Source organism: Calonectris borealis, chromosome 3, assembly GCF_964195595.1.
Source record: "Calonectris borealis chromosome 3, bCalBor7.hap1.2, whole genome shotgun sequence".
NCBI classification, from domain to species: Eukaryota; Metazoa; Chordata; class Aves; order Procellariiformes; family Procellariidae; genus Calonectris; species Calonectris borealis.
Window position 1 is genome coordinate 107,389,737 of NC_134314.1, and position 72,089 is coordinate 107,461,825.

The 72,089-nt window shown below is 46.6% G+C and overlaps 1 protein-coding gene across 1 annotated transcript; it reads right to left on the bottom strand.

The window, feature by feature from the left end:
• Nucleotides 1-28,807: 28,807 nt before the first annotated feature.
• On the bottom strand, nucleotides 28,808-55,915 carry DUSP10 (dual specificity phosphatase 10). The gene is made up of 4 exons (XM_075147136.1): nucleotides 55,823-55,915; nucleotides 53,358-54,203; nucleotides 34,506-34,883; nucleotides 28,808-31,085 (listed from the first exon to the last, which is right to left on the bottom strand). The coding sequence occupies exons 2-4, from the start codon at nucleotides 54,157-54,159 to the stop codon at nucleotides 30,820-30,822; spliced, it is 1,446 nt and encodes a 481-aa protein (XP_075003237.1). The 5' UTR covers nucleotides 54,160-54,203; nucleotides 55,823-55,915; the 3' UTR covers nucleotides 28,808-30,819.
• Between the last annotated feature and the right edge of the window lie 16,174 nt (nucleotides 55,916-72,089).

Consider the following 72,089-nt stretch of genomic DNA (forward strand, 5'->3'; position numbering starts at 1 on the left):
TCCAGTCAAGGAAACTTGGTGGAACATGTACAAACAGAATTGAAGGCATACAGGTGGGGGAAAATGACTTTATGTAAAACTGCTCACTTCCAGGGAGTGTTACGTTCACAGCACAGCCTGTATGCAATGCCAAAGCTTATATTATTTATCCACATAAAGCCATGCAATGAGATAGTCTCAAGAGCAACGTGAACAGAAAATGAAGGAGTTTGATCTATTTACTCAATCCAATTATCATCTCATCTGCCTGCTCACATGGTTCTGACTCCTCTTCATGAGTGACTTAATTAAAAAAGAAAAAAAGAAAAGTGATTTCTCCATGGAGTTTTAACCACGTTTATACCATTGTTTATAGCAGAAATACCCACGACCCATGTTCAGGGCACACATTGCCCAAATTGCTGCTCTGAGCCACAGCTCAGTACCCCACTTCAAGCCCTCCCAGGAGAAGCGCGTTTGTCACCCTCTGCATGGTGGCTGGGCTGGGAGAGCAAACCCGTCCCCTGCACCCGGCCGGGCACATTGGCTGGGAAGCCACCGACTCTAATCGACTGGTTTGTTTTCACAGGAAGAGTCATTAGAGACTGGGCAACAATTGCATCCACTGGATTCTTTTATTTGCCAGAATAACAAAAAGTAAGTTGTTGTTTTAAATATCAGTATTGTCACATTTCAGAGTTTATAATCCGCTACAATAGGGATTATTTTATGGCTGATGAGCTGCTCCCGGCAGCCTGTGGACTCCAACGCACACAGTGCGGCATGCTAACTGATTGGCAGTAACTTTCCTTGGGCACACTCTCACCTCAAACAGCACACGGTGGCTGAACTAGTTTAACCCTCCCTTAAAAAACAAAACAAAAACCTCCCAAAACCCACTAAACTAACTTAAACCAGCTTGTATTTGCTGTGAGACAACAGAAAGCCAGCAGATGGCTATGACAGATTAGCTGAGGAGAGGCAATCTGCTCTTTTCCAAACCTTATGTAATACAACTTCATATTTTGGCTGAGGTTTTAACACCTTCAGACTCCAAGAGTTTGCAATAGCATTTTCCTTTCACGGGACGCATCCCTCGAAGCCGATTCTTCAGCCGGGGGAAGTAGACATTTATACTGACATAGTACTGGACAGTATCAGATGGGATTTGGTCACATTATGCTGTGTCCATACATCTTTATCTTCCTGGCTATAGTCCATATCTTTATATTCCTGCCCTGAAATATTGATTGCCTAAATAGCATGCCAAATATACTCTGGTTTCTAAGAAAGTCTTTCTTAGGCATTTAATTTTCACATATATTACATAGGGAGTATATGATAGCTGAATCATGCACAGAGATTTCCCATATGCCATGGATACAGGCACTGCAAAAGGCAGGTAAGGGTACTTAAGTCTCTTTAAGATTATGGGCCTTACTGACCTGGTAATCCAAGAAAAGGCATCATGCCCCCTATATATTTGTATTTTATGCGATCATGGATATTACATCATACACATGCAGCCTGATGCCTTTTCTTGGATTACCCCAACTTCTTGGCTGTGAGTCTCTCCTTTAGCAGGAATTGCCCTACAATGGACAATGTCTTAAAAACACATATAACAAATTCTTGGTTTCCCAAGTAGTCAAATACTAAAGAGGCTACAAACCAACTCACGTCTCGCATCTCTGGTCTAGCAGAGAAATTGTGCTTCTTTTCTTTTTCATAGCCTTTTCCCTTTTTCTTGCTTTTAGTCCTCTTTTAATGTAAAATCCCTTCCTCTCTATACACTCCTTGTCTACAGTTAATCCTTTTACCATTCTCTGGATCCTCCCAGCACCACCGCACCCTATTTCTACTTCAAATTCAGGCTCCAATACCTGATCCTCTCTCTTTCTCTCTGCTTTGCATTTTCCTCCTGGCTCCCCCAGAAATGTTTTTCCTCTTGATGGACCCACCGCTTTCAGCTTCCAGATCACCTCCCAAAGCCCCCACCACACACCTCCTGCCCTCTCCAACCCGCCTGCCCTTGGCTGAGTACAAGATGCCTAGTTAAGGTCAGGACATTTTTATTGAGTATTTTGAGTCGCCTACTAACTTTGGCCGTGTCCAGCAGGTTGTGTTAGAGGAGACGGAGCAGAGCTTGGCATTGCAGGCAGCGAGGGTGCCTGGAGGAGCTGTGCTGTGGGCATGCTTGGCCAGCTGTCCCAGGAGCTGGGCACACCAAGCCAAGTACCTCACCGGGCTTGTGGTGCCAACGCACAACCAGTTTTCAGAAAAGCTTAAATGCCCGCTGGAAAGCTGACAGGCTAAAGCTTGCAGTGTTAATGGCAGGCCTAAAAATACCCTCCCCCGGGAATTCAGAGTGCATGGCGTAATCGTTAGGACTTCTGATTTCCAATAAAGTCGGAAGGTGTTTTATCTATAAAAACCACCTTATGTCATAAAAGTTTTCAAAGAAATCTTCTGGCAGTTCCAGCTGTTACTGAAGTGCTTTAGATTAGGTTTCATACGGAAGGTAAGAATAGAAATACACAAACAAACCCCAACCCTTTCCACGGAAATAACACCTGCAGTGTCCCACAGTAAATGTCCTTCAGCAGCCTCAGCTCCCCATTCAATTCCTGCGCATACAACAAAACCGCTGGTGATTGGGGACTGGGAGTTGCAGAAATATCACACAAAAAAATTTTTGGAAAGGTTAGGATGGGGCAGATAGAGTTTTGCATCCCGACTTTCTCCGCAGCCGGCAGCATCGCCTGGCAGCAGCCAAGCGCACCCTGCAGTGGCTGGTCCTTTCCCTCCCTGTACTTGGCCGGAGAGCAGCTCTCAGCAGCGCAACGAGGAGCTGAAGATACTGAAACTGTTGGGCATACATCAGGTTAGAAAAATACCTTTTAGCCTGCTAAATCAATGTAAAGCATCAAGCAGCATTTTAGATGCTGGGATTAGGAAACTTGGCCCTATTTCCAGTTCTGCCACTCATCAGCTGTCTAAAGTTGGTGACTCGGCTTCCCTGCTGGTGATACTTCACTTCTCTCTTAAAAGCCCTGAAGTGCTGAGAAAAGAATGCAATGAGAGCTACTGAGCTGTTAAATGGAACTAATAGCAGAAAGAAAGAAAGTAGTAAATATTTCTTTCATTACTGTTTGCCCTGTTGCTTTTAAGGCAACCTCATGTCACACATCTTAAAAAAGATGCAAAAAGGCTGAAGCGAAATTATTGTCTTAATCTGCAGCTAAAATATTTAGTGGGAAAAACCTGCTCTTTCAGGAGTGATTGCTGCTGACATCTCAGTGAAATCTTAAGCATATCGGCCCCAGTGAATAGTCCACCTCAAAAATACAAATTTATAATCATTTGGGCCTCAGGCAATGCCGGCTAGAAATTTGGTAGCAAGAGCTGACAGAAAATGTCATGCTGCTCTGTGTAGGGAGGACAACCAAAAATAAAGTAATATCAAAGCTGAGAAGACTGCGTCATGCTCTTTGGACATTATTTTGATCTTTCAGTGCACTGGAAGCAAGGCTTATAAATTATAGATGTTATTGGGAGCGGCATGTAAATATCACAAGACAGAAACAGGTTATTAGAGAGAAAGTAAGGAATAAAGAAAGATGGAAAAAAAACTTGAGACAGCCTGGGGAAAACAGTAAAATCTGTTCTTGGCTACAACTGTGTATACAGAGAGGTTTTAATTGGAAGAAGTAGCTTTTTCTGTCAAATACGGCACTATGTTGTCATCGACATCCCAGCAACAAATACAAATATATGAGTTAATGCTCTGAAAAAATACAGGACAGATTAATGAGTCATTATCTCCTACAGACCTCCAAATCATGCGAGCAAACAAGGCGACGAGCTCCTGAAGCATCCCTCTCTAATACAGCTTTCTCATTCAGCTTAATGACCTGGATTTCAGTGCAAGGATCTTGTTTTGGAGGTGTGAAACTGCCAGAACTAAAATACACCCATATTTTTTAAATTATTGACAACAATTTCAGCCATTTCCTGACTCAGAAAGGCTGTATCTTGACTTGATCTGGCAGATAACAAGGAAACACAAAACCAAAACAGAAACAAGTGGTTACACTTTGGTACATGTGAGTGTTTTGGCTATTCATTTTGAACATCACAAATGCACAGCCCAAACCACTGATCTAACTCTACTTCCTGCCATTTCAGACAGCTAAAAATATGTGACAGTGAGGTGGAAAAAAGACATAAAAACATGAGTTATTATTCAAGAGCATTTTACTAAATAACCTAGAAATGAAGATTTCACATAAAAAAAAAAGCCTTCAATAATTTTAAAAGCCCTTGGCTTAAAGAGGAGAAGTGAGCAACTGTACACTTGAAACAACATCAAAACCCGAAGCTATAACACATAGCCAAGTGTGGAAGTTGTTAACCGATAATACAAATTTAAATCAAAAATAATAAACGACTGAAAAAAGAAACTGATAAATAAAGAGGATTGGAACTTTCTGAGGATGCTAAGAAAAGCAAACGATACAGAAACAGTGGGCTTATCAGTAGTAATGAAGAAAATAACAGCAGTAGTCGATAGATATTTCTGTACTACAGAAATAGGTAAAAGAGCATCAGCTTGAATCATACGGTGATGAAATACCCTGTGTTATAAAAATAACAGGAGAAGGTTTAACAAAAGTTAATGCAGATTCAAGTTTTAAAAAGAATTGTCCAAAGGGTTGTTTAGATCACTGAAGCTGTATCTTTAAACCTTTGAATGTTGGGGAAGCTCCAGGAGAGTGCAAGAACATATATATTGTACCAGAGGGGCCCGATTTTGACCAAGACAAGAGGATGGCTGGTGTGGGACTTCATAACAGAGGTAATATAGTTTTTACCCTTCTGCAATAGCTTGCCTTCCGGACCAAAGAACGACAACAACACAAATCCATGTGGCACACGCCAAGCGGCTCTCACCCTGGACAGCGGTCAGATCTTCAGCTGCAGTAGTAAATAAGGGATCATTTCCAAACAGGGGTGGGTTTTTGTGGGTTTCTGTAGGAACCAGTCCTCACCCGGTGTTATTTACTACTCTTTGTCAGTGACCTCGCAGCACAAGCAAAATCGCTCTTGATCCAGGGTTACAAATGACAGAGAGATCTAAAGACTAGTAAGTAAGGAGGACAGCCATTGATGCTTGGTGGCCTGAGCCGAGAACAAGAAAACAGCTCCCGCTCCAGGAGAGCCGACCGAGCTGCTCCGTACCCCTGAGGGAGGAACCCAGGCGGCGCTCACCGGGGGAACCAGCAACTTTTAGAAAAGGCTTATGTTTGCAGCAATTATCAATCCACTGTGACTTTACTCTGATCAGTATATTTAAAGTATGCAAACAGGGGAATATCAAGAAGCCAAACAACCTCTCATTTGGCTCTGTTGCAACTACTGCTGTGCTCCATTCTGGTATCCACATGCCTAGAAAGCAGCTGAAAAACTGTGAAGGGATCAGTGAATAATGAAAACAGTTAAAGAATGAGGGATGTACACAATTCAGTCTATTTAATTTATGGAAAAGAACATTACAAATGTTTTCATCACAGTTTAATCACCAACTTCCACAATTGCCATAACTAATGGCTCTTACATTCAGCAACCAAAAATATAGCAGGAATCAACTGATGGAAGATGGAGCTAGGCAAATTCATCCTAGAAATAAAACACAAAGCAAGAGTGGAATAACTGATCATTGGGATTATGTATACCATACCTTGTGATGGATTTTCCTTGAATCAAGGAATCTTGAATCAAGGAAAAAAAAAAACATCGTCTGAAAGCTATGCTCCAGATCAACTCTGAAGTGGACTTTGTGTTATAGTTAATTCCAGGGAATTGTTATGACCTTTGCAACACAAGAGCTAATCTCTTATATCCCTATGTATTCTCTAAACAATTCTGCTTGTAACCCTGAAATTTAAAAATGGAAATCAATATAATTTCTCAAAATATATACTTCTAATGCATTTTGAGGCTTCTGTGCTATCCCATGACTTCAGAGTAGCTCTATATGGGTATATCTTTGTACGGTTGTTATGCTGATTGCTGAAAGAGTAGTGTCTTGGAAGAATCAGACATCAGCATTAGAATGCAACACTTGGCTCCACTCCACCTCAGCAACAATATCTGAAAAGGCCAGAGCAAAAGAAAAAGGAAAAGGTGAACTGACACACATCATAAAAATGGCCTTTCTACTAGTCTTCCGCATGTTTTGAGAGCAAGTGGGGCATATTTCTGAAAGCACGATGGGCTGCTCTCTCTGAAGACAAGAGGCAGCTGTGTGTCCAAGACCCCTCACGAGCGAGACTTTGGTCCACAGCCAGCAGCTGGACTGTGCCATGAACTTCAGCAGAGTTAGTCCCGGCACCCTCTGAGCTGCCCTGTCCTGCTTCCCCACACCACCGTGCCATGAAGCTGGGTGCTTGTGGCAGCACTGCTATCCATTACCCCCACTCTTGCAGGTTTTATCTGCCAAAACGGCCACTGCCCACACCCCCATTGCTCCCTCTAAGGGTGTAATAGAGCATCTAACGCTGGTAGACCCATTTGGAGCTCTGAAACCTTCCCGCTTTGCTCTGTGCTGATGGACGAAGCATAAAGGGGGAGTCATCCCACTTTGATTGTGGATTTTCCCAAGAAAGTGATTTTTAAGGACAAAGATCTTTTGGTGACTGGGGAGCACAGGAACAAGCAGCTCTGCACCTGAAAGCTAGGCTATATATTAATGTGTTTCTTGTAGCCTGGTCACACTTAACTTACAATCCAGCAGAAATGGTAACATCGGGGAAACGTTGGCAATAAAACTTCCTTCCTTCTGTCCCCTAGCTGGGCTGCGGTTTGTGCTGGGACATCTCCTTTCCTCCAGAGGGAATCCAGCGTGCCAAAGCCCAAACTGGCTTTATTGCGCCAGTCTGCCAAACTCAGGTTCTGCTCCCTCAATAAATCTCTAAGATTTGATAATTTCTTTTCTTGGGTACCTGAAGGAGACCTCTAAATCTCACCTGAGACCTAAAACACACTTGGGGCATTTCTGAGAGCTAAAGGCAAGCCCAGGATTGCTGGGATTGATGCTCTGCCACCTCCTCAGCTCTGATGAGCAGAACACTTGGCTCTCCAGACAGCTGAACTCATCCTGTTGCACAATGTTTGGTTCCCCCCCGCCCCCCGAGGTGAACAGCAGAGGAAGAACTGCTGCCTCTTGGCGGGAATTAGGGCACCCTGAACCCAAGCTAGGATGAAGGAGCTGCAGGAGAACTCCAGAAGCCTCCTGCCAGCTGTATCACTCACTCCTAGCATTTCCCCAAAAAAGCCATTAACATTTTCTGTCTCGCTTTACTCATCTCTGAAACACAACTAGAAGGTGCTGTAAGGCATAATGAAAAGCGTGTATCAAAATGCTTAAAGCTGTCTGATGCACAAGTTATCCAAGTACAAAACACCCCTAGTTTGCCCCTAAATGTTTACACAATGCTATGTACAGCTCAAGGACTCTCACAGAGAAGTTATTGCAAAACTCTTTTATCACTGACTGCTTCAATGACTGTAGAGTCAGTAAGTCATTCAAAGTTAAGCATGAAATATTCGAATGGAAATATCTTGGAAACAGCAGTCTCTTTAAAACATCAACAGCAAAGCAGGTCATGATAAAGACCACAGGAAGATAAATTTTCATAGAAAGGGTTGTCCTATTTAAGCACTGGACTAGCAAAAAATCAGAGGTAAGAGGGCTGGCAGAGAGATGGAAAGAAAGATCATGCCATTTTCTGAAAGATAAGCATGAGATACAGAAAAAAAGCTCTAAGACAGCCCATGAGACTACAGTCTGACTTCTGAAGGGGTTTAGGCTGGCGAATGCATTTATTATTGTCTCTAATCTATTATGTTCCTCAGTGTGATAAGTAATGAAAAGAGTAATTTGATTTTGGAGCCTGAGAAAATGCTGTAGATGTTTATCAAACCTTATCCATAATTGCTACTGTCCATAACTGTGGTTATTCTAAGGAAGGGTGAATAAACTACCTTGCAGGAGGAAAAGGGCTCATCACCAGTCCTTTGCAGGTGGACCAACTTTGAGAAAGGGACACTGAAATGAGGATACACTTAGCAATTCCAGCCAGGCAATGCCTGGGATCAGGTTAGAGTTGAGAGCCAGAAAACATACAGAAAGAAAAGAGTAGGTGACCATCTATCCTTCAAAAGTGCCACAAGGGCATTGCCAAGACAATGTTGCCGTTCCACTGTTATGGATTTGTCCATGGCAAATTTGTTCATATCTCTTTTGTCCATGGCAGCCCCATGTCCCAGCCACAGTTTGCACCTCTTTGGGTCTGATTCTCTGCTGAAATAACTCCGTTGAGCATACATCTTTGAGTTGCTGCAGAAAATAAGAGACTAAAGCTACAGTATAATTGTAATCAGTTAAAAAAAATTGTCAGGATTATTACTTGCCTCTGAAGGGATAATTGGGGATCTTAAAAAAAAAAATCAAAGCTTGACTGGCAGGAAAAATAATCTAGAAAACAAGACTCTAATTGCTTTATTTCCATGTGTTGAAGGGAGAGCAGTGTCTTTAACAGCAGCCTTTTTAAGAGAGGCTGGTTCACTGACACGTATATAACTTACTGCTACTGTAGGTCATGTATGGACGGTCTGAACGTCAAAGGTAGAAGTTTCATGTACACACCTAGCCTACTTATAAAAGACTCCTTGGACAGGGCAAACAAAAGGGAAGGGACAGAGTGTATAAGTGATTGCTGATCTCTTTTTGCTCTACTAATTCAAGATCACACATCATGTTGTTTTTTTCTTTAAAAAAGTGCATATACTTATGTATTTTGTGTGCCCAAGTATGCTGTTTCTTCTTAGCATGTTGAATGCCTGCCATTCAATCACTGTGAGTGATTTGCCATGAAAGACCCAGCAGACATCTCTGTAGTCTGAAGCGGGAGAATCTTGTGAGAAGCTTGGGATTCCAGTCCCCATTTTATAATGGTGCTTCTGCTGTGTTTTGGAGATGAGGAAGTGCTATGTTATTTTCCAATAGACCTTGAGGCCCAATATTACAAAAGATGACCACAAGCAGAATTCTTCTCCAATTTTTTGTGGAGTCTCTCTCCCTGTTCTTGCTGCAAAACCAGAACAGCCACTGCCATATTTTATATCCTTTGCACATCCTCTGATAGTTCAAGTGAATTAAGTGCCATTTTGGGCAAATGGCAAATACGGCAGTCAGCAAAAAAAAATGAAGCATGCATCTTTATATAAAGCTCCATTTAATGTCCTTTGAAATCAACGTAAAGCCTTGCATTGACGTCAGTGATCTTTCAGTCAGACTCATACCACTGTAAATGTAAATTCGGTCTTGCCAGTAGTAGAACTCATGTAATAAAATACATTTTTGATGTATTGAACAGCGCAATCAGACTTTCCTTTGATCATCCACAGCAATCTTCTTCTGTGGGTTTTAAAGCGTGTTACAAAGGGAGGCAAGCATCATCAGCCTCAATTTACAAGCGAGAAAGAAGAGGCAGGAGGAGACAAAATGATTAGCAAGGCTGCCGAATACGTCAGTACAGAGATGAGAATATAGCACACGCTTCCCGACACCAGACTGGGGTCTTATTTTACCTAATAATTCACACTGATAGAGGATCTAGTTTGTAACTAAGATATCAAAACAATCCTTCCTCTTTATCTTCCTACGCAGAGCTCTAAGAAGGAATGTGTCTGAAGCTTTTAGAGCTCAAATTCGAATCAATAATGGAGGTTAAAAAAACCCCAACAAACCAAGCAAAAAAGACACCCCCCAAAAGTCATAAGCAAAACTGAAACGGTGCAAAGTCCTTGTAAAAGCCTCCGTGACCTCTGCATGATTCAAAATCAGGCTCAGGTCTGCAGTGAAGTTTCACATATGAGCCTTACCTTTAACCAGGCAAATGTTCATGGGAGCCCTAATTTGGGTATCTCCTGGCTCCTTTCTCCTCCTGCGGGTGGGCTCCCTGACCGGACGACACCTTTCATGATGTACCACTGTGTCCCTTCTTGCTGAACAGGTCATCTCCATGCCTCATCACACATTCTCCTAAGAGGAGGTGGCCCCCCATTCCAGCCAGCTGGCATTGTAGGGCAGCTACAGAGGTTAACTAGAAGGCAGAGAGGGCAATTGCTCTGTGCACAGCCTTAGCCCTGCCCAGCTGTGGGGTCACCTGTCCCCACGTTCAGCTCCTGCAACAGTTGGTGGCTCCTCTATGGGATTACTTGCATGATGCTCTACTCTTTGGACACCAAAAACCTGCCATTGGGCTAGTCAGCTACAGCACTGTACCTTGGGGACTGCCCACGGGCTGCATGTCCTCAAAGTGGTAAAAATATATAAATGACTTAATAAAAATAAAAAAAGAAAAGCCAGTTTCACAGTTCAAATTTTTTATATTGCTGTAGTCAGGTATAACACCATGTGCTGACCTTACTGGTGCACAGGTCAAAAAAGGAGGAAAGTCTGATCAATTTGCATTAGGTCAAGCAACCACATAATTAATCAGTTTAAAAAAAATAATCAGATTAGTTCAAATAAAGCACCTATCCAATATTTTACACATCATTTCTCCTGCTCAATACCTGCAGCACTGTCTTGCACCACTGTTAGTCATTTGCGAGTAGTTTGCTTTCCCTAAATTTCAATGGACAGCATGAAGATAGCAATATCAGATTGCTTGCCAGAAATCCTCATCATTTATGCGTAGAAAAGCCTGATTAATTAATCAGTCTTTATTGAAGCACAGAATTTAAGCACAGAAGAGGACGGGAAAGCGGAGATACAGAGCCACTCCAAAAGAGACTCTGTAAGGAAATGCTATTTTTAATATAAAAGATTGTCTCGCAGTGCAGTGTTCAAAGTCAGAAGGACTTAAAAACTGTTTTCTATTTCTGTTAGCAGAGCAGGAACAATTAGGAAAGCTGGAGCCCACTGCTGCCTGTGCATCAGCAACAAGCCTATTTATGTAAGCTGCCGAGTATTAATATATACAAAATTGCAGTGCGCAGTTTGTAAACAGGCAGACAATGCCGGAGAGCCAGGGACACAGCCACGCACACACACTTCATCTCCTCTCCAAGAGGAGAGGGAAACACCGCGCACAGAACTACCTCAACTTCGCATTCAGAGGCGCCTCCACAAGTCAAATCTGAAGCTGCCAGATCAATGTTCCCTCCAATGCACCCGTGCACATCGGTGTGACGTCCTGTGGCACGTTCAGTTAGTCTCAAGTGCTTGCTCCCACCTATGCTTTCCCCACGCAGCACTACAACTTTTGTCCTTCCGCACCCTCCCAGCCCCGGGAGCACGGTGGATGCAGGTGGCTGCTTTATCACCACCTGCCGTGCTCAAGGTTGGAACGAGCGAGAGGGCTTTGTTTTAATCAGCTCCTGGGTTAAGTAATATATTTCTGTCTTTTCTCGCTTGGTGGTCAGCTTGATCACCTCCCTTGCTGTGGGATGGAGGCAGCACCCCGAGCCCTCCTGTTGTTTTCTCCTGCTTCCCTGCGAGAGCACAGATTCTATCGGGGGACGTGGGGCACTGCCACGCCGTTTGCTGCACATCACGTCGCCTTTTAATATTTCACACACAGATCCAGAAACAGCAGTGCATTTTTCTGTGTCACAGGACATATACCACACAGCCAAGCTACTGTTTCAGCCCCCGTCTCCAGCAATCTCTGTTTCTCTAGGGTGCTCTTATGTTTAATCTTAAAATCCAGTCCCTCTCCTTAGGTATTTCCCATCCATCTAGAGGACCACAAGCAATAGCTTTCCTCTGTTTCAGAGGAAAATCTTTGGGCTAAGTTTTTGAGATGTGCCTTGCCCCAGGAGAAGTCTCAGATGGCTTGGAGAGCTGGCTGGCAGCTTCACTGGCATGAAATACATGAAGATCCTTTATGCAGATGGCATCTAGGATAACCCAGTCAGGTTGCCTGGGTCTTTCCCAAGAAGGTCAAAATCTTAAACTGTTTTAGAGTCCGTTGAGACGCAGCTAGCGAACTAACAAAGCCTGGGGAGCGGGGCTGTGTCCCTTTCTCGCCGCATGGTAGTGATGGTGGCGATAGGGCCTGTTCACACCTCATGGATGAACAGTTTTTCCATTAAAAAAAATATAAAAGGCATCTGTATTTATTTGCAGTAGCACTTTCATAAGAGCCGCTTGAAGCAATATTAGGACTATGTCTCCATGGAATTTAATAATCATACATAAAATACATACGTTCTTCTCCTGAGACTCGTTAACAGGGCTGGGGGCAGATGGGGCTGAGACCGCACTTCTTGATGGCTAGGCGGGAAAGGGAGCTTTGCCTACTGGAAAGGCTCGAGAAGCGCTGCCGCAACGGGCTGTCATTTAATGCTAGGAAAAACTGTATCCCCTCAGTAAATGTACTTGGACTAGATTGTATATAAGTAAACACAGAAAAGCCTTACTCATTCTTATGTCACTAATCCACACACCTCATAATTTGCACGGGGTGGGGGGAGGAGAGGAAAATCAGCACACTGCTGCTTGCCAGCCAAAACATAACACCGATTTCTCACTACCCAGATTTCATCAATTTTCTACAAGAGAACAGCAGAGTATTTACTAATATACACAAAACCACACACAGACCCCTGGAGGTATTTATTGCCTTTGCTCTTCTACTATGTATAACTAGATGTCTATGCACAGGCAGATGTAGAGGCACAGCCTTTTTTGCTGTGCTACTTTTTAATGGTCACAATGAAATGAAATTATGCCAGTGCCTGTTATTTGGCGGCATCATCCCTCTTTTCCTGTACGGTTGAAGCCCAGATATTTTACAGATCAGCGTGTAGTGTCTTAATGTCAAGTCAGTCTTTCTGTGCATCCTTGTGCATTTTCAGCTCTTGGAAAGACAGCACAGTCATTATCTCCTCCGCTTTTCCATCCTTCCCTCTACCCACAAACACTTCAGAGGCATCAAGTAATTCAGTCACTGCTTTCTCATAGCTGCCTCCTTACTCACTGTGAGAGTCTACTTTTAAATAAGAGCAAATAATGAAAGAGAGCCTTTGAGGAGGTAAGGGAGCCTGAATGTACAAAGCGTAGGGTCCCTTGATCAGTAGGAATACACACGTGCTGAGCCCCCATACCCCAACACACGTCAGATCAACTGAGTCATACACAGGGACTTGGTAAGCTTCCACTTCATGAAGCAGTGGATGTGCTTTAATCACCCACTGGCAGTACCCAAAAGAGTGTCTGCATAAGCAGAAAAAGAAAATTAATTAGTTGCTAAACCTTTCCCAGGAACCACATTACCCTCAGACTTAATGATCTCATCTGCTGGTTGCTGGCATTGGGGTTCTTCTTAACAGCTCCTGATTCCCTCGGTCCTCTTTCCCTGGAAACATTGCTTTTTTCATACACAGGCACATAATCGTCAAGGCCAAATGGTAACATCCACTCTGTTCAAAGTTATTGCTCCACAAGTACACCATCATGTTATGAAAAAGTCCCAGCACCCACATATCTGTCTCGTTCCTCCTTAATTGAGCCCTACAAGACTTTAGGACTACAGAGAGCAAGAAGGAACTGAACGAGCATATCCACTAAACAAGCCAAAACAAATATTTACCAAAAAGTTTCTAAATGTTCTTGCCCTTGGAAATTTTGCTACCAAGTCCCTTGCGGAAAGAAAAAAAATAGTGTCCTGACTTTACTGCCCCATCACCTTGTGTTTGGTAGGAGACTCTCCCTGCCTCTTCAGCAAACAGCAGCCAACCACCCAAATTTTGCTCTAGCCATCTCCTGCACATGGAGCTCCCTCCCACCAGCATCTGTTTCGCCCTTCCCAGTGGTGGGAAGTGGCCCGTCCGTCAGTCCTGACGGGTCCTGTTCAGAGCAGCAATACAGACATCGGTGTACTCCTGCTGCGGAGCCAGAGGCAACCACGGCATTTCAGTTGGCAACAGCACTGCTCTGCTCCCACGAACAACAAGATCTCCTCCCTCCAAGGAAAGGGGAAGAGGAAGACGAGGACTCCTCACTCTGTGGTCACACTGTTGTAACCCTCCAGGAAAACACAGTATAAGCTCAGGGGAGCTTCAGTCTGCATGTTTACCTGTTTGCTCTCCACAAAGCTGGGGAAAATGTGGATTCGGGATCATGAGAACTTGCAGGAACATGACCAATGCTCACAGCTCTGCCTAGCCACAGCCAAAAACTCAGGTTTTGGAAAAGAACCAGTCATTTTGGAGACCTTCCTGAGGAAGCCAGCTCATTGCTTTCTGAAAACAGGGCACTGGTGTATAATCAAAACCCCAAACCCAGACACTTCTGAGTAGCCCACACCTTTCTGTCACGTAGCTCTAAGAAAGCTGTGTTTCACCACAGCTGCTGCTTTAGCCACTTCTAGCAACGCGCGTGTGGAAACGACACCAAGTTTCATGAGTTTTAGCCATGCTATAATTCACACTCTCCTGCAATTATTGTCATTTTATGATTTTTTTATTGCGATATTCTGATCCTATTACATCTAATTAGATAAGACATGATTTTATGATGAGACTGTACTTCACACCAGTCACTGGCTATTTAGTTTTATGTGATATCCAGCATTTTATGAATTTTAATTCCCTTTTAATTTCAGCTTTACTCCAAGTTCATGCCTTGGAGCTCCCAGCCTGTAGGCTTGGGGAACGCAGCCCCCTGAGATCAGAGGCAGCAGGGGAGCCACATCTCACCATCCTTGTGTGAACCACCAAGGTTCAAGTCAGGAGTCTCTGCAAGCTTGCCACAGGGATAGGAGGCAAAGCAGGCTTTAGTAACTCAGCATTGGCACTTCATATGTGCATGAAACGGTGGAGGGAAAGCATCGGGAACATCAGGATCTCTTGGGAAAGCTCACCATTACCTTAGGATGAACTAGAACAGTTATCACAGTTTTTGACACAGACGTTTTTGGGCAAGATGCAGATGTCCCGGACTCAAGATCATTTCCAAGTCCCTTTTTAAGCACTGCGTAACGATTGCATCAAACCATCATTTCTTCTGATGGAAATTCTCATTCCCAACTGCCTATTTCCACCCTTTCCAGTCAGTTAGAAAATGCTATTTCTTGTGCAAGCCCCGTCCTAACCTATGTCCTCTTAACCAAGTCCCCTCCTTTGTGATCAAGCAGGGACAGATGTGGAGAAAGGACTGTGGTTCTGCTTATTATCCAGAAAGCTACTTCTTTTTTAAACGTCTTAAATTTGCTTCATTCAAGATATTTAGTTCAACCCTTCCTCACCCCAAATTTTATGCCCCTCAGAAAGACTATTGAGCCCTGCCTAGAGGCAATTACTGTGGCCCAAGTTTGTTTCAGGATTTATGAAAAGGCTTCTATAGATTCTGGCAGCAGATTTGTTTGTTATTTTTAACTAACATTCATAGACTAGTGATCACTGAGGGCGAGAGTGTTATTGCCAAAGAACTTCATCCAGGCTGGCGGTAGCACTATATTACTTTGAAATAAATAAAAGGAAAGGTAGCTCGGTTTCCCTGCCCATGCACATAAACCAAGAACAACAATGCCTTTAAATGAAAACTATGCAGACTGATCCGCCACTGATTAAATTGCTTACATAGTAAAAAAAGCAGGTTTTAATGGAGCACTGCAGGTTCCAACCTACAATTGGGTTTTACTGATGCTGAAATCACAACTAACTGATGCATTTCATGTACACCACAGATCTCTCTCAGCTTTTGGAAACTACCTGGCTGGACTGGATTTGATAAGTGACCTGACAATGCAGATGGACTTACCCCATCACCCTTCTGCCGAGCCACCTGATCACCAGAAGCTACAGAATTAGCACTCAAAGCCAAATCAGTTTCTCAGGTAGAAACTTAAAAGACCATGCTGTCCATTAGAAAGGGAGAAGATCACAGGAACACGGTGCTTCAGAAATGGAGTTTGCTAGGTCAGAGTAGCTTAGAAGCAAGGAATGAGGTTTACTTCTTTCCGACTTACAAGTTAATTTAAGTTATTCATTGAAATTTCAAAACCCAGTGTTGCTATCAAGATTGTAATGCACTAAGGATATAAAAACCTCAACACAATTAAGGTAAAAAATGATGTAAAGTACATTAATAAAATAATTACATTAAATAATTATCCCCTTATTTGCATTCAAAAAGAAATCCTTTAAAGGATTACTGAATAAGCTTGAAATAAAATTAGTCAGTCAACCAGCTAGTATGTGGTTAGGATGACAGAAAGTAGGCTAGCTAATTGTTTGTGGAAGGTTATTTCTGTGGCATTCAACCTCAGGGTCAGCTAAGGAGAAGATGATGAAGGAGCAAAGCTAAGCAAGAGCAAAATAAACAGTGTGAACTACCGGTAGCGGGGAAAAATACGCTGTCAGTGGAATGAGGTAAGTCAAATTGCAAGCATGACCAATGATAACCACAATCCAAAAAGCTGGTGCTAAACATGACAAAGCTTGAAAATTTGGATTTATAAGTAACCACTTTCAAATAGGTACACAGATTTTGGCTTGAACTGCCAAAATTAGTGGGTAATTTTAAAAGCATGGGTACAGAGAGGCAGACTTATTTTGTAATCACTCCAACATTATGGTTTTGATAACTAGACTGGAATTTGAACTTTCACAGATTTATTTGCTGGGTTAGAGTGGGCCTGATAAGGAAGAAAAAAGGACCATCTTTTCTGAGAAATATTGCATTCTGTCTGGAACAGGGTAATTGAGTGTTCAAAACATAATAAGAAGGGGGAGGATCTAGAAAAAAAAAAAGAAATATATTTTTCTTTACAAATTATCTCTAAGTTTCCATTTACAGAACACAACCAGAACCTGGGGAGAGGAGCAACAGGAACCAGGTGTGTGGAAGGAGCATCAAAGCCTCTGACTCCCTGAGAGCTTCAGCTTCAGGCAGTGTCTGCAAGGCTTTCGAGATCAGCGGTTTGAGAGGGTTTCACTTTGCAGGAGCCTAGAAACTTTGGGGACTTCAGCCCCAAGGCAGTAAAAAGGAAAATAAGATGCTTAAAAGGAGGTCTGCCAACTCATCAGTCACCTGGACTTTGGTAGAGGACACAGAGCTGTAAACGTAGAAGCACCAGACTGTCTCTCTAGCTACATCACTTCCCACCACCAAGTCCCACTGGGGTGAGAAATCATCTCTCTTGGAGAGCTGAGCCCGTGCTCCCTTCGCTGGGTCACCCGCCCGACAGGTGGGACACCTCAGCCGTATCCTCCGGTGTCCTCGTTTCTGAACTTGTGCTTGCTCAGCTATGCCACGCTGAATATTTGGACAAGTTCTAACTGGGGTCTTCCAAGAAACCACAGACATCGTTCCTGAAGCCACTGTTCAAAAACATGCAGAAAATGCCACGGCACAAAGACTACGTGCCTCTCACTTTCTTAAAAATGTACTCAAACTGCTAATTGCGAGGACACTTCTGAAGAAATTAGATTGCTAATGCTGTCATCACAGGTCTGTAAAAATTTTGCTAGCAACTTTCAAAAAAATGCTATAAACTTCTATAAAATAATTCAGAGGAGGCAATCCTAGTTTCATGCATGGAAAGCCAAAACTGTGCAAACAAGACATGAAATTTTGAAATTTACATTTTAATAGAGAAATGTTGCTGGCAAATTGTTTTACATGATACTTTTTACCTCATCAGTGGAATTGTTTGTATGAAATGAAACAAATGCCCCTGGTAGTTGTCCTGCAAACAACATGCAGATGCTTTTTAAAGAGGTAAATTACCAACTAAAGAATATATATCTGAACTATCAAGATACTAAAATTGCTTTTTGGCATACTTTGCTTGCTTCTAACTCAACCTTAGATGGCAGCTTCTCCACAGGACTGGTTTCATTATAATTATGAACCATTTTGTTCTTTTCAGCACATTTTCAGCTAATTTTCTTACATTGTATTGCAGGTCTTTGTACCAGCTTTTACTGCTTCTTCTCTTTTATCACAGAGAAACCAACTCCAACATGTTGCTTTCCTCCTTTCACGATTTTCTTGACTACGGTAAACATCAAGCCTCCTTTAATTTAGCACTAATCATCCCTAGTGAATAACCTAAAGCCTTTTGCTGCATCTCTGAATGACCCAGGATAATTATGCACAAAGGCATGGGGGTCATATAGCTGAAAAGACGACAGGAATGTTTTTCCCCAAAGTGAATTAATTGCTCTGAATTATAAAAGCCATGTGTTGCCTTTATCTCTAGCCTGATATTCAGGCATACCTTGATTTCTTACTAGCATCTTGCAATAGGAAAAATACACTTTCACTCAAGCTCAGAACAAGCACGGCACTTCAGGCACAAGGCTGTCGGCACGGCCGAGCACCAGGAAAGCGGAGCTGAACAAGTCAATCACGGGCCCTTGGCTTTCAAGCGTACGAACTTTGATACTCCCTACTTCTTGAATTGCTCTTTGGCAAGTCAAAGCACTATATTGAATTCAGTTGCATAATATTGTTTCACAAACATATTAATGTTCCTGCTCTTGTTATTAAGCATTCCTATCCCGTTACTACATGCAGCGTCAAGTGCTCTTCAAGTGCTTTTAGGGTGAATCCAGAGCAATGCGCCGGCATTTGCTCCTTAGGCCACAGCTCCTCTTTGAGGACCTCCAACCTAACTTCTTCCATCCACACTTTCTGTGAGGAGCACTGAGCCCCGAGATGTAAGCAATTCCCTCACCTCATTTTACAGGCGAGAATGCTGAGGATGAGCATTAAAATCACACTTCAGTATGTGTCTGCCTGCCAGAAAGAAAGAGGACCAGAAACAAGGAAACCTCCCCTGGCATAGCTGTCAGGTGAGATCCCAGATCAGGGAGATCAGCCCCTGCTGTAACCCCTGCGCTGGCTGGTGGCCAGGATGTGCTCCAGGAAAGGGCTGAAGGAGCTCGCATCCCTCAGAGTGGGAACACAGCATTGCTACAGCCACAGCACCTCCCTCGGCAGCATGGTTTGTTCTTGATGTTGGCTTGGAGTCGACAGTTTCCAGAGGTCCCAGCTGGGCTGGGATCACATGGAGATCCAACACTGAACGTCCAGCTCAAACACGTGCCCAGAGTCAATAGCAAAGGAGTTGCACTTCTCAAGACTACAAACTTAAAAATCCTGTAAGGCCTTCTCCTACTACTGACAGGATATCAAGTGAAGGCTCTTCCCAGTAAACATAGCTGAGTGCTTCTAGTCCAAGTGCTCCAAAGGGGATCAGGCAAATAAACATTCGGAACGAAGACAAGAAATACCGGCATAGAGTATGTGGTTAGAAACTGTCATCTAGAAGGAAAGCTTCACTTCCCTCTAAGTCTGGCAGGCTGAAGAGACTGAAGTAGTAGTCTGGGAAAGCTTGAAACTCTGGGGAGCCTCTGTAAGTCAATATTTTTTAAGATCTCTCATGAATGGAAGAATATGTCGTTATTTTCTATAAAGAGAATTTCACCTTCACATCAAGACCCAATTCAGGATACAAGTCTATTTGGCCCCCCTTTACAACCATGTAGTCTATTTGGCCCCCCTTGACAACCACGTTGTCAATACCTACCCTCGAGGCAAGACACAGCAGTCTTGTGAGTGCTGTCAGCTGTTGACACGGACGTTTTCCTTTCTCAACCATAGCCCCATAAAGCCTGGTTCAGCAGTAGCATGACTAGGAGTCCATGCTGCAGAACAAACTGCCTGAAGACAATACAAAGAGGACACAGGAGCCTCTTTCTGTTTTCTCTCTCCCACTAAGGGCCACTAAGAACCCTTCTTCTACCTGGCTTCAACCATGAGTGAACTCTCAGAGTCACCTGGAAGAGCAGCAGCCCCACTTCAAGATGTCAGCACACCACTGACAGATCATTAACAGATCTGGGTGACACTCATGACGCAGCCAGTGGAGCCACCAGCGGTCCCACCGGTGACCCACACAGACCCCGCACCAGCCCCTAGGGAGGCACCTCCACAGCTTCAGGGTGCTTCAAAGTCTGTAAAGCAAATGAGGCAGTCAAGCAAAGTTCCTCCCTCTGCTCACATTTATTATGTGGGATTACTATCCACTGGGAAATACTGACATTCCTTATTGGAAGAAACACCATCATTTCAAAAACTGCCTGCACCGAGCCATTTAAAAAATAGTTCATTTCCAGATGACCAAAAAGTTCTGACAAAAGTCAAAGCACTTCTTTCCAACAGCAACTTTATTTCGTTTTAGATACGCATTCAGAAGATGAAGTCCTTTTCTGGGGTGAGCAATTGAATGGTTTCATCGCTAAAAAGGTCAAAGTGACACACTCTCACCTTATCAAAAGGGTTTCTTTCCAATTATTTTCTAAACAAAAACCTTATTAGAATTATGCATTCCATGCAATGCTTTGCTCTTAATGAAATGAATCATTTTCCTAATGAAAATTAAATTATTTTCATTTTTCTAATGAATAAAATCAAAACATCTTATTCCAAAAATTCTCATCAGTTAAAGTTAAAAGGGAATTATCTAAGAACACAACGGAAATAGAGTAAATCAGCTTCAGATGAGCGCAAAGGGGTGCTTAGCCTTGACACCCACCCAGCATGGAAAATTTTAGCCCCAAATAGCTCAAGTTCACCAAAGTTATAAGGAACTGAAACCTGAGCCTTCTCATGACAAGTGCAAGGAAACCGCAATGAGACTAACAGAGCCAGCAGGCGATGACAAAGTGCCCAAGTCCCCTCCATGAGGCAACGGAATTTAACCTTCACAAGGGTTGCAGGGAAGCCAAGATGGTTCTCAGGTGGACAAAGCTGCCAACAGGCTGGACATCCAGCCCTGTCTCCCAGCATTAGGACGCCAGTTGGACCCAACCGGCTTTCAGTCACCAGGATGCAGCTAGCCCCAGGCCCTCCCCGGGAAGCCGAAGACTCCAGGAGGATCTCAAAGCCTTGGATGGGCACACAATGTCTCCGTTGCCATCTGCAGGTATCCTATCTCAACTGCCCAGAGCAGGGACTAAGATGGACTTTTGGCCATGCAGAAACTCCCTTTCTATCTGGGTCATTGTTTCCATCTCTCTAAACCATGCCAATGATATCGTAAAGAAATGAGTGAAGCAAAATTACTGTTTTGCTCCAGCCCAGCTCCCAGGACCCATTTCTTTCCCTGGTCAGCAGCTCATCTCAAGAGGTCCAGCTACCAGAGGTGGTGTTCCTGATTCCCCACCGCTCAGCAGAGATCCGGCATTGTCCATCAAACCCAAGTGAGGAGAGACTCTCACTTCTGTGCCCAATTTTCCATGTGTGTGCCATCCTCTCCTTCTTAGCATCACCCATGCATGGTACTTTTCAGCAAAGTGGTTATGTCCTTTCCACCCTCCAATCATTAAAAGCCTGAAATTTTTTCACCTTAATGGTGAAAAAGAAAGCCAAGAGAAATACCATCTGCAGCTGAAACAGAAAGAAGAATATTAATAGGCAAAACATCATTATTCTGTGCGTGTAGACCATGTGCCTGGAGTGCTACTGAAGATATCTGGCAGACAGAAACATAGAATAGGAGAGATTAAAGAAGCAAAAATACTATAGTGTATTTCCTTGGGATCTTAGGATGATCCAGAAAGCCTTTTGCCCAGTTTCTCCATACATGACCCTTACTCTGACAGATTGCACTAAGTCATGGTTCCTCTGCTTCCTCACGTACAATGTGCGGTCATCCTAGCGAAAGCAAGGCAAAGGTAGTAGGAGTTGATTTACTTAATTCCCCAGTGGTTTATCGAGCCATATCCAGCCCAGTCATCCCAGGAATTCAGCTGGGAGGGACATCATGTCCAGCGTACCCTGGATCGAACGGCTTGCAAGCAGCAGCTCTTTGCAAGGTGGTGTGTGGGAAAGGGCTCAGCTCTGCAGAAGCCTGTCTTGAACCGGGCTGGTACCGATCAAGCGGCTGCGGCTGGCTGCCAGCGTGCAGCTGACACATTCCCACCACGTTGGGCTGTGCTATAAGGTGCTGCTGTCTAAGCCGTTCAGTCTTCAAAGCCATAGGACATGCACAATTAAAATGAAGATGAGGAAAACATTCCCAGCTTTCAACAGGCATTAACCCGTCCCAAAACCAAATCTCCTGCCTGCACAATACTTAGTGACCTGCATACCATATGGGTGCAGAAGACTAAATCCCCATTTATCAGCCAAAACAGTGGTACCATCGCACCCGTGCTTGCCCTGTCACTACGGTCCCTGCCTTTGCACGACTTTCCTCCATCCTGTAGCACCAGGTAGGCAGCACTCCGCATCTCAGCATGCGCTGCCCAGCCTCTGCCCTGAGCAGGAACATTTCTCAAGTCACTGTCTGTCCCCAGCCTCAGCTTTCTCATCCGTGTAGTACCTGACTCCAGGCTCCTACTGTGAGGATTTCACGATGATTGCAGCAGTACTGAGTGCTATTAAAGACTCAGGTGCAGTTTTCAAGAGTACCTCGCACTGTCTCAAGAGAAAATTTCTGCAAACGCAGCTTAGACTGAAGTCACTGAGGACACAGACTTGGCTTGTTAACAGCGCTCGTTATAGCCCCTGGAAAAGCTTTGTGCAGGTGTCCAAGAAGAAAGGGGAAAAAGAGAAGGGAGAAGCACGATAGCACGGGCCCTTTGCCCAACAGCTCCCTCTGAATTACATCCTCTGGCTTTAAAGCCGAGGCTGTAGCCGTGTAAAGCCATGCCAGCCATGTCCGCGGCTGGTGGGGCCAGGGAGCACGGTTCCCACCACACAGGTGCTGAGCAGCTGATGGTCACTGGCACAGGCAGCAGCCCCGCCACCCCCTGAGCGATGAGAGACACTGGTGCGATGGTTCACCGCTCACCAGCATGACCACCTACACTGTGAGACCTGCCAAACCAGTGCTCTTGCTCAGTCTGAAGTCGGGGTTGCACAGACATCTGTGTGCATCCCAGTAGTCTCCCAAAATGCTGCAAAGCCCTTCACGCCCTGGGTCATCTCTGCTGTGGAAAGGCAGCCCGGCCAAGTGGAAGTCCCTTCGGGGCTGCGCTGGAAGCTTGTCTTTTCCAAATACGTCGAAAAGAGAAGGCCAGGGCTGGATGCAGGTTTGCTGAGATCAGGGCTATTCTGGTGCAGACAGGCTATGTGCTGCTGATAGGGAGGATTAATGAGTCAGGCTGCTCATCCGTTGCAATTAGAAACAACACTACAACTATTTTGGTGCCATTTCTCTGTAGAGTACTCAAACGGCTTATCAGCCCCTTCTATATCTCCATGTAATCGTGGCTTTGTTAAATATAGGACGGTAAACTGCCGTATATATGCATTGCTCTCCATTTAGAGCGAAGGTGAGGAGGACCATTTGCTAGTGCTCACACAGCAGTAGAAAGGGGTTTAGTGAATGGCACTAATAAGACCTCAGGGTCACTTCACTGAAGTTAAAATTGCTCTGGCATTTTCAGTGCATATAGGACAGCCAGACACAATGAGGACCTAATTTGTTCTGGCTTCAAGGAGAAGGGCCTCAGCATCTGAAGCTGTAGCTAATCACCACATTTATCAGCAACCAGATAAAGTTTTAAGAAATGGTTTTGTGACATTAATAAAGCAAGAGGAGTTCTAGCTCCTGGACTTTGTTCCTCACTCTGCTCTGTGACCATGGACATCCTCCTCATCCGCCCCGGCTGCAAAATGGGAGGGATAACACCCATCTAAAGGATGAGGTCTTGCCTCCTGCTTCCACAGTGCTAATTACAAGTGTGGGTGATACTTAAGGGCAGAGAGGACTCCCAAAGAAACCCAATCCTGTCTTATAGCCAACATACTATGTTTCATACAGATCCTATAGAGCTCTAAACATTTTATCTGCCTAGACTCCCTGACAAAGGTTACATATTCATGACTGTGCACCAAATGCTCAATACACATAAAAAATTCAGAGTAGGAACTGGGCTCTCATTTCAAGCTTTCTGATATTTTTACTGATGCTACATGGGCAGGAGTTCAGCCAAGTCAGCTGGCAGCAACAGCTCACTTGAGTTTCCCTTTCAGGCACTGTTGCAGACCCCAGCCCAGAAGAGCCAAGCCCAGAGGCTCTCTCCATAGGTTGCATTCCAGCAGAATCAACAGCTGAAGCACAGCTGGGCTCCACACCATGACCTGACGGTCACCGCAGCCCTCGCCACTCGAGGAGCCCAGCTGAAAACCGAGGAGGGTTTGGAGAAGGAGCACAAACTGTCCGTGTGCTCCTCAGCACCCGTTTGCCTCCCCCGGGAAGCGAATCCCTACAAGCTACCACCAGTAACTGCCAAAGCGTGGTCTCAGGTGTTGGAGCATTACAGGACAAAGCAAAGCAACGTGAGGCAGATGCACAGCACTGCATCGAAACTGGATGCCTTGAAAAGAGCTTTCAAATGGATGCTGGAGGGGCAAAGCTTTGTTCAGGACTGTCAGACCTTGTTCAGACTTGTGAAAACGTAAATGGCTCCAGGCAAGCTCCTCAGCCCAGCCGCCAAAATCTCATGGTTTTTCATGCCAGCATCCTCTTTCATCACCCCAATGGATTTTAACAGATGACCAGAACATGCCCTCGGGGAAGCCGCTGCCTATGCCTCTTGGCTAGACATTTTGTACCTGCATGCGTCCTGGACCAGAGAGAGATCTTACAAATCCAGTGGCTCTCCGTTCAGAGTCCCCGCATCACAGACAAACCTCTGTCCATCCTTATAGCAACTTACTGCTCTGCTTTACAATGTGATCTTCTTTAAACTCTCCACTGGCGTCTGCCAGAAGCGCAACTCGATACAAAACCCCCAAGTGCCAGACAGCTCCTTCATCTCTCCGTGACAAATAAATCTTCACGATAAATCCATGCTCTCCAATGTCACCTTTTATATATAGACAATCAAAGAAGCTAAGGTACAGAAGTGTGAAGACAAGGCGTGTGAGTCATATTACATTTAACCTCTGATTTAGTGCTTTTATCTATCAGAAATAGTTTGTTACATGTTTTAACTTTATTCCCTGATTCATGTTAGGGTTTTTTAAGTGTTTCTGTACTGCGTTGAACTCTCCGTCTCCCAGATACAGCGATTCTTACCCCCAGGAATAAAATTTTAGGTTATTTTTCCTCGTCACTGACATGAAGCCAGCCCTGAGGCAGGAGCTCACAGGCTCTCTGCTCACTCTGACAAACTCACGTCACAGCCCGGGAACACGCCGAACAGACGGGCATCTCACGGTGGAGGATTTAAGCCAGACTGGATCCAGCCAAATTCAACAGGAGCTCAGACAGCTTCTGAGGCAAGGGACCATATCTCTACATACTCCAGGATATTGGCTGCGTAAAGATGCAAAGAGCAGATCAGTCATTGAGTCACCAGCAGGATTTCTGGCTGCACCCTGGGTAACTCCTGCTACCGCTCATTGCACCCCTGACAGGCCTCCCCACCCTGGGCAGCACCAAGAGAGACCAGCGTGCTACTCAGTAGGTGATTGCAATGTGCAATTTTGTCATCCCATCAGTGTCCCTCGTTTCTAGTAATGAGTGATTGCAAGCTTGCAAGCAGGAATTGCTGCAGGAGACGGTCTTGGGCTCTGGCCTCCCTAGGAGAGATGCTGCCTAGGTAATACCCAAATCAAACCAAGAGCCCATCAGGGTGGCTGAAAACATTCATCCCTCTGCAGTGTACCTTGAAAATGACTGGCTTTAAATTGCTTTCCTCTAGTCTGAGGAATGACAGGGTTGGAAAAGATGCAGAAGACAGCTAAAGCAAGACAAGAAAGGAGCCTGCTCCTCCATCTCATGCTCCAGTGGGACAAGAATCCAATAGAGGGAGTGGAGATAACAGAAGAAGGAAACCCTCAGCAAGAGGAGCACCCAACTGAGCAGAGAGATTAATACTGCATCCAGCAGTGGGAGGATGCCAGGGGCTGGCAGCACCCAGGACCGCCCCTGGGAACATGGCATGGCTTGAACCACCTCCCTTCGCTGCCAGCAGCAGCATGCTAAGGGGGAAAACCAATGGCTCTAATTATGGGCTACTGATGTCAGGCTGTGCTCAAACCATTTGAAACTTGCTCATCAGTAGCCTCCTCTGTGGTACCTACAGGAGCAGTAGGCAAACATGCCACAGGAAAGCAGATACCCGCTAATGAGACAGCCATCAACCACTTGTTATCTCTCTTCGATCGCTCCTTAACTCAGTCAAGAGATAGCACGCTTTATTTTTGTCCTCCCTACTGAATCAGCATCTTCAGTTCCCAGAGGCTTTCCTGCTGCTGGTAGTGCACATGCCGGGAGCCAGCTCCACCACGGCCGAGCAGGACCCAAGGCCAAAATACTCCCAGTGTGCCCAGCACTTTGCACACCCCTTGTGGCTCCTATCTCGGTCTCCTCAGCTCCTGCATGTGCTTTTGAACACACCTCCCTACGAGGAGTCATTGGCAGATCTTGTGACCATAGGGTAACAATGCACTTCCTACACAATTGCTTCATCTTGAAAGACTCCTAGCCAGTATCTGTCAAGCGGGTAGGAGAGGGACCTTTGATTCGTCTTTCCCCAAAGGATGTTAGCACATTTGTGAAAGATAAAGTCATAGGAAGCCTCAGAAAATTGACTGCTAAGACAAAAAGGGGGATTCGGTTCGGTCCCCAGTGTGACCCAGAAGAATAAAGCATATGAGATACTTAGCATGGAAAGTTAAACAATCTCTTGGCTCTGAAAGTCCAACCTTAAAATCAGGATAGCTTGCAAGATCAATTACTTGAACAGTTTTAGCTTTAACAGAGATTTATAGTAGGTCTTAACACTCTCACACTGATAGTTCACCATTCAGTAGAGTTCCCAGTTTGTAAAGAGAAAGTAAATTCACAACCAGAAGCAGCACTTGCTCCGAACACCTGCCTTGCTCTGCAAGTTGGATCTCACGGACCCCTCACAAGACCTGGGTCTCAAGGGCAATGCTCTAAGAAACAAGCACTCACGAGTCTACCCCAAGCTCCCGAAGCGGAGAAATGGAAGAAAGTTATGAGGTAATTGATTTTCCAGGACCGTACCTATTTTAGCATACCTTGCACACAAGCATACGATGCTGACACTGAGCGGGGACAAGCAGGTCCTGTCCTCTCTGACACCCACGTGTGCACCAAAGGCTATCGAATGATTTTCCTGATTTGTGTTTTGTTCTAACCGTGCCCCACCTCGGAGAGGCTGGGAGTGCGTTGCAGCCAGCAGTAAGAGCAGGGGATCAGTGATCAAGCCTCAATTCTGACCTTAAAGTCAGAAATAACCTTTCTGGAGGTTTCTGTGGCAAAGCAACACCAATGTCTGCGTAAAATCCTTTGCAGCTGTGGCCCCCACCGCTTCAGCCTTGCTTACTCCTAGAAATGAGGGCAAATTTTTTTTTTTTTTCCTGGCTAGGAGCATGTGATGCGCAGACAGAGGCTTTCTACTGATATGCAGGCACATATTCGCAGTGCATCGTATCAGGTACCAGAAAAGGAGGCATCTCCAACACACGTGCACACAGGCAGGACTCCCGGGTGGTCTAACACTCATACAAACCCTAACTGAATTTCTCCCGCCCTCAGACATAAAGATGTCAAGTGATCATTCACTAGCTTCAATAAATTTTGCCTGAAAAAAAAAAATCAGGATTTCTCCCCAGCCTGTTCCCCAGTGAAGGGATTCCCAGGCTGCCATTTCCCAGCATTGCCTTCAGTGGGACATAACCCTCCTGAGCTCCTCTCCTCCAGCCCAGCTCCAAGCGAACAGGTCCACACAAAGGAACGGTTTGATCCAGCCCGTCTCCGCTACCCACAGACCCACAGCAAACTCTGCTCACTCGCAACCTCGCATCGCCCTGCCCCATCGTTCCCGAGTTCATCACACTGGAGGGCAAAGTCAGGCACTACTTCTCACCATGGCGAGCACAAAGGCTGGCGGGGTTTCTGCAGCAGGGAGGAAGCCCTCCAAACTCCACGTTCGTGCATGCAGCAGCAGCGCTGCGCAGCCTTACCAAGGCAAACGCATCAGATCCTCCGCTGCCAGTAACTTACTCAGGGCTCTTCTTTGGCTTAAATAAGAACCAAACACAAGAACTTACACGGCTGCGAACTTGATCCTGATCCAAGGCAGCGCGTGGTGGCCGATGCTGAACCAGAGAGGACGCTGTGAGTCGCATCAGCGCGGCAGGCCCTTCCTCCCACTGGAAACGTTTGCATCGGGCCATGTAGCACAGGAACAAGAAAACAGCAGTAACAGGGAAGACCGACTTTGAATTTAGTCCTCCTTCCCCTCACGCTTAGGAGGGCTGTCCCCCAGGCAGGCAGCTCGCACGCCCCCCTTGCTGGGTGACCCACTTCCCTTGCGGAGCATCGGCACTGTTACGCGGCACTTAGGGCCACGAACACAGGCTGCAAGGACCAACTTTTCAGCCAGCCCTCAGCCCTGCTGCTGCTTTTGCTTCTCCTGCAAGAAACAAAGAGGTTTTCTAACCTCCTCCCCGCTATCAGATGACCTGCACCTGCAGTTCATGGAGAACAGCTGGAAGAGGTTGAGTCCAAACGCAAGGAAAGGGAGGAGGGGAGGAGGGAAGAAGACCATCTCTGCTAAGGGACCTCCTTCCTCCCAGAGCACGAAGGCTCCCAACCTGCAAACGGTGACTTCTCTGTCCAGCCGCTCTCTCCTTAGCCCCAGGAGCGGTCACAGTCCGAGAGGTTTTGCCACCGGGGCAATGCTCGCTGCCAAGGGTGTCTCAGCAAAAGGACCCATATTGATCATAGAAAAGAAAAAAAAAAATCAATTCCAGTAGAAAAATAATTTAATAAAGGGATAAGTTTCAAGAAAATATCTGTATAGTAACAACATTTTAAGTAAAATGTCCACAAAAATATACATGTCTAATGTGATTATACATAAGTTTTTCGACAGGTCCTGTGTTAAACTTGGTTCAGTCCTTCTAGGTTTTCATCTAGGAAAAACCTTCGCTGCTACCAGACTTCCTGGGATATATCAGTTTGCACAACAGAATCATACGAGAAATGTTTTCTGTCTCATTTTAGGCTCATACAAATAAACTTCAGAATTGGTAACAGTCCAGAAGAGATCAGGTTATACCATACCATTAAAAAGAAAAGTAAATACAAAGAAAGAAAGCAAAAGTCAGCCACCTAAGGGACACTGTCAGGCAGAAACATCAGCCCTACAATACACACCACACTTAACACTGACGCAGCTGGAAAAGGAGGGGGATGAAGGAAAGATGGGCAAGAAAGAGGGGATTCCCAGGAATCATGGAGCTGCTAAAGGAGCAGGGGTTATAGAGAAGCCAGGGAAAAAGCACACAAGAGATCAATGTATTTCTAGAAACCGGACAATTTTGTAACATAGAAGATAAGCTAATTGCAGGAAGATGAAAAAGAATCAGTGGAGAATGTTTATTTCTTATTTTTCCAAATGGCTACTGAGCTGTAGAAATAACAGGTCTGTCCCAAAGAGCCCTCACCAATAGTGCTAATTCAGCTGAACAGCTCCGAAACTGATGTACTTCCAGGAGAGAAAAATCCGGTTACAGAAATTGAAGGATGTAAGAGTACAGTAGAAAATAAAGAAAACGTGTTCCACCAGCAGAGGACAGGAACGAAACACTGAAGAGGAGATGCCAAACAAGAGAGATCAGTTTTGTCAAAGGGAGATATACATCGCAACAAAAAAAAACAAAACGAAACGAATAGAACAAAAACCCATCCCATAGAAAGAAAATGGGAAATTGCTAAAGAAATAAAAGGACACACATTTTCCAAAAGATTTTTTGTTTTATAATCAATTTTTTTTTTTACATAGACAACTGAAACACACCAATATTTTGTGCGAAAAATATTTTTAAATAAACTTTGCTTGTTCTCAATTTTTGTACATTCCGATATACATATGTAACAAGGTTTATGGCACTGTAACCAGGATCTAAATCATATAGAGGAACGAAATAATTGCTCTCATTTATCCTTTCTGAACCAAGCCGGCTGCCGTTGCACTATTAGACTTTAAAAATTATTATCTTATTATTAGTGGGCAGCCAACTCTAATTGGTTTGAACACTCAAAACAAATCCCAAATTATTATTGCACAAGAAGCCAGTGAAGGCATATGGCATAGAATGATCAAAGTCCCTTACTGTTAAAACCTTACACCCCAAAATAGAAAAATAGAACTGGAACATGAAACACGCCAAATAAACTTTTTTTTTCTCTTTAGTTTGAGTCAGGAGTGTGAAAAGTGCCTTGCAGCCTTTTTAAGCTGCTCCGATTTCCTTTGCATCGGTGAGCATTTAGCTAGGTTATCTTTAGCAAAGCCTTTGCAGAACGAAGGCCCTTACGTTTCAGGGAGGTTTTTTTCCTGCTTTGTTTTGTCTGTTTGTGTTTCATCTTCAACTTAGGTTTCTTCAGTCTATGAACCTGCACAGACTACTTAGCCATAAACTCTACAAGTAGCTGGAGAGGAGGGAAAAATAAAAAGAAAAAAAAGCCCAGTATTTCTTCTTCTTGCTTTGATTTTAAAAAGTACTCCTTTTGCTCTGAAGTCTCCCTGCTTTGCCGGCGTCTGGGAAGGAAATCACAACAGCATCCCAAACACAGCGAAGTTCTTGGTTCTCTTTAAAACCTTCCCTTACAAAAAAAGGTTTTTATTCACAAAAAGTTTGCCACAAAACCCCCCTTGAAAGCTAAAAAGAAAAACCCACAACCCACCCATCACTGCCCCAAATCAGGGGCAGAACAGGTTAACCCCTTCATTGACCACCTCCTCGCAGCTTCGCCATCACACAACAGTCTCTACGCCGATCAACTTTGGTGTGAGGATTCGCGGTGTGACACCGTTATTTAGATCTTCTTCAAACTCCAGTAACTGCCCCATGAAGTTAAGGTTAGGGGAAATGATTGGTCGTTTGCCTTTGACAAATTTATAGGCATCCGTCATGGTCATGCGCGTGTGCTTCATTAAGTACGCAATAACTATGGTGGCAGATCGGGAGACACCAGCCTGGCAGTGGATGAGGAGACCTTTTCCACACTGATGAGCTTCCTCTGGAAACAAGAAAGAGAACAAAGTAAGATTTTTGCCAGTTTGTAAATTAGAAAAAGCTCAGTGCAATTAAGAGTAATTTAATGTGAAAAGTCCCTTTATTTGATTACGAGCACAGCAGCCTCTCCTCCCCTTCCCCTCCATCCTCCTTCAGCGTTTTAGAGTTACCGAGTGTGAAACGTAAAGGCCAGTCTAATGCTGAAAATCCTCACGTTCACCTTTATCTCTTTATTAGATGAACTGCACATTGAGAGACACTGCTGCGCTGCTCATGTGCACTGCCAGGGAGCATTTATTTAGGAGGTCAAGGCCCATGACGAGGCAGCTCGTGCTCCATCTCCACCTCTGTCGCAACACCACTGCGTTGCGTTGGCATCTCAATCTCCCTGTCTTTCAAAGCAGAACAGCACCTTTTCAAAAAGCAGGTATTTTCAGATTCAATTCATAACGATACACCTGTTTCAAAGCCCTATTCTTTGAGGCTTTTACAAAGCTACTCTTGAAATGAGCTTCAACAGGGCACTCTGCTGCGGTGTCTCTGCAAAAGCAGGAGCTGGATCCCGTTTATCTCAGCGGTAAGAGACCTCAAATTCCGACTCCTCGCTTCCTGCATATCAAGCTCTGTGCGTTTTGACTTGGTCACCTTCAGCGGTGTGAAAAAGGGATTTGCCATCCCTGTCTCTTTGCGATTTGAGCGCAACGTCGCATTCTGCTAAATGCTACCCCTCCAGAGCTTCTCACTGGGAGCGGTGAGGAAAGGACAAGTTGGGGAGGGAAGGAAACAACAATCACACAGGCACGCACACGCTCTCCACCAAGATACATCACTTAGAGGGATGCAACCTCGTCAGGATTTCGGGAAGACAGAGCCCCTGGAACCACATGCTAATAGGACACAAGAAAGAGGAGAGTCACTACCATACCATCCTCATCTCCCACAGCTTGCATTTAAAACAGGAGATAAAACTTTCAAGATGTGACACTTCAGTCTATTTCTTTTGTTTTAATCCGCAGGAAGAGCATGAATTTAGTTTGCAAGATTTGGCATGACTCCAACCCTACCAAGAGTATGGTTCATCCCACCCCACATGTTCAACCTGTATTGTGAAAGCATAAATGAAGCCAACTTCCCTCTAGACTTTGTTGCCAGTTAGTATTTCAGAAAGCTGAAACACTCTAACGCATTTTGACACACTTTCCCAGCGAGTTTTTGATGATTTCACTTCCTATGGCTTTAGTCTTAGCAAAGCCTGGGTTTGGTTGTGTTTTTTTCAAGACATATTTAAAGAAACATGGGCCAATGATCTGCTGTTTAAACATTTCCAAGTCTTCTCAAATGCAATTTAAAGTTTAGCCTGAGGAAAGGAAAGCTTTGACTAGTTACTTCCCCAGCTGGCTAAATTTGCTACAGAGAAAAAACTCTCAGTGGAGAAATATTTGTTTATTAAAAACAAAGACAGACCCTCAAGCTGTAATTATTAAAAAGGAAAGTAAAATGGGTTTTGAAACACATTCTAAACCTTTTCAGGGCAAGGCTGCTTTCTCTGCCCTTGCTAAAGTCATAAGCCAAACACTATTTTTTAGTACTTTCAAGAGCTCTAATCCTGCAGTTCATAGGGATGCTGGGTGCAGAAATCTCCCTCCCACCCCCAAAGGACCTCAACAGAGCTTTGCAGTTTCTTTATGTAAGCTTAGCCTATTGCACCTCCCCATCTTGTTGAATTCAAAGTTTAAGGCTTTACTGGATTTCTTGACCCAGCTTTTCTTCCCAAAGGATCAAAGCGAGGTTCCTTCTCCCCTGCCCTCAGAGAGGTCTTCCCTTCACCCAAAAAGGGGCGGTCCCCTTCCCATGCACATAGTAATCAGCAGTCTGCGGAGCTGACAGCGCTACTGGTAGAGCTGGGGTTGGGTTAGGAACACTAGGGAAGATCTGGTTTTAAGTAGAGATCCTTTGGTCCTCTACACTATAGAGGACAAGCCCACAGGCTCCTGGTAGAAGGTCTCAGTGGCAAGACTCAAGCTTTAATGCTGCACTCCATCTGAACTGCAGTGCAAGCAGCGATTTGCCTCTTCACCTTCACTGAGGTAGCATGGCTACAGACTGCATGCATCAGCGTGCAAGGACCCCCTGCCAACCAAAACACAGCCGGACTAGGCTGGCAAGCTGTCTGCTTCAGAGCAGCGAGCCCCTGCCCAGGCATACGGCAGGGGCAGATGGGCTCAGAAGAATATGCTGAGCTTGGACCTCCTGTCCTGGGACCCAGTCACTTAATCCTTGCTGAGCCTGAGAGCACCTCCACAGAGCGAACACAAGCAGGCTTGAGTTTTCGGGAACCGTCTACCCACACTCTGTCTCAAGGGCCATAAACATTGATGGGCAGGGAGGAAGAAGGCTCTGCACCCACTTCATTATGGGGTCAGCTAAGGACCTAAACTGTGACGCAGCACAGAAGCACTCTTCCTTTGTCTAGTCCTCCACCATCGAGCCTGAAGTATTGGTAAAGAGATTAGTCCAGCCTCAGCACAAGAAAATAAAATTATTTTATTCAGTGGTCCCCCCAGCATGTTTCAGAAAACCTCTCAGGACACGTACTTGTGCTGGGGAAGCACAAGTGGACATTGACTATGCTGCAAAAGCTGTGCCCACAGAGACGTATAGAGGGGCAAGGGAAGTTCCTCAAAAGCTTTCAGTATCATGTGCTGATGTCCTCACTGACCAGCCCTGTTTAAAAGAGGCCATCTGGCTTTGGCCTAGATGACCAACCAGAGCTGAATGCACCCCTAAACTTGGCTGAGGGTTGTGCTGCGTGGATTGTAGTGAGGTTCAGAGCAACGTGGATAATGTTGCTGGGTCATTTCTTCAGCAACCTCCCCAACGAGCTGCATGTCTGTGGTGCACTCTCTCACACAGCTTACAGGGTTTAGAGGCTTATTAATGCAAGTTTTTTATCACAATCCACTCATCCACACATAGACCCTGAAGTTGTAAATCTAATGGTAGCACAAGTGAAGTGTGAAAGTTTGTCAGTTTTCTCAAGAAATTAAGTTCAGAAAGACTCAGCCATCATTAAGAATAGTTACTATGAAAAATTGGCTGGAAGCCACTGTGGTAACTAGGAACACACAGGAATCAAGAAGAGGGGATGACAAAAGTTTGTTTTCTGGTGTTTCCTGAATTTGGAAGCCTGGAGGTAGGCATCACTATCAATGGATAAAAATCGTACCCCCAGGCTACTTAACTGGATATGCCAGAGATGAGAACGAGTAGAAACATGAGGTGCTCAGGATTTCTGACAACCTAAACAAAAGTAAATATGGCCTTACGCAGCTTTCATGGTAGTTAGCGAAGCATAAAATTCACTCTAGATTCTTACAACAGGTGAAAAAAAAAACCAGGAGTATTTCCAGTCAAGGGTAATTACCAATGAACTCAAAGGCCTCTTCAAAATACTGCCTGAGATTCTGCTTGTTGCTGTCAGTGGCCGGGAGCCGCTTGTAGTTGAACATGCCTTTCTCGTAATGGTACAGGGGCAGGTGGGTGGTCACATTGATTACGTAGCCTATGTTCATCCTCTGCATTTTCTCCAAGTCCTGAGCATCGTGCTCATTTCCGAGGAAGAGGAAGGGCAGGATGGGGGTGAGCTCAGCGTTCTCGATGTCCGGCGTGGTGGGGATGGACTGAGGTAGCGTGGGGGGCACGGCGGACGCGCCGCCCCCTCCTCCCCCCTCCGGGCACTCTTGCAGCTGGAGGGAGTTATCGCAGAGGTTTTCATGGTTCTGCTTGAAACCACTGAGTCCTCCTGGGAAGAGAGACCAAGCAGATATTTTGGTTAGACGCCCCAAGGTCAGGGATGCTTTGGACCCACCTTTCTTCAGAGCACATGCTGGGGCCACCAGGACTGGAGCTGGCTCTATCGTCCCCACCACCACTGTCACGGTGACCGATGCTGGGCACGGCCGCCAACAGCAAGTGTAGCACGAATCAGCGGCACGCATTGTCCTCCCCTCCACGAGGCTGACGGTGCCAGGGAACAGGCTCACAGGCAAACACGCCTCTGTGCGACATCAGTGTGCTGGGCTGCCTCACCTACGAGCCCGTGGGAGAGGCAAAGTGCGGGGGGGAAAGACTAAAGGCATTTTTCCAAGAAGGAACACATCACCAAAACTACAGGCAAATGGGCTAGCAGCACACCAAACACCAAACCAGAGCAGTAAGCCAGCTGGGCCAGTCTTTTAGCTTTACCTGTTCCCAGCAGATTTGCCTGCCGGGGGCAGCCCTGCAGGGCATCCCCCATCCAACACCCCCGAGGAGGGGCAGGTGCAGCTCACGCCGGCATCGCAACGGTACATACGCGTTTGTGTGGCCAAACAAAAGAAAACCGCTCCTCGCAACCGAACAGCAACTGAGGTGCTCACTTAACATGTGGCAAACAGTTCTCCTTTTTCTGCCCCGGTTGCCTGAAAATATCTACCAAGAGTTATTTTTAGGACATTAATATGGATTGGGAAATGGATCCGAGGAGGGAGGGAGAAGTAATTTTTTTGGCTTGCGCCTCCCCTGGCTCTATTGCACATTTTGCTGGCTTTTTCAAGCAGTGTCCCCCCCCCCCTTCCCCCCCCCCCCCCCCCTCAGGAGGGCGGCTCCGCAGAACTGGAGCGAGAAAAGCAGACCTTCTTTCTACACCTCATTCGGCAATTACATCAGCCCCAGGCTCCCCACCTGCCTGGTTTCCATAGCGATTACACAAAGCACACAATGACATCAGCTGGCATGACATCAGCTCTTTGAGCGCAAACAATACAAGAAGAACTACTTTGTGTAAGGCCTTTGGTAGGAGGCAGCGTTCCTGGGAGCCGCTGATGTAATGCTAACAGGTGGCTCCTCCAAAAGAAAAAGGCGGAAAGAGGAGAAATGCAATGATATATACCCCCCCGCCTCGCCCGCAAAAAGCGCATGTTTATGTTGTACCAGGATACTTGGAGTCATGTACCGCATCGAGATGGGCCAAGTGTTCAGACTCAATTGCACTTTGTTAAATGCAAGCCAAAAAAAAACAACCCAGGAAGGGGGAGAGCTACACTGAAGTTACTAGAAAGAGCTACACTAGCCAAAATAAATGCTGAATGTCACCATCCCACTTATGTTTTGGGTTGTTTTTTTTTTTAATTTTTTTTTTATTTAATAAAAAGAGGTTATTTGTCTTTTCCATGCTCTTTGACAGTGATATGGCAAAGGAAAATTCTAAAACAGAGCAAAACACGCTGTCACACCGGCTCTGAATTAAATACAGCAAAGGGCTTCCATGCCTGCATCTCAAGTGCTGCAACTCCAAACGTCCACGCGCCTGCCCATGGGGTGGGACCCACCCAGGGCCCATCTTGGCACCCTACGCGGTACCCGATGGGCACGAGGTACCCAGAGCAGTTTACAACCATCTGAGCCCCTCTAATACAAGTGCCCTTTTTAACATCCAGACTTCTGTTCTTCGCATGCCGCTACTAGCTCACTTTCCCAGAAATCCTTGAATCGCTCACAAAGCAGAATATTTCCCCCGCCTCAGAAGCATGCTTGTCTTCAGCTGTTTCTGCTGTTTACAGGACACAGAGCAAACAGATCTGCCTTAATGATCTCTATTTGCAAAGTCGTGATAACAGGGGAGCAGGACAGAAGGAAGAGCAAGGACAAAAATCTGAGCTTGACTGCCAAGTCCTGGCCTTGACAGGGTCTGAAAAGTCTTCTCAGTCCACTCAAGAAAACAAACAAGTCTATGGTCCCTAAGCTGAAGATGTTTGAAGTCTTATCCAAACCAACAGCCCCAGCCTAGAGTCTGGGCCAAAGGCTAAGCCCTAACCCACATTCCCGTCCTTCTGCATAAGCAAGCAATCCATTCAGCTTAAATATTGCTGTTTAAAACAATAACCAGAGCATGCTGGGATTCCTAAGAAAATCCCTGAAGAGTAAGCTGCTTTAGTGACTCCAGAGTCAACACTCATTTTCCACCTCTCCTGCAGCCTTTTGGGAGTAAGCAGCCATAGGCGGAGGTAGGATCCCATTGCTTCATCACTCAGGTGCAGACACACTCATGGTGTGGCAGACACCATCCTGCTTCACCGGCCACCTTGTAAGATACAAGAGAGCTGGAGAATCTAGAGCAAGCTCTTTCCTCGCCAGTTATGTCTTCCTTTTGGGGCCTCTGCCTGCCCTGTTGGCCAGAAGACACTATTAGCCCTGTTACCAACTCTTTCTAAGTGTGAACTTTGGTCCAGCAGATGAGGAGGGAGAGGACAAGAGACCATCACATTGTACAGAGCTCCTGTTATCACTGTACCCAGAAGATAACAGGAGGTGCAGGGCAATCCCCACCACTCTAGCAGGAGAGTCAGGCCAAAGGATGGGAAGGGGATCCCAAATACACCACGTGGAAGATGCCCAAACAAGTGGGGTGGCCAAACATACAATAGCTTCACCCACAATTTCTTTCCTGACATTTGCTAGTGAAGAGGTCACCTTTCCTAATGTCAGTCCACACGCCCCGCCCCCCCGTTCTCCTCCCTCATGTGAGTAGGGAGTTAAAAAGTCAGTTCAAGACATATTTAAAGTACCATATCCAAGCAACTCTCAGAGTCCCTGAAACAACATGTTACTGGGGAGAGGATTACTAACCAGAAACGGCTCAGGCATGTGAGCAAGGGAGGACTGGACAAGAACACTGGTACCCAGAAAGGATGCAGCAAGATGCAGTCATGGAGGGAAGCTGAATTCTAAAGCCAACAGTAGGAGCTTAGGCTGGATCTGCACTGCCATATAAGTCATGCAGGTCCCAAAACAGGATCCAGACACCTCATGTTCCCTTAATCCACTTCCCCCATGCTCACCACACACGATCCTGACTCTTAGCTGATTTATGAGGCACTAGTGCAATTTAAGTGGAGCTCATGCATGCATAACGCTCAGGTTTTTCTAAAGTTTGAGACTACTTCCCAAAAAAGGTCCAAGCAAAGTTCATTATCATCAGTCAGAAAGAGTCAGAGGGATGGACTTTCGACATGAAGGTAAATACAGTGTACAGAGTATTCCGGTGCATCTGTATTCCCTTGTCACACAGCTGTTATTTCAGCATTTAAAATCTTCATGCAGTGGGGGAGAGGAGGTGGGAGAGAAGAGGCTGTACCTGGAGAGGAGGCCACACATAGCTACTGCAAGCCTGGTCTAAGAGTTGATTCATTAAACTCAGCAAGGACCAAGACATATCGCTGCTACTGACAGCAACTCCAAATAAGCTCAAGGCATGGATGCAGAGACTCCACTCATGGTTGTAAGAGAAGCTGTTTTGTGGTTGAAGCTCAAGCCTTCCCAAACCTAGGGCTTGAAGGAAGTGTTACAGAGGGCAGTAACAGTGAGTGCGGAGGAGAAGCACAACCTGGCAGAAGCTTCTCACTAGCACAAAAGTAAGCTGCATTTTAAAAGCAGCTTTTCAGCTGCTATTTGCAATATGCAAAAAGCCTTACTCATATATAGGCAGCCTAAGTAGAGAGGCAATATAATATTTCTTCCAGGAAAGACCATTAGCATGTATAGCAGTGCAGTTTGAACGACAGCCATGAAGCCTAGATGCAGCTGCGTAGCCACCCTCAGTGACAAACCAAAATGCCAGCAGCTAGATAAGCCACCAATTTCACTTCTATAGAATGTCATGCTTGTAACCTGTCTCTTCTAGCTTTAAACATACCACATAGCTTTAATAACCAAAGTACAGCAAAAAGCCTGAACCCCGTTTGACACAGCCCACGCATGGATGCGGAGAACATCCACACTGTGCTCCAAAACAGCTGCCAGGCAGGCTTTCAGGGGGGATTGAATCTACCCAAATCTGAATGAAGATGGACATGCAAGGATGCCCAGCACACCAGGGAACCCAAGGTATTTCTTCCATAAAGAAATGAATCAATGAAGCAGGACCCTTCACAGCAGATGGCCTTGCCTGCTCTTCAGTGGAACACAGCAGAAGACAGAGGGCTCTTGCTCGCCACTGATGCAAGAGTCAGATATTTTTGCAGTTATTGCTGCCTGACATCTTCTAGAATCCTGCCCTGCCAGAACAGTTAGTGAGCGACAACAGACTTTTGTCCAAGACCTCAAAACTTTTAGGAAGTCTCAAGTCAGCAGCATACATGCTCCAGCTATTCATACTTGTTTCTTCAAGTTCTTTGCAGCCATCTGCCCATAAACATCTTGCTTAATGCTCCTCAAAATCCCCCACCGAGCAGCGCCTGGGCAGCAGCTGCACACAGGTTTCCCAGCTCCGAAGCACCCAGGAGCCCGGGGCTTGCACCAGCGCTATGAGGCCAGGTGAGCAGCTGGACTGGAGCCAGAGCAGCTCTGAACAAATTAAAACGAGACAAGCAGCATGGTGCCTGCATAAAAATCATGCCAAACATGGTGTCTGTCATTTGCCGTCAGAAGAGGGCAAATACAATGCAAAACAGGCACAAAAGGTATGGCAGGAACTAGGCAACCAGCTTTTACAAGGGACCATGACCTTGCAGTAGAAACAATCATCTTCAAAGAAAGCAAGAAAAACAAACCTTACCGGCACACATTTTATACAAGTGATTTTTTTTTTTTTTTTTTTTAAAGAGAAGATTGAGAATTAAAGTATAAGTAGTACAGTAACACCTGCCCTCCTTCTCTGTTTCTTCTTCGGCACCTCTTTCAACCATCACTGCTGTCCTATGGCTGTGTGACTATATACAAACTAGGATGTGGGTTTACAATATGTTTTGTTAGATCTGCAATATGTTTCCTATCTGGAAACAGGTTTTTATACCACAGTAAAGGGAGTAAGTGACCTTGTTCCCCCCATAGTGAGAGAGCTTATAGAGAGGCAGTTACCATGAAATACCCTCACCATAAAGCAATACCTTTGCATTACCTCATCAGCATGGCCATACTTTGTTCTGAGCGTGGCAGGTACTGGGTGTTCCCGCTACGATTACAAACAGGAACGTATTTTTATACATGACAGACTGCAGATGCAGGATCCACATTTAGACAGAACACGTGGTCCCAGGAGACAAACAGACCTTTTATACAGCTTTCAAAGCTGTCCAGGCGGATTTCTGGATCTGCTCATCCTCGATTACAATACCACAAAGCCATCTTAAAAAAAATAAAGCCACACACACATGTGCAACAAGAGCAGAAATCCCAGGACGCTGTGAAGTATCAGCAGAAGAGATGTTCGGTCTGTAACTTCCCCTACTTGAGTTGTTGGGCTCTCGTGGGGGGAGCAGCGGAAAATTCAGTGATACTGGGGTTCTGGCCACCAAAAGTTTCACTCGCTCAGGAACAAAGCCAGGTTTTAAAACACCCACTCAGCATGTGCCCTGTCAGTACCAACACAGCATGAGTCCCTGCGGCTGCATTTCAGTGTGTTTAAGGTCGAAATATTACAGCTATGATTTGGGGTGCAGGACGGAGATATTCAGACAATTGGTGTATATCTGTTTAAGATGACGCTTTGAATTTGTGCAAGTACAGCCTGTTCCTTTAAACCTGTGACCTCATTTATTTACATTACTGCAGAAAAGCACTGCCAGAAGCAACAGCTGATGACAGTCTCATGTATTTTTCCACTAAGACAACAATTAAACTGCTCCTGTGTTATTAATGAACAGATGACTTTGTGTCAAGTTGATTCAAAGTGCAGGATGCCTCAAGGTTAAGCAGACGTGATGCCAGCGTGTAAAAATAGAGGCCAGGTACTGCCAGCTGCTTCACCCACCTGGTGCTGCACCCCTTCCCCATCCGGGCAGCTCCTGTACCACCACAGCAGGGCATGCCCTGGGCTGTAGCACCATGCTCGAGTCAGATGCACTTACCTTTGAGCACCATGCTTGCTTCTCTTTTCCTTACTGTCACATATTCCTCCTCTTCAGCTCAGGCTACAGTGCCCGCTGGCTTCTGCTTATTTGGAGGCAGTGGCTTGTCCCCAGGTCACAGGTCTATGGTAGGAGCACTTTCCCACGCAAGGGGAACCAGCGAGCTCCAGCACAGAGGCACTCCAAGGGACACCACTCCCTGTCCAACGCTTTTACCAGCAAACCCATCACAGCTTGCTTGCTTCCACCAAGTAAAAAAGGAGCTGTACAGGTTGAAGCAGAAAATTCAGCCAGTATAGGCCAAGTCCACTCCCAGGATGTGGACAACCACCCAGACCATCTCTTCATGACTGAGACCAACACAGCCATGTCTGCAGAAGTTTATGGCTGTGCACAAAGGATCTTGTATCCAGACCATAACCAAACCGAAGGCCCACTACCTTATCTCCAACACCACCAGACGACATGGAAAGAGTAAAAGCAGGAGAAAAGCACCTAACTCTCCATATTTCTTCTGCAGTACTCCCTTAGCCTCAAGCAGGGGTAGGTCTACTGGGTACCAAAGGCACTAGCACAGAGAGCATGGAGGCACTGGGGGTGGACCCATAGAGCACCAGAGCTAAAACCACCTTGCAGTGGAAGATCTAGCCGTCACACTTTCCCACAGCTGTTGCTAGCACCATTTTAGCCATAGCAAAGATAATTCACAGCGCATACTGAGGATCATTCTCTGTTCATCCTGAGGTACTGAAAGAAGGGATGTCCAAATTTCCTACACAACACAAGACAGCCACTTTCCTTGTCCAAGCAGGGCTCCGCTTGCTGTGGCAGAGAACTGTGCTTCTAGGATCTCTTCTAGAGCAATAGGGCTAATCCAAGCAGGACACTGTAGGAGTGTTCCTACTCTCCGAGACACACGTCCTTCTCCTCAACACAGCTGCTGCTGAGCAGTGCTCAGGGCTTGCCCTCACTGCTGTAGAAAGCTCGATATGGTTGAAAATATTGTATTTGGTCCACACAATGGGAAGCTGAGATGAGAAGGGCAACTCCCTTCTGTCAAAAGGGGTGGGGACCTATCAGACCACACTCACGCAGGTGACATTAGGAGTTGCTCCTTTGATTTCAAGGAAGTTGCGGTTTGGTTTTTTTTTTGTTTGTTTATTTTTAAAACACTGGAGGGAGATTTTTGTGAGGTCAAGCCCACAACAGAGGGGAGCCCATCCTTCTGCAGTACCAGGAGCCCACAGTTGACACCAGGACTGCTTTACAAATTACCACTCTTGCTGTTCAAGAAGGGGGGGAATGAAGAAGAAAAAAAAAATCTATCCTTTTACAACACAAGTATCCACATTTACCTCAACAACCCACATTGCCCCCCTGTTTTCCAAAATCAAAGGCATAACTGAAGGTTTTTCCACTTCTATTGCTACTACCGAGTAGAACAGGTTTGACTTCCTGGTCCTGCAAGCGTATGTCTCTACCTGTCCGCAGGAGGTTCAAAAGACCCATTGCAGGGTTTCTTTCCGTGTCACCCACATGGCATTCAGCATCAGCCTTGCTGCAAAAGATTAAGCTTTAAACAAACATAAAAAAGTAAAAGTAAACATTGTTCACAAAGAACAGCTTCCACCTCGATACACTCAACCTAATCTAGTCTCTCCCACTAATCGAGCTGCCAACAGCTCTTCAAAAAAAGGCAAAACCCTGCATTTCGGAGAACTTGCAAGGTCAGGTTTTTTCCATGTGGGAACTATCCTGAGAGGTTGGTTTGTACACAAATTCTGGCCTAGAGGAGTTACAAGCACATTCTTGACGCAACGGCTTTGAGGTCCCTTTAGAAGTCAAGATGTGACACCGGATAAAGAGGAAAGGTTTCCCCTCACAGCATCGAGGCACGTGCACAGGCGTTTGCATGTTATTTCTAATTTCATCTTGCTACAGCTCAAGCCCGTTGCCACAGCACATCCTCTCCCACCGGCCTTTGCAGTCCCTCATCTCATCTACTTTTATTTTGTACTTTAACACCCAGCACAGAGCAGCCAGCTGCCCTAGGGACATGTCCCAGGGAGGCAGGAGGGAGGTCACCGAAAGCCCCTTCCCCTGCCGGGCTGTGCCAGAGGTGCTGGTTCTGTCCAGCTCCTCCTGCCTCGCCACCTCCTGCTCTCAGCCACATCGTCACCCCTCAGCAACGACTTGCTTCTTTCCACCATCCGCTCTCACCGCTTTGCCTTTCTTCTTCTGAGGACCACTAGATCATCCAAATTAGTTCCAATTAGAAACAAACAATAATTTTTCTTTCTTTTTTTAACCTGCTGCTAGGGAACCTTTCTTGGGATTTCAGTTTGGGATTTTTTTTTTTTTTCCTTTTCTTCTTAAACTTCATTTTAACTCTGACCCTAAGTTTGGGCCCCAGGCCACCCATGCAAATCCCACAAGTCCCTTCCCTAACTTTACTCGCCAGCTTTTCCAAGAGATGCCACTAACTTCTGGACTACTCACCAGCCTGTCCAGAAGCCGCTGTGAATACTTCTGGACTACATCTCTGAATTCAAGACAGTGGTTCCAGCTTGTAACTGGAAATCCCCCTATGCTGAGGGAGTGCTGAGTCTGCCCATTTGAAAGAAAAGAAAAAAAAGAAAGAGTATTCACAGGAAAATCAACCACATGACAGCATCCTTCAAAGTGCCAAGTTATCCTTGGGGAGCAGTCAGGAAGGTGAAAGAGGAGAAGGCCTGCTCTCAATTTTGGTACAAGGATTAAGCTATACAATAATGTAAATGGAACAAGACAAGAAACCCCACATCCCAAACACAGTACAGTGACGATTCTGCAGCGACAGACAAGGATTGGACTTACCCTCCCTGGAGGGCAAGCATTTATAGCAGAAACTCAAAATTAGACACATTACAACTCTCATAGCAAAAGTATGCATTCCCATGGGGATGTAGGCTAACATGAAGTCCAATTAAATAATCACTGGAAATGTCAGCGTAAACCCTGAAGGAATACATACTTCTACTGTGAAATGCTCCCACTGGAAATCATATTAACAAAAAGGTCATCAAGAAACACTAAAGCTATGTACAAAGGAAGCAGGGGAAATGAGGGGGGAGGGAACAGAAACTATTTTAATGCAATAAAGATACCACAAATGGTTTTATATTGACAAAGAGCTACGAGTCTGTTTTCACAGAGGTAGAACAGACCAGATTTGCCCAAAACACCAGGTTTGTTTTGGTTTTTTAGCCTATTACCAATTCTCCCCCTGCCCATCACCATGTGCATCCCTCAAGCAACTGGCCCCCTCGGCCTGGAGGCAGCCAGCATTGATCGCACACGAGCGCCATGCAGAAGGCTTTGGCTCAGCACGTCCAAAGAGGGAGCAGGGTCCCGGCACTGTGTCAGACATCTGTAATCCTGGATGCGTAGGAGTGGACATTTCTGTTTAATTCGTATGTTTTAGTGAACACTGACATTTTCATGGTTCAGCCATCCATTTATTCACTTTACCCTTTTAAGGGCAACCTCTTCAGGACAGCTTCTTTCTAACAACAGAACAGGCTGCTTTGTTTCTCCCAAGGATGACCACAGGCTCTTTTCCAGTCCAAACCACTGCTCCTCCACATCAGAAACACCAATAACATTTGCATTAATATGAAAGGAAAACAGGGTGCTGATATACCACACCAACATTTGGGAGTGCCATCCATTCCTGCTGGATCTAAACTCTCTTTAAAGTGAAGAGTTTCTACCCTTTTGGCTAGAAATAATAATAATATCTAGCTCTGATTTGACACTTTCCAGCAAGTTATTTCAAAGCACATGAAGAAAACCCAGACAAAATGAAGGGTGCCATCTTGACATACCCCAGTGCCACACTGTCCAAAAACAAAAGCAGCAACTACTGGAACTAGCGTGGTGCGAGCCAGCCCCCACACTGACAGGAACTTCAGGGCCAGCCCTGCCGGCACTTAAATCCCAATCCTAATGGTCAGGGAGGCAAGGCTAGACCCTAAAAACCCCAAAGGGAAAGAGAAAGTTGACCCAGTTTGCATCCATATACTCCAGAGTCAAGGGAAGAAAAAAAAAAAAAAAGGACATGTTTACAGAATTCAGAGCTAAATAGCAATCAAACAAGGAATCTCTTCAGCCAGATCAAAACTAAGCCGGGCCTCCTTCTCTCCGCAGGTGAATCAACACTAACGTTTCCCAAGAAGCATAAGCACCGTGTTATCCCTCAACAGAGATGTCATGCTGCCTTACAGGACTAACACAAACACCTATGAACCTAAGATTAACCTCATGTTAAACAATCACATTAAGTGGTTTTGTACCTAAAATATGCCTGCAAATTCTAAGCAGCGGCAAAAGGCTTATTCTTAGTTTCCATGAACTGAGCACACAGACTCCCATTATCTTAGCAGAGACCAAGAAGAATTAGAGCACATCACCAACACAGTACAGGTCAACTGTTCTAACAACAGCTTTTGCTTTAAAACATTACTGGTTTACTGCTTACATACAGCTTAATATCACGCTTTGGCATAATAAACTGGAGACAACCAATTCACCTGATATGACAGAAGCTTGCAAGTTATCTTCTCTTTTCCAAATCTCTAAGCCATTGTAAAAAAAAAAAAAGATAATTTGTCTTTGGACAAGGAGTAACATTTGTTCTTCTTTTTATTACCTTTAATTAGAAGCGGTTCTTCTCTGTTGCAGCGAATCAAGTGGGAATTAACCCAGGCACGCTGTAGGCTTTCTAAAGCTAGAGCATAGTAAAACAATTGGAACCAAAATGTTCACATCACTTAATTATAATTTTTAAAATTTTTTTCCCCAATTTCCTCCTTCAAAGCCATTATCTTGGAAACAGAGTGATGCATACGTGCAAAGCAGCATCTAACCCTAGTGGGAGCAGTGGCTCCCAAGCCCTCCCACCCACTGAGGGCATTCATGTCCCCCCAGCAGAAGGTGATGACAGATTTATAGTCATCCTGACTGCGCTAACCCCAGACCCCTCCGGTGGGGACAGCCCAGTGCAGGGACACATGAGCTGGCTGGACCCCAGCCAAGGGAGCTGTGGGTGTAGTTGAGCTAGACAAGGCTAGCGTTGCCCCAAGCAGCAGCAACAACCGGAGGCTCATTCCTTCAGGACAAGAGGGACTAGGTGGCACCCAGACCTACAAGGTCCCCGTTGCTCCCCCTGCTGTCTCAGGTCTCTCTGCACGCACTCCCCTGGGACACGCTCTTAGGGGCACCACTAAGAACAAGTGCCAGGAGATCATAAGCTTGTGCCCCTTCTGGATCTTGGTCTCTTCACTGGGAGCGGAGCTTTCCTTTAGAAAGGAGGTAACCTGCCCACCCAAGCAGAGAAAGACATGAAAGTGAACCTTGAATTTTTGAAAGAACAAAAACTCCCTAGAAGCAAGTCAGGGCCTACAGTTTATCTCTTTAGCAAAGTTCTACTTTGAAGGGAGGAGGGGAAGAGGGTCCTTGCAAGCCTCCCTCCAACTTTCTGGAACAGGCAGCTGCGTTGTTCCAGGGCACCACTGTGACGGTGGATGAACCTGGGTTGGCCACGCTTAACGCTGATGGCAACAAGAGAGATGATTTCAGCGTTACAAACGGTACAGAAGACAGAAAAAGAAAACCCAGGCAGATTAAAATGACTTGTCCAAGGCCTCACAGCAACTCTGTTGTGTGTGCTTAGTCACGGAGTGGGAGAACGACCATTGCACAGCCTTGGCCAGAGCTGCCCTGGCCCCGAGACTGCCCTGCTGTCTAGGCACAGAGTTATCCCTCTAGCCCGATTACCCCCTTTCTGCACCACACGGAAGAGACACACTTCTCCCATCTCCCTCATCCTCTCCTTCAAGCCCTAAAATGCTGCTGTACAGATCCAGAACCAAGTCCGAGACCACCTTCTGGAGGGACACATGTTCCTGAGGAACCAACATCTTTCAGAGCAGGGGAGGACACACCAAAACCAACCTCCAGTGGGCCAAGATGCTTCCAGATGCGAGGTTGCCTTAATCATAGATACTAATTGAAGCAAAGAGTTTCCTATACTAAAAAGTCACAAGGCATTAAAAAACCCCACAGCTTCACTACTGAAGCTACTGGAGTGCGGAGCATCGATCGGCCACCCTGCACAGAAACCATGAGCACCCTGGGACTTTCCAGCTGCAGAAATAACCCTGCTGAACCCCTTCATGCCTCCTGCTCACAGCAGCCCCCTGTTCTGCCTCCACACAGCATGCATTGAGAGGCACAGCCAGGACTGGTGGCCAAACCCAAAGGCACTGGTGTACATGTGAGCTTTACCACCATAACCATCAACGTTCACTGTATCAAGACCAGGTTAAAGGCAGCCGCCTGAAAGACCTGAAGCTGAAGCAAGTGCAACGCTCAAGAGAGCCCCTTTATCCAGCTTCCTCTCAACAGGACTCTTTACCAGCTCTGACTTTTAGGGGAGGAGGGGAAAGGTGACATCCATGATATCCGCTGCTCTTCTTTAAGCCTCGGCTTACCAAACACCTTTGTGATAGCAAGGACCTCAAAAAAAGTTTAACTTTTACAGTACAGAGGTGTTTAAAAAACACTGAAGACAGATTCAGGTGAGTACCCAGAAACAAAGCTCCAGGCAAACAACTGCTCGTGATAATTCAGGTCAGCCTTGTGATTTCTGTAGCCAGCGACCTCCCAGGCCCACCAGAGACTTCCCAACAAGGCCAAGGATCCACACATAATCTTATCTTATGCGCAAAGGGACAATGCATTAGGTCATCTTCATAGATTACCATAATCTATTTCTTTAAACAGCATGAATTCTATAGCCCTGCAAGGCCATGCTGAATATTTGAGAAATATTTCCCTCCTGGTTGGCTGGTAAACATGCAAAACAGACAAATGTTAAGACTGTGTGCATGCTGCTCCTATTTATGGCATTTCTTCACTTCAGAGTTGCTTGCATAAATAAAAAACTAATTCTCAAGTGGCTTTTCACAGAGTAAAGAAAGAGTCATAGCCTAAAGAAAAGTGGCTGATCCCCCACTTCAAATGCATCGTAAAGCCAAGGTAATCTCACTAAAAACTTTTGTGCTCCTAAGCATAGTAAAAACATTGGCTGCTGCTTTGGAAGGGAAACCACCCATGTATAGGTCCTAAAAAAAAAAGTCTATCTGTATTAGTTAACATCCAGACACCACTCAAACCTCAAATACAGCTACTCTTCCACTCTGAGCCTCTCTAAAAGGCTGTGTTCACCTTCAGAATAAAAAGCCAGAAGACACACCACTAAGCAACTATAAAGATTTTACTAGTAGAGTGTCTCACCTCCAACAGGATAAGGGTAAGGGCAGCACGTGGGCATTCAGCTAATTATAACCCAAAGTCTACCTACCAGGAACATTGCAGGGGATGTCCTCCCAGCCTAAACAGAGCTGGAGCCAGATTTTTCTTTACAAGCATCAGAGATATTTCCCCGATGTAACAGTTTGCTTCTTGACTCTTTCGTTTGGTTTCCAAGGATATGAGAAGTTAGAGAGCTAAAAAAAAAGTGTCCTTCCTGTCCCTCTCTTTCCAAGGCAGTGTCATTGCTCTCTTCCCCCCCAAGGACAGTTAAAACACAACAGGCACTGTGCAAGCCAGCACTCTGAACTCTCAGATGCCATCATCTGGGAGGAAATGCTAACTTTCCATTATTGTTGAATAGGCAAAGTTTAGAGGTACAGTCTCCTCTGCAGCAGCATCCCCTCGAAGTACAGAAAACTGTGGTCTCCAGCCATACTATTGCTCCCATTTATCTATATGCAAAAAGGTATAAATACACACAATCAATTTTCAAATGTTATGGTCAATAAGATTATCTATTCCAGTGGAGAAAGAGATACTTTTTTAAGCTCCAGCAACCAGAGTCTGAAAACTGAAGGAGAAATCTCAGCCCTAATAGAGCCAGCAGAAGTTTTTTCCCCAGTGACTGAGGGGGCCAGATTTTCTCTGCAACACAGAGGGAACACACTTTAGTTTTAAACACATTGGACACTTCACATGCATTACTTAACACTTAAAAATACACATTTCCCTATTACAACCATGACCTAATAATTATTCAGTGGAGATCTCTGGTGGAAATAAGTGCCAGGCATGTGTTTTGTTGGTCAGCTGGATTTGTTGACCATTGCGTCAAGTTTCACTCTCAAATACACTCGTGCAGTACAATCCAATTAGGGTTTAAAGAAACACTGGCACTGTTAAATTATATAATTAATAATAATAATAATAATGTATTTGCAACATATTATGACCAGGTCAAGTATTCCAAAGGCAGTCAATCATAGTATTTTACACCAACATGGGACAACATAAACCAAGTACTTATTCCTTTTATAAGTGTGTCAGTCCCTCTGTAGTTGTTTCAACTTCGCTGATAAGTGACTTCGGTGCGGTAAGAGATCCGAAGCTATTCTTAGACCATGGCAGAAAGCGTGAAGTGGTTTGCTGGCAGGTCTTATACTCCCCACTATAATGAGAGCAAGTCACTTCATTTATTTCCCTGTTTGAGCAATGAGAAGACTGAAAGCCAGAGCATAAATAAGCTCCTCAGACCAGGAACAAGAACAGAGAAGCAACCAGTTGTTACCACCACCAGCCAGTTCCTCCCCATCCCCCTTGCAACAGTCCAGCCATCAGCTTACAGTACACAGGGAAAAGAAGAAGAAAAAAAGAGGATGATTTGCCAAATTACGTTTTGCACCTCTGCTTTTTGAATTTGGTGTTTCCCTGCAGTCAAACACAGAAGCCTTTAAAAAGTAAGCACAAGACTTCAGCGGGTTCACAAGGCTCCCGCCGCTGGGGCTCGAAGGCAGAGGAGGAAGGGCAGGATGAAGACAATACCGCTAGACACCGGCCAGGGAGACAAAGGCAACTCCTCTTGTGTTAAAAGCTGTTGAAATGTGTTGGCACAGATGCTTCAATTTTTCATTTTTCTTTCATTTGTAGATTTAATTTAACTTGGAAAAGAGACGCTCAACTCCAAATCTAAACATTTCATTCTGGGTAAATTAATACTTTTAATCTGAATACAAATGAATTTCCCACTTCCTTATTTTTAGGTCCCAGTCACAAACTCAACCACACAAACCCCCAAGACTTCAGGCCACTTTTGCTATGAGCCGAGGCGCTCAGGGAAGGCAGAGATGCCTCACTGTCAGGTTTGCAGGAGAGAAAAGGGCACAACCCTGCCACGGAGGGCCAGGGCTGCTGAGCCAGCCCAGGGCTGCACCACCATGCTCTCCCTCCCCAAATTTAGCAACAGCTTGCCATTAGCAAGCAGAAGGGACACTGGGCTCACATCACTGTTTTTTTCCTCCTCTCCTTCCCAATACTAAGCAAAAAAAAAAAAAATCCACAGAAGGACAGGCCTTTACATTTCAGTAAGCATGCAACACCATGGTCTAGTACGAAGGTGTGTGGGTGCAGGCGGGAAACATGACTTATTTTATTTTTTATACAAACCAACTGAGTAGGCAGCTTCAGCTCTTACAGCTTAGGTTGCTAGAGCCCATGTAGTAGCACTGTGAAATACATGATTCTTTTTTCTTTTTGTAAAAATAGGAGGCTTATGCCCGTCTCAAGTGTTGTTGTGCCTTGTGAACGAGGAAATAAGCAAATCTTTGCTTCCAAAGAGCTTAAATCAAAATTACACAAATGTTATATCTATGACAAAGAAAAAGCTCCATGTTAAAGGAAGCAGCAAAGAGAAGCACAGATAGGAAGAGAAGAAGAGAGGTCTTAAAATCCCCCCATACCACAGAACACATAAAACCCCAATGCTCTCGTCACAGTGCTAGTTCATATATTGGTCTGCTACATTAAAAATAAATCAGGCCACCTCTTTTTAACTTGAGCCTAATAAGGTGCCTCATACATACATTTATCTATAGATCACAGCCTGGCCTTTGGAAACAGCACAGAGTTTCTCTGCTGCTTAAAAAGACTCGGGCACCTAAAACCTAAATACAGGCAGGGCCACGTTGCTACCCCAGCGCACTGTAAGCCAAAGCTGTAACTCAACCCCCAGCTTTGCCGATCAGATTTGCCCCACAACGCGACACCACGCCACGAAAACGGCAACGGGGCCGCAGGCTGACAGGCAGCACCAAACATGGAGAAGGTGGCACCGGATCAGGGGGACATAAACTTGGACGGCCAGGCTAGCAACCAGTGTTTGCAAACACAACACAGGGGATCAGATGGGCCAGCAATAAATTAGGACCGGATTGCAGCGAGCAGGAGAAATTGCTCGAAATAACAAATGGAGGCAAAGAGGGCTCCCCAGCTACCCCCGGTTTCATTTCGGTGCCTGAACCCAGGGGTGTGCACACATCAGCTCCCGGGCTGCTGAAGCAAGATGGAAAAAAAACACTATCTGACAGTGAAACTAAATAACGAGTGCTTCCAGCACCACTCCTCCAGCTCGGAAACTTAACCGCAGCCTTCCTAAACGCTGCTTAATCATACGCTAGACTCCATTCAACCCCAGTTTGAACCCCGCTTCAAAGGAGGGGAGGGGAGTTAAGGTGATAGGGGGAACTCCTTGCTACACACTTCCCCAGGTGAGGTCTGCTCTGGCCCAGCCGATCACGACATCCAAAAAGCAAAGGATTTGGGCTTTCTCTGTCTTCTAGCACACTTCTAGATCTGTTGGCGGAAGTTTGGGGAGGGGATTTCTGCTAAGCAGGTCTTCGAGGCAGACACTAACATTTCTCAGTGGTTGAAAACCAAAAATGGCCCAAGCAATCCCACAAGCACTCGGTTAAATCCAGCGCAGCACCCAGGGGCAGCGACCAGCATTGGAAGGTGGGAGAAGGGGCTGTCCACAACCTGCCCACGGGGCCCAGCAGCTCGGTGCTGCCCAACTATGGCTCTGCGGCTCCATCTCATCCAGGATCTTACTTCAGGTACTGAAAAACTGCTAGTTTGAAGTCCGCAGAACCTTCAGTGTTTTCGGAGAAACACAGAGGAAAAACACCTTCAGCAACCCACTTTCCTAAGGATAGGAAGGCTTGCAGACTACGACTATACATCTAGTTGCAAGGGCTGTACATCAGAACCACTACCACCAAAAACGCGGGACTTCAGCTCACTCTGCAAAGCACCTCCTCGCCCACTTTTACAGATGAAGGGCACCATCATGACCTGAGAGACTCAACAGAAGCATACTGGGAACCTGTAGCAAGTGTCAAAGCAAGCCCAGCATGACCATACGCTTGCAGGGAGCAAGGAGAAAGTTCAGTGCAATTTTAAGCTTCCACAAGATACACCACAGAGGAGGATCTCGCAGGACCCTTTGCTCCTATAAAGCTATGAAACTTTAGAGGGGAAAGGGGATAAACTATCAGCCTGCCACATTGCGCAGGTTGGAAGTAGTAAGCTATACAGAAAAATTAAGTGAATTAAACACATACAGTATGAGCTAAGCAACAAATCCTTCCATAGTTTCTCAGCGCCCCAGCCCCAGTCTCTGCCAACCATGCCTCTGAATGGCATAAACACCCAGGGGAAAGGAGATTCAATCTAGAGGGCAGCATTGTTATAAATAGGAGCTACAGAATCAAGTGAAGAAAGGGAAGTGTCCTTGGATGCTGCCTTAATTGGTGGGGCTCATTTCCCCCAAAGCATTAAGGGATAGACCAAACACCACATTAAAACAGGAGCCTTTACAGGAAAACCATATACATATGTAAGCATGCATACATGTAAACACAACACTTTTAGATCACTTTTTTTTTTCATATACTTTCAGAAGTATCTCCCTCTGTCCATTACTCTGACCCATACCACCAAAACAAGGCTTGACTGCTCCTCAAGTTTTGCTGACTAGTCCATGATGCAATGCCTCAGACCAAGTGGCCTCCTTCACCTTTCCTCCTCCCTCCTTCTTCTCTCCCACTGCCCATCTCCAGCACCTACGAGTTCAGTTTTATACGGACTAAAATAAGGCTGCTAAGTAAAGGTCAGTCTGACAAGCTAAAAGAGCAGTGTACCCTCCTGGACCTCTGCCCCTTGGGCTATAAATACTCAGAGCAAGTACTGGGGGAAATTCTTTGTCTGCATGAACAGACACCAGGAAGCACGTTTCCTCCTCCTTCCAGTTCCCACCCTCTTTGCTACTCAAGGACAACAGAGAAAAGCAAGCATCTCCCCGCTACCGGCTCCACGATTTGTCCACAGAAGGCATTTGCTTTGCTACCGGTGTCTCGAAGCATGCAGGCCTTCCTAGAGATAAACAGATGCTTTCAAAGTTCAACCATCAGCAAGGCTGACACTAGAGTACGCGCACTGCAAAGCAAACCATGAGGTTACGTGTGGGCAAAGAGGAGGATTACCTTTTAGGACTAGGGGTTCCTTGCCTTCTCGCTTGAGTGACTCCAGCACTATGTGGAGTGGCTGGGAAGGCATTACTCTGCTTGGCTCATTGGTATTCTCATCATAAACTATGATTTCTTTGGAAAAGATCCTCTTGAAGGAGTCCTTGCCTTCCCGGCAGGAGATCAAGTCCAAGACAGTGATCTTGCCCTGCTGGAGCCTTCTCCGGCTGATCTTGTCGGAACAGTTAATGTGGACAGCCCCTTGAATGTGGCTCTTATTATACTCCATGAACGGCCTGCAGTCAATGATGACAGGCCCTTGGTTCTGTTGGTGGCTCTTGCTGCATTTGGTCATCTTTTTTGCCAGATCGTTGGGGTAAATGATTTTGATGCTAGCGAGTTGCTTGGTGGTGCCTGAGACCGGGCTCCCCACTCCGCCCAGCGGGCTCAAGCTGCCGGCGTTCTCATTGCTGTTGACCATTTGGTTGGCAGGGCAGGCGGTGGAGGCTCCGGTGTTGGTGCTGCTGGTGCTCGCTTGAGTTTGGGCCTGAGTGTCTTTGTCGTACGTTGCCACAGTGCAGCAACTGGCACTGCTGCATCCACAACTCAGGGAGCGTGCAGAGCCGTTAGATGAGGGCATATACGTGAGATTAGCAGTCTTTAGGGACACGACAGCTGCGCCGAGCAGACTGGAGTGACTCTCACTGGCAGAAGAGGCAGATTCAAGATAGCTGGAGTCTAAACAAAGGTTGAGATCCTGAGGTCTCACTGGCCTCGAAAGTGCCACTACTACCCTGTCGTCTAAAGGAGACGGAGGCATGAGGAGGCTGAGCACTAGCAAGTTAAGAAGAACTCAAGATCACCCTGCAAAAGAAAAAAGGGAGGGGGAATGGCAAGAAGAAAAAGGTGATGAAAACAGGTCATGAAATCATATAAGCCCACAGATATGACAACTCACTTTGCTAACACCCCCTTCTCACATTTATCAGCTCACAATAGTTGCTAAAGAACCTTTTCCAATCCTGCAGCAAATACTTCAGCTATCTGCATGCGTGCACATGGCACACAGAATACATGCGACTAGCCGGGACTGTGCAGCTACACCCAGGAGGAGGCATTTGTCTACATGCAGATGGTGCTGAGCTATTCTGAAACCCCAGGCTGTAAGGCATGCAACTGATAATGACAGAGAGGCACGTTCTCTTGTTCCCGTTGCTTACTGCAAGGGAAGCAACTACTGGGCTGACTCTACTACTGGGAGGAACACACAGGAGCTGAATCTGTCAGTGGCGATACACAACTTTTCCAGCAAGCTAGAATAAAATTAGCTTGTGAATAAATTCTCTGAGACAGTTACAAACTTGAGCACATAAAGCTAAACAAAAAACACCCAGGAGAAGACAGGAAAATTAGGTTCTGGAGATCTTTACAAAAAGTAAGCACGCGCCTTGCACTTCCACCACCCTCCCCCGCCCCCCCCGCGTTAGAGAGGTTAACCCAGCCCCAGTTAAACCCTCAGCTCCAGGCCCGGGAAGGCTACTGTTCTCCAGCAGTCCCGGAGCAGTAGCTCCCTCCTCCCCAGCATCTTTCACAGCTCCTAGAAAGAGGGGTCCCCTCCGCCCCAGCCAAGGTCACAGCCTGTCCAACCTTTGGCTTGCCATTTGCTAAGAGACGGCACACAGGACTAGAAACCCCCCTTCCACTCGGGAGGGAAGGAAAACAAGAAGAGCAAAACAACCTAAGAAAGCCCAGACAGTGCCTCCCCTTCCCCAGCAACTTTCGGAGCAGCTTCGGCTCTCGCTGGAAAACACATCCTAGCAGCAACTTCACGAACTCCACCAAATCCCCAAAAGCAGGCGAGTGTTTGCAACACCGGTTCGCCTCCCCCTCCAGCTTTGCACCGGGCCCGTTGATAAAGGGCACGGAGATGCCCCATCCCGAATAGCGAGACCTCCTCCCGGGGCGGCCTGAAAGACGCTGTCCCCCCGCAACAGCCACCGGAGCAAACCCGCGGGCACCTCCGGAGCAAGTAAAGGTGCCGCGACCCGCCCGCCCGGTGACGGCGGAGGTCCCGGGGCCGGCTGGAGCGGCCCCGGCGGCGGCTCACCAAGGAGGTTTTCCAGCCTGTTCTTGTTTTTCCAAGCCTCCCCTTGCCTTTTCGATGTTTAGAAAAAGGATAAACAAGCCCTGAGCGTCTTCGCCTGATGCAATTAAAAAAAATTAAATAAACGAGGGAGATAACCCAGCTCCTCTAGCTAGGGACGGGGGAAACAAGGAAGAAGCACAAGAGAAGCGGGAAACTGAAGTTTTACCCCCGAGCGCAGCGACCCGGGGCCGCCGCAGCGCGCGCGCGGCGGGCCGGGCCGAGCCGCGCCGCGCCGGTGCTCCGGGCCGCGGCAGCCCTGCCCGGGCTCCCGCAGCCCCCGGCGCCGCGTCCCGGGGAGGCGCCCCGCTCCGCTCCCCGCCCGTACTCAATCACTCACCGGCGCGGCGCGCTCCGGCCCGGTGCGTCGCGGCCCTGCGCGGCCGCCGCTGCGTCTCGCGCCCGCTGCCCCACGCGCCGCCCGCCCCGCGTCCCGCGCGCCGCCCGCACCATCCTCATTACTTTCTCTTTTGCTACCGCGTAAATGTACGGCTCGGCGGGGGCGGGGCGGGCGGCGACGGGCGGCCCCGCTGGCCAATGGCCGCGCGGCGGCGGACGGCGGGGCGGGGAAGGAGGCGTGGCCGGCCCGCCGGGCGCCGGGGCGGTGATGTCATCGGCAGCCAATCGGGAGGGCGCGGCGCCGGCCCGCGCCCCGGGGCAGCAGCTGCTCCCCGTTGACAGGCGGAGGCGGCCGGGGCGCGCGCGCCCCCCGCGGCAGCGCCCCCCGCAGGACGGGGTGCGCGCACGCGGCGGCGGGGCGGCTGCGGCGGCAGCGCTGCGGGAGCGGCTGGAAGCGCCTGGGCGCTAAACTGGCCTCGCCGGTGCTACCCGCCTGCGCACCCGCTGAGGGAAACCGTCCGCAAAAAAACCCAATAACCATTAAACGTCCCGAATCTGTCCCTTCACCAGGAAAAGCCGCACACATCCCAGTAAGCCCCGGCCTGCCGCCCCCCGCGCCACGCCACCGCCTCAGGGAGCTGCACCTCAGCGGGATGCGCCGCCTCCCCATCACCACCCCCCTCCCCAAACTGCCTTTCGAAGAAAGCAAGCTGACGGGGAGGGACTGCAGGCGCCCGTAGCCCAGCCGCATCGTTTCCATAGGCAGAGCCTACGGGAAAGGGCCAGCGAGACCACCGACCGCCTTCGAGGCAGGGCAGGGAGAGCGCAGCCCCCCCGCTCCTGGAGTTTGGGGGCAGTGGGGCAGTGCTGCGTGTCCTCCCCAGCCCCCGCAACAAGCGGTTCGATGAGGTATAAGTGATGTCGAATCAAGGAGGCTTCTTTTTAGATGCTTTTCCAAACAATCCTCTTCTAACAAAAATAAGCCCGCGGAAGATACTTTGAGTAGGAAAACAGTAACTTCCCCGAATGGCAGCTATAAATCACGGGGAGGGCAGAAGATGTCCTCCGCGCGCAGCTCGCAGCCAGCTAGGCCTCTAGGTCTCCGCCTGCCTGACCTCCGTGTTAAAGATGGATCCAGTCGCTCCGTGTTACGCAAATTCAGATCAAATCCAGCTTCTGGCATACTGCCAGTCTGTCCTCGTCCGGCAAAGATCATGAGCGTTCGGATTAGACTGGACTCTCCCAGTGTAAAAAGGAAAGCGACACAGGCTTTTAGGGACCAGTTACGAGGACAAGTATAAATCCCTTTCATCCTTTCTGTCAGACCTTGATATGGGTGAAATAATGAGCTCTCACCCTTGCTACAGGTGCACTACCAGGCAAAAGGTGAAAATAGATTTTCGAGCCATATGGATCAACTCATCAAACACTAGGAGGGTACCTGGCAGCAGCACGAGATTTTTGCACCCTTCCTTCCCCACTGTGCAATCCATTTTAGCATTTCCTGGTTCAGCAACCACATCTTGTCATGTACCAATCCGTCACGGGGAAAGTGGCGTCGCCAGAACGATGCATCCCACCATATCCTCCCTGACGGAGGGAGTGCCGGAGAGTTTCACCTACAACTGGGAATGCAATCCCTTTGGGAGGAGGAAGGGTGAAATTAGAGCAGATACAATGTTGTTAGTATGACAACATTGAACCTAAATTAGCCCCCAAAGATTTTGGTTTTGGGGTGAATGTGGAGAATTCATTTTTCAACTGGGATTTTCAAGCTGTGACCACCAATCCAACCAGGACTATTACCAAAAATAGTGTAAAATGCAGTAAAATCAGCATTCAGCAATTCAGAGTAAAAAAATCTCATGAAAACAGATAACAAGATTTCAGAAGCACTGAATCCTTGATTTTTTTGATGAATAGTTCTAACTTAAACAGCAAGTCGGGTCATTCTCCTCACAATCCTTAAACAATCAGTTGCTTTTCCCTAAACGTTCCTCGCAGGACAGTGACTCATCCAGCACAAACTCAGGCTTTTGGTTTCCAGTCTTGCGATGCCACAGCAGAGCACCAGTTCTCCTGCATGCTGGAGAGGAAAGGGGAGCCCGGGCGAGGCTCTTGCATGCAACAGCTTCACCTCCAGCAGTCTGCTCCCACCGAGAGCAAACACGTAGGCAAAGGCTTTGAGCAAGTCAGTCATGGGGTGGCTTCATCCTCACACCAGCAAAGACTGCAGTCTGGAGGTACTATCTTCTGAAGGCTTATGAAATGTAAGTTATCGTGATACCCAGCATAAAGGCAAGTTGGGCTTCTAACTGACATGTAATTACTGCATTAGCAGTTGTCCTCCCCAACGAGACAGCGAACAGATTGATGGAGAAATGCACTGGCCTTGGACTCTCTCCACAGACATGGTTCAGTTTCCTAGAGGTGCCAGCACGAGATACCACTCTATCTTTTTCATGCTCTCTATTCCTCTTTGTCCGTGGCTTGCTGTGGTTGGCACCGGGCTCACCGCAGGGAGGAGGGTTAGCTCATGCTTCTCTCAAAACTGTCCTTTCAAGCCACGCAGGGGCTTGGAGAAGGAGGTCTCCATGGGCTTGTGCTCGATTCACCGCCTGAAATGGTCCTTCCAACCAGGGGAGCTGGAAATGGTGTTTCTGTGTTTGGGCATCCTCCCAAAGCTAGACGTGTCCTAAAGCAAACATTTTCTAGAAAACACTTGGAATCATTGATTTAGCTATCTTTTACTTTCTGAGTACTAACAACGTGAACCGAGGAAATGTTTCGTGACTTGTTTATGGAGGAGCTCACCTCGCAGAAGGGTCATGCAGAGCTTACCTGCAGCAAGCACTGCTCCCTTCTGAAGGATACTCAGCCTTTGCCAAGTTTTCTTACAATACAAAGGGAGGCCAAATGTAATTTTGTCTCATATTTGACTTAACTTTACATTTTTCTAAGAATGTTGACTATAAGTTGCTCTTCGTTCCTGATTTCAAAGGATTTCCTACAGAACTTTTACTGACTTCATCCTTAATATATTTTATTAGCCTATGACATAAGATTGGCCTTTTTCCTGCTCTCAGAAACCACAACCCACTGTGATTTTTTTTCTGAGCCCATTCAGTGAACAGCTTTCTAAATGCTTTTGCTTTCTGTAATTCAACACCCATAAGAGACATGACTTATCTATCCCCTAACAACTAAACTTCTATTTTCTGAAAAGCATACAAGAATTCTTACTAAGAAAGCTGGCAGATCTTAGTTAAATTCCCACTTCCAGCAGTAGCAGCACATGGGATTTTGACATTCATTTTCCTCAAATGCTTTTGCCATCATGGTGCACTTGCTCAGATATTTGCAGAAAACCACAAGCAGACAAAGAGAAATCACCTCAGAATTGAAGCAAATCCTTACAAACTCTCACAGTATACTAATTGCATAAAATCCAATCAAACCCGTTCAACCTCACAAAAAGGGTAAAGATTGCTAAATACACACACTGAATATTGAACAGATGTGAAGAAGCAGCCATTAAAATTCTAGCCAATAATACAGACACCTCTTAAGCACTCTCAAACTAAAGAGTCCCTTATTATTGAAAGATTTCTTCCACGTCAAACCATTCTTATTTTCCGCTCTATAATCAGGGACCTTTTCTCTTGTTTGAGATTAAAAAAAAAAAATAATCACCTTCACCAGCACAGCCATGTACAGCACCCACCCTGCGTTTAAGTGGAGAGGAAGGTCTGCTGTCCTGTCCCCCCCTTAACATTCAGATCTCCTCTGAAATGATGTGTGAGGACAGGATTTGACCTGCTGTTCGAGACGGTACGTCCCTCCGCCGCGACCACCGCACGCTCTGTGCTCTGTACAATGGCAGGACCGGGCACTCCTGTGTCCGCTGCTGTCAGTGCCGCCCTCTCAGTGGTAGCGTTATTTCGGTTTTAGGAGCAGAGTAACAACCAAAGTTAGGTGTTCACCCTAACAGGCTGTGTAAAGACAATAAAGGACAGTCGCCTGTCCCTCCTGAGACTGGGATTTAAACAGAGCAAACAAAGTTCCCAATTTTACCAGCAGAAATGGGAAGCAAGAGGTTGAATGACTTGTCCAAAGCTACACAACACCGTGGAGCAGAAAATAGGGAAACCTGGGGAAAGCAAAGGTGCTAACCAGCACAGTATTTAAATTGCAAACCAGTATCTTGCACTTCAGCAGGTATCGCATGAACTGGCTAAAAGCAGATCTCCCTGAGGCTGGACTGGACGTCGATGTGTTCACTACTTAAGTTTGCCCATTTGGCTTTTTAAGCACTCTTTGATTCCTGATAGGTTTTAATGGACCACGTTGCGCCTTCGTTTGTCCTCATTAGGAATGTCAGTTCACTACGCAGGCAAAGCTGAGAAACCACTTGATTTAGTTCCTGTTAGCCTTTTGCAAGAAAAGGATACCTCCTTTTTTTTTTTTTTTTGAAGTCTGTTTTCAAGGCTTTTTCCTCAGTAAAATACAAACTTCCCTCTTAACTGATCCTCTAGTATAAGAGGAAACATAACCCCTTTTAGACAAACAGTTCATCTTCTAAGGAAGGGCTGGGTTTAAAACTGTGCACAAAATGAGTTTATAAGGAAAATGAGATCCAGTAGTAAGCATAAAGATGTATCCTTGTACTCCTGCTTGCTTTTTATGGCTTATCCCCAATGTGGAAGCTGCTATAAAATGACCTAGGTGAGAAATTAAAATATAATAGCTGTGGCACTGTAAGTCCACATGGATGCTTTTGCTGCACAGTAAGCAGCCTGCGTGGGTTTGGTAAGCCACAGGCGATGCCAGGTGTCCCTTCCCCGGGGCACACCATGGGACCATTTGGGCAAGGAGGTCACGGCAGCGAGCAGCATCGCTTAAACAAAGCAACAACGCAGGCAGTCAGACAGGTGAAGTTAACCCGTATCTGCTGACCTCCGTGTCTGCTCCAGTTTAGCTCTCGGCTGCTGCCGTGGGGCTGTGGTCGGACGCTCACCCCACAGCCCCTGCAGACATCCTTGCCTTCCTGGTGCTTGGTGGCAGATTTTGGCTGGAGACCACCCTGCAAGCACCCTGAGCTGCTGCAGGTGGGACAGGTTAGGTTGAACAGCAGCTGACGTAGGGGACAAGCTAACCTGGGGGAATTTGCCTCCAGCAGCCCCGTGAGCACCCCCATGACCCTTCTGCCAGCAGAACGTGGGGATGGCTGTATGCTGGGAGGAGCGGGAAGTGGTTCGACACCTTTAAGACGCGGCGCTCAAGTGAGAAGATGATCTGTGCTCACAGCCTTGTTTATATAATTTCATTAAACAAATGCAGCTACAGATTGACATTTCAATTCCTCTACAGGACATTTACCCAGGGCTTCAAAACAAACATATTTCCACTTACCTGGCAGTATATGCCACCTTTAAAGCAATAGAGGAATGATTAAATAGGAGTTTGCTTCAGTAAAGTCAGCTAGTTTTTCAAACCTGCCTGGGTGCAGCTTGCTCATTTGTATTTAAGCTTCTGCAACCATCTCTGGCTGCCGCCTGGCCAGGAACCTCAGCAGGACAGACACAGATTTTTTTACAGTCCTTTTATCGTTATGATTTCCCTGTTTAAGCAGCAGCTGTTTGGGTGAGCACGCAGTGACTGATGTCCCCAGGTACCATAGGGAGCAGAACAGACTCCGGTCAAAGAAGTCTTCAGGTGTGCTCCTGGAGCCCCCACACCACCAGCACAAAGCAACACCAGGAGCACGTCAACAGGAAGGGACAGGCAGCACATCTGCGCCGTGAGGAGGGGACATGAGGGCCAGGGAGGGAAGGAGTAAGAGAGCGTGAAAAGAAAAAAGGGAACTGCTTTCTGAAGGTCTTTATTTATAAATCGCTTTCAAGCCAGACACGGTCTTACTTCCTCTTCTTAGAGATTGAGTGAGATCCCTCGCTCTGTCTCTCCTTAGGAGAGCCAAAGGGGAAGACATCGTTGATGGGGAGCAGAGCTAGGAAGCAAGAGGACTGGAGAAAGTCCAGCTGGAGCCACTCCTACAGCTCTGTTCAGCAGTTTGGGGTCATAAAGGCTAGTCCCTCTTGGCTTCAAAAAGAGATCAGGCAAGGTGAATTATTCAAATCAGCTCTATCGGAAAATAAGAGTGCATGAATAGTTGCTGCCCTGACAATAACTGTGAGCTGAGAAAGGTAAAGCGCTATTGACAGCCAGCTGGGCCAAATCCCGCTCTCCACTGCACCCAAACCACCCTATCGATTCGGTGAGAGCAAACTCTGCCTTTCGGTGCACTGGCACTGGGTGTCCTTCCCAGAGGCAAATATCCGATTGTCCTGTCCTGGCAGCCTGGGAATTGCAGACGGATGTGCACGGGGTAGGCGAAGGCATGCTGCAGCTGACACCACGGGACAGGGGACTTCTGAGGGTCCTTCCAGGCCCCCGACTGAGAGATGCTGTAGGTGTGCTCCCAGGCAAACCTGAGCCCTGGTGCCCCTTTGCAAAGCCGGGTAAGGCCAAGCCCTTTCCTCCTCGTGCTGGGGAGGACGGCTGCCTGCCTGCCAGAAGTGACAGCTCTTGCCTTTTGTGTGCCCTCTCTCCTGGTTTTTCTTTCACAGGCCAAGGCAGCTCCTCCCTCCTAAGCCCCAAGAATGAGAATAATCTGTTTTGCATATTTCTCCCTCCACCCCCAAAAACAAAAGGGGAAGCAGGATGGGAATATGACCTTTATGGTTTATCCGCACTTGGAAGCATACCAAAACAGACCTTCGGAGATGCTTTTTTCAACTGCCACTGTGCTGCTTCAGCAGCGGCCCCCGTACGGCCCCTCTTCGGGAAGGGCAGCTTCTGTCTTACGTGAGAAGGTTCTCGTCTTCCAGAACAAGCTGCCACATCAGACCTTCCACCTGGACCGCAGTTTTGGTCCTGCTCGGCTGCAAACACTGGCCAGGCTCTGAAGATTAGGGGTGTGAAAAAGCGCAATGCTGCACGGCCAGATGAAGCCCCGCTAGACAGCAGATGTGCCTTTGTAACACAGCTGAGATCCTACCAGCCCCACTCACTGCCATGAGCAACCTGCCTACCAGGGGGCAAATCGCACCCCAGATAACCGGTGCTAGCAGTCCTGGTTCACAAGCAACTTTTTAACCCAGCGTTTTGTGCCTGTGTCACCTCCGGCTGCTGCTCCTGCCTCACTGCCTGCTCTGCACTGGTCCATCCACACAAGCAGGCACATGGCGTGGGGAGATCATCCCAGGGAGACAGGAACCAGCAGAAGAGGCACAGATCCCCCGTCCTCTACCTCTTCTTGCACCAGGTCAGTTCTTGAATTTGCACCAGCACTTGTGCCAAAACAGCAGCGGGGCAGCAGCAAGCAGCCACCGGGGCGGGCAGCCCTGCCCCTGCCCAAGGGCACAGAGCAGAAGAGCTTCACCGGCGAAGCACCACCCATGCGGGGAAACCACCAGCTCTGCTCCTTTGCTCGAAGACCGCCTGAGCCTGCACCAGCCTTTCTCAGGAGTGTCAATGACATGGCTCGCTCGCCCGCTTAACCAGGGGGAAGGACCCCAGGCTCCCATTCCTCCCTGCAGCCCAGGGGAGACGAGGGGACGGAGGACGTGCACAGGCAGGCTGCAAGGTAAAGTCAGTCGTCAGCAGCACTGCGCTCTGGCATTTGCAGGTGTTTCAGAGGAAACTAATTGGACTATCACAAAACCACTCCGAATGTTTGTCCTAAGAGAACATCCTAACTAATTTGTTTATGGCGCAGGCTTTGTATTGTAAGTTGCTGCTCATTTAGATTAGCATTCAGTGCTAGTTTCCACTCCATCCCATTTCCGTCTGTATTAGACGGAGCTGTCAGCATCTCGCCTCCAATGAAAAGAGCATCAATATTCTTTGGCAGCAGGCAAGGGAGGCTCTGCGCAAAGCCAGAGTTGTAACAGTTTAATGGATGTGCAGACTTGCGAACCTGGAAACTTTTGCTTGGCCAGGCTAGATGGTTCAGCCCAACCACTTCCCTCCTTCGGTGCGGCCTCATTCCGAAAGGAAGGAGAACAGGTCCTCTTCTGACCCGTGTACCTTCTGCGTGGCCACACCGATGACTGGAAAGGAACAACTCCTGAACCGCACAGGAGTCTCTGTGGGCTCATTTCTTAAAGTGTGTTTTCAAGCGACTCCTCTCCTCCTGCCTGGGCTACAAGCAACTTCCCCTCCATGGGATAAATGGCCTCTTCCTCGGCTTGATTACAGCAATCCTAAAATTGGAACTGAGAAGTTAACAGGAAGAAAGAGCTGGGATCTTATTGAGAACAACTCTATTTCTGTCACATTGACTGAAATAGGTGGTTAACCTTGTTCTACTTATGACTACCACAGCGCAAGCCACAGCTTGCTTTATTACCAGCACGGGGCGAGCAGGTACAGCAGAGGCTCCTCGGCACCCTCCGCCCAGGGCTCTCACCCTGCTTCACAAAACCCACGCCTCCCACCACGGTCGAGCGACCAGCGGTCACCCCCGTGCAGCCAAAGTCAGGCAGCGGGGAAAGTGGAATTCGTACTAATGGGCTCCAAATTTTCACCTCACTAGTCAACGAGCAAAGTGCTCTGGGTCAGAGGACGAGCTTGTTTCCCTCCTCCGCCACTTCCCCGAGGCGGTGAGCAATAATTATGCTCACCATCTTCCTTATGCTGATACGACAAACAAGTTTAACTACAGAGGGTGCTTCCCTTGCCAGTCTGTTGCACCAAAGGCCAATGAGCCCCACGCGGGTTTATGCAGCTTTCATTGAAGAGATTTTCCTTTTGAAAGGGATGACAGTTTAATCAAAAGCATCTCCTGCCTCCACAGAGCCTCCCTCCCACCAGAAAACCACTCCTCGCTTCCTTCTGCTCTCACAGCTGCCAGCTGGGTCCCACAACACGCCTGTGATCCCCCTTAATTTCGGCCCGTCGACCGCGACACCGGGGGCTGCCAGAACTTCCCGGAGCGGGTGCAGGAGGTCAAGGCCCTGCTAATGCCTGCAGGTGAGGCAAAGCAATGGGGGACACCAGCTCGCAGGTTGCTGGTACCAGGTTCTTTCCTTGGGAGGTCACCTCCACTTTTAGCATAGCGCAAGGCACTGGCCTTGCCAAGCTTCTAAAAAGGACGTTGCTCGAAGGGGAACGTTCTCTCGCCGTGGTTCAGGTGTCCCCTCTTCCTTTGTGAGGTGAACACATTAAAGCCACCAGGAGATGAGGGAAGGACATTGAGGGTTAAAGATGGTAGGAGAAAACTACAGATCAATTTTGCTCTTACCGGGTGAGCCTGTCTCTGTGGTTCATGCTTGCGACCAAACTTTAAGCAGGCAGACTATGCTCTTACCGCATAAATCAGTGCGGGTCATTCAGATAACAGAGCAGTAGGACAATCAGCTAATGAGTATAATCAATGCTTGCAACTGATAAAAATTTTAAGGCAAATCCTGCTCAGTTGACTCATGGGATTGAGGGACTTCCTAAGGGACTTCTACCACTCTTAGTAGAAGACAAACAACATGATGTAATCAAGGGAGAAGAGGAAGCTGGCTCCCTCGTGCCCACTTGTGAGAGTACAGCAAGCAGTATTTGGCTGTAAATATAGATCTTGTGCAAAATGCTTATTCTTGCTTAGAAGGTAGATTACCCACGCTTGGGTTAGGCTAGCTGCTCCTAATAGGAAATCGCAGTGCCCTTCTCTTATATAGCAAGGTACAAGAAATAAAACCAAGTTTATTTAGGGTTAATATTAATGTCCCAGGCATTTCTTACGACTTCTGTTTTCCCACGCTGATGATCCTGCAGCTGATGGATTGTGAAACCACAGTGCAGGGACTCACACAACAGATGTCAGCAGTGGAGATTACACACTACGGCTTCCCCAGCCCACTTGAGGATTATCACCACACCTACCATCTACTTAGATACCTCCTTGAGAGATTAATTTGTTGGTTGGACCAATAATCATTTTTCCCCCTGCTACTCGCTGAAAGCAACTCAGCATGCAGCCAACAGCTGACCAGTTCTTTTTCTTACTCCAATGCAGTTCCTGTAGTTCTCCTGACCTCTAATGAGCTCCTTCAGTCTTTATAAGTATCCCGTTCTCACTAGGCAGCCACATGGCTGCTCCTGAGCTGGCTACCAAATCCCTACCAGCAAGCAGTGGCCCTGGCTCCAGATCCCAGCAGCACTCTGCCCTGCAGCAGGTGCAATGTATTGGAAAGACATCTCTTAGTGAGACGTTCATGCCACAGTTTTGGGTTACGTGGCTCCGCTCTGCCTTAAGGAGCACAGCTGTAGCTTCACTTCAGCATCTGCTGGTGGTTTTGGTCAGCTCAGCCCTCGTTTCTCTGTTCAACAGCAAACTGCAGATATTAGGAATCAGATGGGCAAGTTTTAATCACAACCCCCTTCAGTTTATCAAAGCAGCACCTGAAATGGTGGATGTGGTATTCAGGAAGGTGTGGGACAGGCTGTCACTGCTATAAGGATCATTAGGATGCAACACTGTATTGCTCCATCACTTCACCACAGTGGCCTTTTGCAGGTGATCTCTGTAACTCAGGGGTCATCCTTTGAGCTCTGTCTGTAAAGAGTCACTACAGATGAAAACAGTGGTAATGCCAGTCCTCCACAGCTGAATCAGTGTTGCCACATGGCAACAACCACACCAACGCCCAGGGTGGCCTCCTTCCTCACCACCAAAGAACCGTTTAGAGTGAGCTCATAGTAATGGACCGTGTGCGTCCTCAGAGTGTTGTCAGGACATTGACCAGTCCTCCATGCCACCTGCATGAGATCAGGAAAAGAGGACCTGGCACTTGCAAGTCAGTCAGATGGTGCCATACCTAGAAATGGCCCTACATGCTCCAAAGTGACCATCTGAGTGATAAGATCCTGTCCAAGGGGTGGGGAGGCACGGTGGCTTAGGGATCCCAGGTGACTTAAAAACAGACTGTATGAGACGGTGAGGAGCAGATGCAGAAGGAAGAATCCAGGGCAGATGTCTCTCAGCCCCAGGATCAAACCAGTACAAGCGTGCTGGGACATGTGTCAGAATTTCAGTTCTATGTGAATCCCGCATCAGCAGCAACACACTGAGACGGGCTGATGGCATAAACAACGCCTGGGTGTTTTTCACCATTCTGCTCTTTTTCCTAAAGCTCTGTGCAATTTTGCTTTTATAAACATGCTCAAAGACCACTGCTTCCCCTCCTTCTTCTCCAAAATAAGGCCATTAATTACAGAGATCTAATAATAAAGATACAGTAAACTTGCAGGACTTTGTATGTTATTTATGAGGTGGTGACTCAGCCTTAAAATGCTGCAGAAGCCAGTGTAAGTGCCTGTAAACTAGCAGAAGAGAAAGGTTTCGATAGCAAAGCCAAGTAAAACAATCACCTGTACACCAGGACAGAGCATTGTGCAAATATTTCTGAGCTGCGTCAATCATTTGTGCTGCATCAGGCAAATCAAGCAGGTTTCCTCAAAAAGGAAAAGGACTTTTCCTAGCCCAGCGAATGCATTTACTATTAGTCTGATTAAAGTAGTTTTCAAGTACGACTAATCCCATCTGGCCAGCAAGAAAGTAAATAACAGCTTTTTTCCCCCGTCAGATGCAGCGGTACTACGGCAAACACTGTCATCACATGGGTCTGCTCTGAGTCCTGCCAAGGGATTTTCATTCAGGATTTTAGTCCCCTTCCTTTCTAGGCAGCCATGCCATCCGGATGAGGCACCCAAACCACCCGGATAAGGCACCCAACTGTCACTGCCTAAATTAGATGCCACCCCCGGATCACTCCAGTGCTCTGAGTCACCCCCCTGTCCACTGCTTATCGCAGGAGATCTAGGAGGAGATGCCAAAGTCAACAGTGCGAGTAATTACTCACGGTTGTAATCGAAGGAGTGTAAAAATAAGAAGTGATGATATAATGAAGTGAAAGATTCTTTCTTGATGAGCATTAATTAAGTCATGGTCACACCGCCCCTGTGGGAGCTCTGAGTAGATTATGGTCTTCAGGTGGGACAACAGACGTGGGTCTGCTGAGCCCTATGGCCATTATGGGATTAATGTTCAGCAAGGGGCAGTTACCATCCCTGCACTCACCCTGTGAGAGAAAACTCTCTCTCACCATCTCCCTGATCCCTTCTGGCTTTTCCCCTTCCCAAAGAGGGGATTACACCCTTCGTCTGGTGTAAGATATCCTGGTTCCCCTCCACATCCTGGCCCCATTCTGCTTCACTGGCCAGGGAAAATCCACCCAATAAACAGTGGCCAGGCACGCGTGGTGTTTTGGAAACACCACAGAAAATCACTAAGGAAGAACAATTTTTCCAAGAGGTATTTCCAGAGGCATTGCAGTAGACATACGCGTTGACAATAGCAGCTACCAGATCCCCGCGTGTCTGTACAGGCACAACACATGTTCAGGAAGATTTATCTTCGCTATTTCTTTACTTCCTACAGTGCAGAATGACCTCTTCAGAAATAAGCACTCCAAAGGGACTTTTCCCATTATATTACTGAAGATGTACTTCCCTGCCCACATGGGCAGCCTTACATCACGATTCAGTAACTATTAGCAGTAGCAGCACTGCCCAGGGGCAGTTGGAGGATAGAAAGGGATGGGAACTGGAGTTTTATTACCCTTTTAAGGCACAGATCATCAACTAAACACGTTCCAAAACCAAAAACGTAAAGGACTGAAACTTACGGTTTGCATTATCTTTAAAAAAAAATTTAAAATTCTTTCTGGCATCATGGCCAAACAGGGGCCAGCAAATGTCACAATTCAGCCCAGCCGCGTGTCCAGAACCACCAGTAAGCACTGCTGAGTACGCCAGGCTGCATGCTTATGTGCTGTTCTCACTGGTGTATGTGGAGAAGCTCTGGGGTATGTTACACGCTCGGCCATACGTTAACCTGCCTGTTTTGAGGACAGAGAACAAGCTCTGGGTCCACACCTGGATAATTTCCTTTGTAGCTCTGTGCCCCGTACTGCAAACGGCATGCGTAAGTCTGTGCCTGCAGCCAACAGATGGGGGCAAATCTATTTACTATAAATTTTGCCAAGAATGGGGAACCTATGCTATAAGAAACGTATCTTGTGTGTGTTCAGTGTTAGAGATGAGCAACTCAATGTCAGTTTTTAGCTCCAAACTAATTTTAATGGCTGAACCGTAAGCTCTCAAACAACAGGGTAATGGAAGTTGTCACAAGCCCTTATCTGCAGCAGCTCTGCCAGCTGCTACTGTGTTGCTGTTGCTCACTTCTAACTTTCTTTTTTTTTCTCAAAAGAGTCTTTGCCTGTCGCCTAGTTATCTGCAGGATGAGCAGAACAGGGATTGAGAAATGTGCAGCAAAATTGTTTCAGACCCATGGAGGCTCTGATAATGAATCACCAAAGCTTTCCCTGCCAGAGAACACATTTTTAATCCCAAGCACAGCCCGAGCACTGCTTCTCCTCTGCCCTTGTCTTCCCGCCGCTCTCTTGTCAGGGCATCAAAACCAGAAGAGAAGAGGGGTCCTGCAGTTCTCAGGCATCCCGGTTTTTGTCCTGTCCAGTGGGCCCCCTCCCAACTCTTGGCTCACACCTTCATTCCCAGGAGGGGCTGGGATAGCATAGGGCACCTGTGGCAGGGATAAACTGCTCCTGGTGAAGGAAATAGTGACATTCCTGCATATAGATTTAACAAAATCAGCACCCCTTTGGCTTTTGATTTAGATACCACCTACCTCTGACTACACTGCCTGTGATTAGCACTAATTGTAAATGCCAGGGGAGTGAGCAATGTCCTCTGTGTTAAACACAGCACACAGAAACAATTAGTGCTCAATACACAAATAAGGAATTGCTTCATTGGAGAAAGGATGTATGCAACTGCCATGATGGACAATAAACAACAGGTCTCTTCATCTGTTTCATTTGTCACTGCAAATACAAGTCATTTCTCATCCACAGCATTTCTTAAAAGACTGCATTGTATTATAAAATTATACATCCTTTCAAAACAGATGAAATAAAATCTTAGGACAGTTGTGTGATCTTATGGATATTTCTTTCATGACTAACGTTTTTCTGGCAAACTTTGCGTAAATAAAACTTCTGAGCTTGGGCTCAGGAGAGCGATGGGGGCTTCCAAGCATTCTGTCATCCCGGCTAGATCGATGTCCCGCAGCCTGGCCCGCTGGGAAACAGCAGGGACCACAAGCCACCGCTCAGAGGCCTGCGACACACACATTCCATTAAGGCATTCCAAAGAAATCTGTTTATCAGGATGAGCTTGGAAATTTTAGCTTAAACTGCAAACTTTGGTGTGAGGATCTTACAGAGTGCAGATTTGGAAAGGGAGCAGGGAGAGGAAGGGAAAATGAGGTTGTTTTAACCTTATTGCTTGTTCAGCCCATTATAAAGGAAAGGATTTGCAAAATTCAAACCTATCTCAGTGTAGGATTTGGGAACATGCATGGGTAAGCAGCTGGGAGGCTTTGTTTTGATTTTTTTCCTTGATACTGCTGTCTTCATTGCTACATTTGCTGAGGTCAGTATATAAAATGGAGCCTGCAAGCAAAAAGGTGATAAAAGCAACTTTTGTCCTTGACAGTGTCATGCTTTCAGACTTTTCAGCCATAAAACTTAGTGAGGTCTGAACAACTATGCATATTAAACAGTTCCAGTTTACATAGTGGGCATAGGTATACTTATACACACACACACAAAATGCTTTTGGTGATTTCCTCCATGCTATACAAAAATATTGGCGTTGCAGGCAATCCCAGTGACCCACCTGCTCTGATACTGAGCCTCTGAGAGCAAAGAGATTCAGCAGAAGATTGAATGAACCCTTCAGTGGACAACCAAGGAACAGCTACAATATCCAAGCCTTGGCAAATGCTCCCGAAGGCGAGAATCGTTAGTGCTTTTGATTCCTTCTAACAGAGCTGTTAGGAGCAGCCTCATTAGCCCTCCAAGTGTTTCACTCACTCTCTTAATCCCGCTTGCCTCTTGACCTCGAGACTCTCTCTGAAAGGAATTTCCATGTGTCAATTATGCCTTGTATAAAACAGAATGTTACTACTCCTCACACATTTGCTGCCTCCTAATTTTTCTGGGATACTCCCACACTGCGAGAAGCACCGTAAAAATCTGGTGACCTAACTTCCCCAATTCACGTGCTAGTTAGCTGAGTGAAAAGGGCTGTGATAATCTCAGGCAGTTTCAGTGAGCCATTCCCTAATCTTTTGGTTTGATCTTTCCTATTATGGGAGCCTTCCTGCTCCTCTGTGACTTTATTCCCCTGCTAATGAAAAAAATGCCTGGGAGAAGAGTCATGTTTGGGTCCTAACGATGAGCTCACTCGTCTTCATCAGGGGACTGTGTTGCACAATTTGCAGTCGTTCACCACGGTGATGACTGGAGTTGATCAGTCATGGTCAGACCTTCGCAGTACAGGAAACACTTTAAGGGAAAAACATGCGTTATCAATCTATGGAAAAGGGAAACAAAAGGTGATTCATGAGTTTTATCCATTTAGAAATCAAAACTGACACAGAGGTGGTAATTACACTGGAAAGGTGGCGCGCAGCATATAAAAAAAGAAGTGAATACTTTCAACGACTGCCCTCCAATCTGCATGCAGCTCACACCCGGCCAGGTCGCAGAGGGAGGATTTTCTTTTTCAAAAGAATTATACATAACTCTTGCAGGGCGGGGGAAGAGAGGTTTTGCTGAAATGCCACCACCAATAGAGGGTGTAATATGTACCCAAGGGTTTCACAGTGCCACAGTTTAACAGCAGTCGGGTAGATGTCCTATACAACAAGGCCCTATGGATGCTGCAGTCCCTGGGATTCAAGAGATTTTAAGAACAAGACTCCTTGGCCTGTAAAACACCTTCCTGGTGGTGCAGTACCGCAGCTCCATAACCCCTTGAGCCCGCTGCTTAGAGAAAGGATCTGAGTGCACGCTATGCATAAATACAAATTCACAGGCAGGATATGGGTCTCCCAACTTTTCAGCTCAGATCTACTTGACCAAATCAGCCAGCTGATTTTTGTTTTCCTCTGAAGATACGTCTTTGTTGGCAGAAAAACAAAGGATTCATACACTTTTTCTATGCTAATGGACTTTTGCAGGCTCTCAGAGTCGAACGGATACCAGAGAGTAGTTACCACCGAGGGTGTAAAGCCAGGCACTGGTATTCCAGGTCCTGCAGAGTCAGAGGAGCACGATAACCCATCA

What these genes read in the sequence shown, in the direction of transcription:
- DUSP10 (XM_075147136.1), bottom strand. Translation starts at nt 54,159, where the DNA reads ATGCCTCCGTCTCCTTTAGACGACAGGGTAGTAGTGGCACTTTCGAGG. An exon ending in GGAACCCCTAGTCCTAAAAG is followed by an intron (nt 34,884 to 53,357) that starts GTAATCCTCCTC and finishes CTCTCTTCCCAG; the next exon opens with GAGGACTCAGTGGTTTCAAG. An exon ending in AGAGGCCTTTGAGTTCATTG is followed by an intron (nt 31,086 to 34,505) that starts GTAATTACCCTT and finishes TCTTGTTTCCAG; the next exon opens with AGGAAGCTCATCAGTGTGGA.